General features: G+C 41.2%; 6 protein-coding genes across 8 annotated transcripts; 2 read left to right on the forward strand and 4 right to left on the reverse strand.

Moving 5' to 3' along the window:
* Window positions 1-2,311: 2,311 nt before the first annotated feature.
* Window positions 2,312-14,930, reverse strand: arhgap31 (Rho GTPase activating protein 31). Its single transcript, XM_062406348.1, has 12 exons — window positions 14,277-14,930; window positions 11,188-11,290; window positions 10,605-10,749; window positions 8,840-8,922; window positions 8,624-8,731; window positions 8,361-8,503; window positions 8,036-8,243; window positions 7,827-7,948; window positions 7,501-7,557; window positions 6,740-7,369; window positions 6,484-6,632; window positions 2,312-6,095 (listed from the first exon to the last, which is right to left on the reverse strand). Exons 1-12 carry the CDS (start codon window positions 14,374-14,376, stop codon window positions 4,068-4,070), a joined length of 3,876 nt encoding a protein of 1,291 aa, XP_062262332.1. The 5' UTR covers window positions 14,377-14,930; the 3' UTR covers window positions 2,312-4,067.
* Window positions 14,931-17,736: 2,806 nt separating this feature from the next.
* b4galt4 (UDP-Gal:betaGlcNAc beta 1,4- galactosyltransferase, polypeptide 4) lies at window positions 17,737-24,730 on the reverse strand. The gene is made up of 7 exons (XM_062406653.1): window positions 24,396-24,730; window positions 22,968-23,498; window positions 22,144-22,376; window positions 21,304-21,491; window positions 21,036-21,158; window positions 20,825-20,929; window positions 17,737-20,278 (listed from the first exon to the last, which is right to left on the reverse strand). The coding sequence occupies exons 2-7, from the start codon at window positions 23,227-23,229 to the stop codon at window positions 20,149-20,151; spliced, it is 1,041 nt and encodes a 346-aa protein (XP_062262637.1). The 5' UTR covers window positions 23,230-23,498; window positions 24,396-24,730; the 3' UTR covers window positions 17,737-20,148.
* An 886-nt stretch (window positions 24,731-25,616) lies between these two features.
* On the forward strand, window positions 25,617-38,195 carry zgc:175280 (cationic amino acid transporter 2 family protein). The gene is given in 14 exon segments (XM_062406554.1): window positions 25,617-25,660; window positions 25,662-25,704; window positions 25,840-25,848; window positions 33,936-34,305; window positions 34,472-34,627; window positions 34,822-34,978; window positions 35,168-35,301; window positions 35,579-35,801; window positions 36,000-36,136; window positions 36,800-36,902; window positions 37,095-37,228; window positions 37,327-37,493; window positions 37,840-37,948; window positions 38,059-38,195. Coding segments are annotated over 14 exon segments (1,923 nt in total).
* Window positions 26,969-32,600, reverse strand: casr (calcium-sensing receptor). 2 transcript variants are annotated; one of them, XM_062406729.1, is made up of 7 exons: window positions 32,517-32,600; window positions 31,166-31,485; window positions 30,770-31,076; window positions 29,454-30,287; window positions 29,130-29,360; window positions 28,439-28,562; window positions 26,969-28,332 (listed from the first exon to the last, which is right to left on the reverse strand). In XM_062406729.1, exons 2-7 carry the CDS (start codon window positions 31,348-31,350, stop codon window positions 27,209-27,211), a joined length of 2,805 nt encoding a protein of 934 aa, XP_062262713.1. In that variant the 5' UTR covers window positions 31,351-31,485; window positions 32,517-32,600; the 3' UTR covers window positions 26,969-27,208. The 2 variants fall into 2 exon arrangements, with proteins under 2 accessions (XP_062262713.1, XP_062262715.1); XM_062406731.1 differs by lacking the exon at window positions 32,517-32,600 and having other exon boundaries at window positions 27,123-28,332; window positions 28,439-28,591; window positions 29,132-29,360; window positions 31,166-31,287.
* Window positions 38,196-38,825: 630 nt separating the features above from the next.
* kif20a (kinesin family member 20A) lies at window positions 38,826-47,774 on the forward strand. Of its 2 annotated transcripts, XR_009924257.1 has the most exons (20): window positions 38,826-38,984; window positions 40,161-40,334; window positions 40,592-40,717; window positions 40,853-40,972; window positions 41,262-41,400; window positions 41,499-41,674; window positions 41,979-42,078; window positions 42,789-43,001; window positions 43,259-43,370; window positions 43,454-43,528; window positions 43,987-44,130; window positions 44,209-44,377; window positions 44,484-44,636; window positions 44,883-45,022; window positions 45,169-45,271; window positions 45,432-45,621; window positions 45,712-45,803; window positions 45,898-46,035; window positions 46,309-46,366; window positions 46,732-46,873. XR_009924257.1 is itself a non-coding variant. In XM_062406696.1 (19 exons), the coding sequence occupies exons 2-19, from the start codon at window positions 40,167-40,169 to the stop codon at window positions 47,107-47,109; spliced, it is 2,736 nt and encodes a 911-aa protein (XP_062262680.1). In that variant the 5' UTR covers window positions 38,826-38,984; window positions 40,161-40,166; the 3' UTR covers window positions 47,110-47,774. The 2 variants fall into 2 exon arrangements, 1 of the variants encoding a protein (XP_062262680.1); XM_062406696.1 differs by lacking the exon at window positions 46,309-46,366 and having other exon boundaries at window positions 46,732-47,774.
* Window positions 47,775-47,853: 79 nt separating this feature from the next.
* Window positions 47,854-52,651, reverse strand: cdc23 (CDC23 (cell division cycle 23, yeast, homolog)). The gene is made up of 16 exons (XM_062406697.1): window positions 52,534-52,651; window positions 52,107-52,179; window positions 51,511-51,648; window positions 51,334-51,376; window positions 51,132-51,237; window positions 50,902-51,034; window positions 50,486-50,663; window positions 50,290-50,387; window positions 49,944-50,025; window positions 49,489-49,642; window positions 49,268-49,387; window positions 49,073-49,148; window positions 48,901-48,962; window positions 48,638-48,716; window positions 48,259-48,378; window positions 47,854-48,156 (listed from the first exon to the last, which is right to left on the reverse strand). Exons 1-16 carry the CDS (start codon window positions 52,644-52,646, stop codon window positions 48,004-48,006), a joined length of 1,728 nt encoding a protein of 575 aa, XP_062262681.1. The 5' UTR covers window positions 52,647-52,651; the 3' UTR covers window positions 47,854-48,003.
* Between the last annotated feature and the right edge of the window lie 17,324 nt (window positions 52,652-69,975).

A 69,975-nucleotide genomic window follows, 5' to 3' on the forward strand; every position in this document is an offset into this window, starting at 1 on the left:
AGGACAAGTCCCAGCTGCTCCACGCCTCCAGCCTCGCCTGTACACACAGAGAGCTGGGTTATGGTTGAAAAGAAAGGACTTTTTTTAATAAGGATGTTTTTCAAACAAGGATTTCATAGTTTCATGCACTTTTAACTTTACATTATGTGACTTTATGATGTGTTGTGCCATTTTCAATTTTATGTACAGCTGTTTTTTAATTGAGGAACATTCTTTTTTTTATATATTCTGTATATGCAGAAACAAATATAGAAATCTGAGCAGGTTTTTGTGATAAAAAATATGATTACGTTTTAATTGTGCTTCAACATCGAGAAGGTGAGTGAGTATATGGATTAATTTGTTTATCAGGTGTTTTCTTCTGTATTTTGGCACAACTTTATCTTTACATACTGATGGAGTGGAAACAGTTTGAGTCGCTCTCTGTGTTTGTTTTCATGGCTGTGTGGAAAGTGGGTAGAATGGAACAGCAACATGTATCATTACGGACCTGTTAGCGCAGACAAAGTGTGTTTAGCCTGCTCGAGTGCCAGCGAAGAAGACCTCTCGTCAGCGCCTTGAACTGCGCCCGTTTTCTCCGGCTGCAACATTTGGACCCATTCAGCTGCACATAATCTGTTTAACAGCTAATCAGTAATGTAAGATGAAGCACTGGCACGCAGCTCCACTTATTTTGCCCCAGTCCCCCTCCTCTAATTGAATATTCAACGCGCGCACCGTGCCTTGCTTGCCTTTTTCAGTGCGCTATAGAGAATACGCCTTTTTAATTCTGGCCCATACACAAGCAGTGTCAAAGGTCGGGAAATAATGAACTGCACAGACATGGAAGTGACCTCTGGAAGCGCCACGGCTGCTCCACAGTGAATGACTCTGAATGGGATTCCGGTCCAAAATAGTACATTTGACATTTGGATGAAACTACAGTGGATCTGTGACGACTGACGACTGGCACCTGCGCTGAGTCCACATGTGGACAACTCATCTGAGACTGGAAAAACTTTGGACAAGAGACGTACCTGGTGAATGGGATTAACGGATGTATCTAGGTTAAAAAACTCTAGTTTGATTTAAAAATAAAGATATGTAATAAAAAATGAAGTAGCATATAGGTTGTTATATGTATATAACATATGTAAATTTGTTGTACCATGTACTGTACTGTGTTTATGGATTATTTGTAACCATCACTTGTTGTACATCATGTCTTGTATGTGCAACCAAGCTGTGCACGCCGTGCGTCCCTCTGCATCATAGGAAACAGCAGAGGTTTGATAATACAGCAAAGTTTCTCTGCACAGACTTAATTCTGTTTTTCCCATTTGGAAACAAGGAGTTCATAGTAAACTGAGTAAGAGGCATGTGCAAGTTCTCTTGGATGGGGGGGGGGGGGGGGGTGTTACACGGACGCCCTTCGCGTGCACAACCCACGCGTACCCCCGTAACCCCCCACCCCCACCCCCCTCACCAACACAAAGACGCAGCACATGCTGGAGCATGACGTACAGAGCGCTGGTGTTTTCATCCTCACATAAACAGGTGACACAGTGATTTGGCCACAGTCTGTGTGTAGAGTAGTTGCAGTATTCTCCATGCACACTTACCTGAAGCCCGCACACTGTTTCCAGCTTCTCTCTCTCTGTGTATCCTGCACTTTGGAGGCTTGTCCAGGTCCCGCAGTGTGGAGCAGGAGCGTCATCTGGTGGTAAAGACCATACTCAGTCAAGCAACATGCACCTGCACAACTAGGCTTTGGTGGGTTCTCAATAAGAAAAACAAAAGAATAAGATAACGTGTTGATACTGAAGCCGAAAACCGGATTTTTGTACAGTAACATACTCAAAGCAGGAGCAAAAAAAGCAGGCAAAGCTGCTGTAGGTCCATAATACAACACATCTGATCTCCAAAGGGCCCCATCCCTCTTAGGGGCCCCTTGAATGCTCCTCATTCACACAGCAGCAGCACAGCGTCCTTTATCTCAGCCTCTCTCGCTGAACTGCTCCCTGAAGGTTTGTATGAAGGTTTGGAATTTCCCTTAACTCTGAACTGAGGAAAAATAGTCCAAAGTACTTGAATCAACATTTGGACTATAACCAACACATACAAATATACAGCTGACTGCACAAGTGAGTAGTTTTACAACTACCTGTATTGCCTATTCTGTGGTATGAAGCCTTTTTTGAAAAATTACTGAAACGGGACTTTGTTATAAGAAAAAGGGCAATCAATTAAAACAATAATGCAATAAAGAAGTTCATATTTGATGGGACAGTAGTCAAAGACGTAACAGTAAAAAAAACGACAGTACATCTGATTATCAAAGGAAAAAGCTTTAAGAAGCATCTAACAACCAACGGGTGGCATTTTACCATTTAGTCACAAAATAAGTACTTCACATTGGATGTGTCAGTGAAAGTAACATGTTACCCGAACCAATAACTTTTAGACATTTTTATTCTCATAACTTTTGCTGTAACAAAATCCACGTGTCTTATGTACATTTCTTATTGGAACCTGTGTTTTTCCTGGGATCTGTTCCATCAGCTTCACTATCGGTCACAGACAAGTATAAAATAACCAACATTAGCGTCCAAACGTTTTTTGATTAACAGTGTGATCATTCACTCAACTTCAACAACATCCAAATCTTTTTTTTTTTTTAAACTGTAACTTTCCCTAACATAAAAACTATCTTACATGTACGAATTACATCAGTTACAAAGGAAATGCTTCAAACCTGGAGATCCTGTCTGACTCAAAGCACCATCAAGGTCCCGACACATCGAATACAGTCAGTGTGCACAACGTCAGCCTCCAGTTCACTGTCACAGCAGCTCCTGGACTTAACCTTCCTCTTTAACTATAATACTGGTTTATCACTGTTGTCAAAAATCAAGCAGCGCTTAAAAAAACTGCAATAAAACAAAGTAAGTACAGAAAATAAAGATACATGTTAAAATCCTCCTGTGGGTAAATACTGTTAATTAAACATCTGATATATTTAAAATCAACAACAATCCTTTTAAATATTATTTTAAGAAATTCAGTGACACCAGCTCAACACAGAAGCAGAACATTACATCATCAGTATCAAGTTTACCGTAGTTACTGGGTTGTGATACATAAAACTGTTTTAAAAGTGAAAGTGTCAGTTTATTACAAAATTAAGAAAAAGGTTTATGTTCGAACAAAAGAAAAACTTTAAACTTAGGTTTTAGTGTAAAGCTGAACAAAATAAAGGTTTACATTTCTGTCAGGGGGCAGCTGTGGCTCAGGAGGTAGAGAGGGCCGTCGGTTCGATCCCCGGCGCCTTCAGTCTGTGTTCAAGTGTCCTCGGACAAATAACCGAACACCATAGTGCCTCAGATGGCTGTGCCACTTTCTGTAGATATGTATTTTCAAAATGCTGTATTGGTATTTTTACTTAAAATGTGCACAGTTCTTCCACCACTGATTGAAACCCCAGGAAGAAAAACTAGTAAGATTGTTGACATTAAGATTTTTACCTCCTCCAATGGGGAGGTGACGATTTCACCACTGTCAGTGATTCTGTTGATTTCCAGTATCTCAGATATACAGTAACTTTAAAAGAGCAAAGCGAAGTGTCACTTTTAAAAACATGTTCATTCATGCATGTCAGTAGTGCTGAAAACATTAGTCGAATCAAAGAATATTCAATTGACAGCTATTCTTCTTCGATAATAAACTGGAATGTTGGCACACAAGTTGCATCAATATGGCCCTCTGGGAAACTGGGATTAGAATCGTCTTTTTCTCCTTTCTTCTGATATTTTGTAGAGCAAACAATTAATCAATTAACTGAGAAAACACTCAGTAGATTAACAGAAATTTGTTGATTAAAAATCATGGCCTCCTCAAGGTTTTCTGTAATACTTCATGATTTTTTGGTTAATGACTCCACAATAACTTGGTCTCCCATATCAAACAAATCCCTTTGATTTACAACAATATCACCTTCCTGTCAGTTTAGACATTAGGTCTATATATATAATTATATACTGTATCTATTTACAGACACCCAGTCTCATTATCGCTGACTGCACCTCCAGTCACTCAATCTGCCTGTGGCTCCTGCTGTCAAATATCATGGAGCGTCTCTGCGGCTGGTAGAAGCAGCTGGTGGACGTTTCCAGTCTCTGCCCGCTCTTTGGAATAGTCATTTTGTTTTGAAGCGAGATCCCCTCCGCCGTCCTGAAGTTCTCCGCCATCTCTGAAGTGTCGTTCAGGCTCCTGAGGGACGAGAGGAGCTTGCTGTCGTCCCCTGACGGTGGGTAGTCCATGATGGGAAACGGAGGACTGAGCAGGATGAGACTCTGAGGTCTCTGTCGGTTCCTGAAGGACGGCCTCTGTAAAACGTTCCCTCTGTTGGGTCTGGGACAATCTACAAACACTTCCAGACTGGGAGCGTGTCTCCGTGTTATGACCGGCAGTTCTGGAGTGGTGCTGGTATTCACGGCGTCAGCGGATTTCTCAACATTGGGGTGTTTTTGGTGTTCGGGAGCAGGTTCTTTATTCTCCAGCTCCTCCTTTAGATCTGACATCACCTGAGGAGGTGCAGCATTGATTTTCTCTGCGCTCATTTTGGGATATTCCTTTTCCTGCTCCTTCAATGCATCAAAATCCTTCTCTTGTCTGGAGTGAGGTATCTGACTGAACTGGACCTTCGGGGGGATGACAGGCACGGCCTTGGCCTGGCTCGTTTTTATCATGAACGCTGTTCGCACTGATGACACGCTGACCGGCGCTGAGTTTCGGCGTAGAGGCGCCTGCCGATCGTTCAGAAACAACTCCAGCTCTGAGGGCAGCCCGTTGTTCACAGTCCCACACGAGCTTAGGAATCCTCGCTGACCAGATGAGAACTCTGACGAGTTACGGTTCTGCCGATTAGAAATGTCTCGGATGCATCTGTACCCCAGGTCTAGGTTGAGCGAACACGGCCGGTTTTTAGCAAAGCTGTTCTCCTCTCTTCTCTCTGGAGCGGCTGCCTCGTACGACATCTGCCTGTAGAACCTATGAGATGAGACTGTGTTCTTCTGTTTTGCTATGCTAGATTTCCCCGCGTGTGTCTGTGATGCGTTGATGCTGTTCACATTGACCCGAGCAGGTACAGACGGAAAATACATCCATTTGCTTTCAGGCTTGCAGCTGGATGTCTGCAGGACGGCTCCTGGGGGGCGTTCGTTGCTCCTACTGGCAGATTGTTTGCTATTATCGACCGAAGAAGGAGGCGAAATCTTTCCCTCCTCAGAGCGCAGCGTTTCTCTACAAGGGTAGAAGGGAGACAGCTGGTTGAACAGCTCCTCCACGTCAGGTGAGTGCAGAGGACTGGTCACCCATTGCTTGTTGGAGCTGAAGTCCTCCCAGGGCTCCACTGAGTCCAGATCTTCCAGGACTCCTGTGCACAGATCGTCATCGTCAAGGTGCAGCAGCTCCAGGGCTCTACGTCTCTGCTCCAAACACACGGAGAGCCTCTGGATCGCCTCCGCCTCCGTCATCGCACTCCGCTTTGCTCCATCACAGGGGGCGTTTATGTTTTCACTAGGAATTTCCAGTTTCTGTGAATTGTCTGTATCGCCTGCTTCTGAAACGCTTCCATTAGTTGGAGCATCCTTTGCTGCCGGAGGAGCCACAGCTTTATCCAAACGTGTTTCTGATAGAGCAACTTGGCTCCTCTTGGTGTGCGCTGGTTTATCTTTGTCCCAGTGTGAGGCTCCTCCATGCCGCTTCATCTCTTTCTCTCCCCCCAGGTCAGCAGGGCAGACGTTTCCTGTGCTTCCACCGACAAACACGTCAACGTTTTTGTGAAGAGAAAACAAAATGTCTGACTCTGACGGTTGTCTCTTTGCAGAATCTGATCCAGTGGTACTTGAAGGCTGCTCCCTGCACAGCAAAGACAGAGACGGAGAGCTGCGGCTCCGCTTCGACTTCACGTCCATCGTCAACTTCGGGCCCTCACAAGGCCTGGAGCTGAAAACAGGTTTGAAAGTCTCATCCAGGAGGTCGATTTCAGGTTCGGTTATCTTCAGCTCCTGGTGGAGGTCAGACCACAGCTCGGCTCCAGTAGAACATCCTTTGTCCTGAGAAGGAATACAAAAGAAACTAATTACTAATCAAATAATAATAAAAAACATGATCATCTCTCTATACTGGTTTGAGACATGTAGTACTTGGCTAAAATATATGAATAGTAATGGATTTGAGAAATTTGTGACTTACAGTTAAAAAACTTTTTTTATCCTACTTTAGGTTTGGAATTGTACTATTTGTACCTATGGATCCCAGTACTTTCATTTGACTTGGTAACACCTGAGAATAGGACGGATCAGTGGTAATTGTGACTGATGCTTTATGGTCTTTGCTTTGCTTTTTTGAACAATATGTCTTTTTCTATAAATTTTTTCTGTCTAACTTCATTCTCTTGCAGTGGCAGAACTGCAAACTACACATTCACTACAAATGATTTACCAGTCGTAAAGCTGCAGGTTGCTTGTGCAGTTCCTTCCCAGGAGATGGCGCCACATCTTCGCTTTCTCTTGCTTTTGCAGGGGACAGCGGTTTCAGCTCAGAAGTGTTCATCCCTCCTGCTCCTTCTGGCGTCACTTCTTTGCTTGTATCTGAGGGAAAAGCAGGTATTTAAGTGGTTTTCTTTGCATCATTACTTCTTACACATGGTCGACCTGAACGAGCCATTTTAAAATGTGATAAAGGAAGATGTAGTCACCCTCTGGTCGAGCTCCAGAGGTCAGCTCCTCTGTACTTTTCTTCTCCATTCCTTCCTGCCTCTTTGGTTCCAGTTGGGGGAAGGTGTTGCTCTTTCCACTGTTGCTGCTCTGCTCTGAACTTTCTTTGCAGGATTTCAAAGTGGCTGCTTTGTCCTTGGCGTGGCCCCTGCATGGCGTGCTGTTTGAGCTGATAACGGCCGACACGCGCAGGGGAACGGACACAGCGAAAGGCTCAGATATGTTGACGGCTCGCCTCTGATGGCGCGGCGAGGACTCCAGCGGGAAGAAGCTTCCTGGGAAGGAAGGCCGAGATGAGCTGCTGTGGGAAGAGCCTGAGTACAACATCCTCCTGTTTTTCGGAGACGTGGGTTTGTACCCGCTGAGGTCCTCGCCTTTGAACACCTTCAGTTGCTCTGGCAGTGTCTTTTGAGAGGAGGCCCCTGGTGACCCCTTTTGGTTTGTGCCGGAGCTCCAGCCACCCGTCGCTCCGGCAACTTTCTTCCCTTTTAAATCCCAGCTTTGGTCGTGCTCACTCAGGTCGTAGTCTGAACCCAGTGTTCTGGATTTCACATCTGGAAGAAACATGCTGCCCGGTCCTCCAGCTGGACTGTTTCCTGTTCTGTCATCATCTGCACAGTGAAAATAACACAGGGGGAGTAATATGTAACAGATCAAACAACATATTTCATATCAAGGCATAGACAAAAATGTACAATGCACAGGACATTTTCAGGAGAGTATATGTAGTCTTCAGCCCCACCTGTTGGTAGAGAACACAAGGACTCCATGCTCCTGGACGGACGTAGAGCTGCCTTTTCTGTGGGGAACAAATCCAATAATATTTAAGTCACATTTTCTATTTCATGAACAGATCATCACATCATGGTGGAGCTTTAAAGTCAAAAAACATTTAAACTTTGAAATGTACTATACTATTGTGCTATTCAAATAAAATTCTTACTTTACATTCAAAGATATAACTTAGGCAACTCCATCACAAGAGTCCTCCTAACCCCTTATATTACAGTGGAATAAATTACTTAGTGACCTTTCCCTTATATGGGTACGGCTGATCATTAACCTTACCTGTGTTCCCCTGTGCTCTAATGAACACGCTGCCGTTCCGGCTCAGTTTTCCCTTTGAGTCCACAGACCTTCCCAGGTTGAAGATGGACTTCCACTTTCTCGATTTCCCTGAAAACTTTCGTCTTCCAGACAAAGAGGGATCATTAGACCCGACGCCGATCGTCACCTTGTCCTGACAGAAATAAATACAGTCGACAATCTTGTCATACTTGCTGTCTGATATGTCGATGACGGTGTGGTAGAGCGTGGCAGTGCTGGTGTCAGGAAGACTGTTCTCTCGCTGACGCTCTCTGTGCACAGGATGGTTTGGACTTAGGGAGCGGGCCTGAGCTTCTTCCAGGCTCATCAGTTTCATCGGCCCACACTGGCCACTGATCGGGATGGTGGCGTACTTCTCCCCACACATCAAACTTGGTCCTAGAGAGGTGGAATAAGACCAGGTTTCAACCCCTTGGTTAAAGTAATGATAAGAATCCAGGGGTGGACCATTTGGTCACTTAGGCCTCCAAATCTCTAACAAATGAATGTTCCTACCTTCTTTGGGTTTGATTTGCACCGAACCACCGCTGAAGATCTGATTCGTGTTGTTTAGAATAAACTCGACCACTGACTGTTGTATTCGCACCTCCTGGAACGCCATGTCTCCGTTGGCAGATGACGTCTCTATGTTTTTGGATCTACAACAAATAAGAGATGAGGAAAAAAGCTATTGAGACTCATCAGAGCTTCGAGAAATAATATGTCAACGATGAATGACCGAAAAAGAAAGTTATCTGTGTAAAGGAAACAAAACTCACCTTAACAGATTTGGAGCCCACACCAGGGCCAGGTTACGTGTGTGCATGTTTGTCTCAGTGCTGAACGTGGCGAGGTGGGTCAAGTGTTTAGTCAGGTACTCCAGAGTCCTGAGGACAGTTAACAAACACATATTTATTACAACATTATTATAAGAACAAGAAAACAGGACACATCAAAATGCTGAGAGTGAAACCGGCTTTGGTAGAGAAGTGTACCTGAAGTGAGGGGTCGGCAGCTCTTTGATGATCTTCTGAATGTATAAAAGTCTCTCATGATCGCCCTGGACAGAGACCACGTCCTGCATGTGAAACAGACAGATGTGCATGTCAAAGGAATTCACATCCAGGGTTGGTAAAAAAAATAATAGAAGGATTTGGAGGACCGATGCCTGTAACTAGCCAGCAACGTGTTTATTATCTCTTTCCAGGTCGTGATTATGGTTTACTCTGGATTGCGAAGTGGAGGGTTCGGGTTAGGTTAACCCCTAAATATGAGCGTGTGGTCTCCGCCGCTCTCTTGAAATTCTTGCTGATAATGATCTTTAATTTGTCTGCGAAACCAGCACACATACCCTTACAATAACATAACATATAACAGCTGGTTTTACCAGTTCGCACAATCAACGCATTGACCGAGGCTCGCTGCTCCGCTCTCTGGCTCAACAAATGTAAACAGACATGCTGGAGTGCGTGCATTCCCACTAATGTGCTTGAGGCCTGAGTAGCAGCATTTACTGGTCATGTGTGAGGTCATCAACCTGTGCTGTTGTGCAGTCTTGTGTTGTTCTGTCAAATGGCCCAAGCACAACAAATCTATTAGTATTTTTTTATATATAACTTATAAGTGTCAGACGGAATCAATGTGGAACTGATGTCATCGCACAGCGGCTCCTCTCAGAACACTGGGTTCAGTCTTTCCAAAACAAGAAAGCTCCACAATCGGGCAACAGTGTCCCAGTATTATGTTCGTCTCCATGTTGCACCATGTGAGGAACGGATTTTTCCCCAAACACTTGACTACTGGAGTTTTCAGGCAGCAGCAGCACGAGGTGTATGAATGCCAAGGCATGCACATAGTCCAACAAGATACAAAGAAAGCTTCACACAGAGCATGAACCAGGTTTCACACTCTATTCCTGCTCCTCTCCCTTATGCCTGCGACGAAAAATCACCCCCCACACAAACCTACGAGATGTGAAATCCCGAATTTGCAGAGATTTAACTTTTTGTGATACTTTGAACACATTTCGGGCGTTCTTACAAATCTTAAAATCCCTTGTGAACCAGAAGGACCACAAACCAAATGTTTGTATCTTTAAAATCAGACAACTTGATGAAAAGAAACACATCAGAACAGACCCTAGCAACAGAGTTCTCCACAAAACACCCATAAAAGATGAATAACATATTAAACCCGTCTCTAACAATCATATCATCGGAAGGAAGTTTTCTTTGTATGTGTTGCCTCTCAAAGTTCAGTTGACATCTTGTCATTGAGCTGTTTTCTCCAGGGAGGAGATGAAAACAGAGATCAACGTTGAGCCAGAGAGCTGAGGTCACACTCATGAAAGCTGATCGTAAATAAGATGCTGACACGGATATACTATATCATGAGGAATAGATACTGCTCAGTCACTTCTAATGCTGGGGCTGCCTTGCTGTGTGTAACTCATTATGTTTTCACCCCTGTTTTTCCACTTTAACATCGCGAGGGCGTCTGACATTTTTTTGGATTTCTAAAGAAACAACAAAGAGATTGGAATGAAAGGACATATTAAGAGGAATGATGTCTTTGAGTGTGCGTAAGGTGCGGCTGGATTGAATGTATCGGGACTCTCTGGGATTGACGGAGGTATGTGTTGTGCTGTGCATTTCTAGTTTGAGTTTGTAAAACATAAGTTTAGATTAAATCCCCTGTGAAGCCGCAGGGTTTTTCAACATTTGTCAAAACTGTGGGGGAGATTCGAACGTAGATACTCACCGTGAATTTGCTGTACAGCTCATAAGTGAGCAGGGGATTGGGTAGCTCCCTGAAGTACAGCTTACATAAGGAACCCACACAGTGGATGTCCTGGAGGTACACTTCCTTTGTAAGGTCAGGGCACGCCTCAGAGCAGAATTCCTGCCTGCATGCGCACACACACGCACACCCACACACACACACACACACACTTGGCTGAATACTTTGATTGTTTAACACCCCTGCTAACGGCTGTTGCAGTGTGTGGATTGTTATAATGAACCTGATCCGGTTCACTGACATTGTTGTGGAAAGAAAGAAAAAAAAAGATGGGAAAGAAAAAAGAAACTCAATACTAACCTGAGAAAACAATAACATACAAATTGAATATACCCTTTAGTATTTATTTGGTGTAAATAGATTAAAAAAACTGATTGACTGAACTTATGTTTTGGACATAATTTGAGGTAAAACATCTGATCAAAATATCGCTAAGTAATAAGCATTGATATCAGAAGTTTCACATTTTCTACGACATGGCACAGCATCATCAGATGGAGTTTCTACTATTGTTTGTTGTGCAGCAAACCTGTTGCGTGAGTACCTGAGACGCTGGATGTTTGAGGTGACCCCCGACAGCCTGTAGATCCCGTCCACAATCCCATGCTTCTCAATAAACTCTGAACACTCCTTCAGAACCTGCGGAACTGGAGTTAAAATATTGTCATTGTCAGTTTGAGAATAATTTTTTCACAATGCACATATCTTTAAGTCTTAAAAGCAGGAGAAGGAAACAGTTTATAAAGTGGAGTTTCAGTGGTAACAATGCACATAATGGATGGCTTCATGGGTTTGTTCCACCATGGCTGCCTTATATTCCTTAGGGTGGCTGATTGTAGGTGGACTTTGGCAGGAAGTTAAAAATGGTTTGTTTGTTTCAAAGGAAGGTTGACACACCCAGTCCTTGTAGCTGGTATTACTTACGACATTTCCTCTAATAGAAAACAGCTTTTGAAACGTTACCACCGACCCACACGGCTTTCAGAGCCACAGCACATCACCTCCTGCACACAACTGGAGTTTGGCCACACTCTCTTTAGAAATCTCCGCAGATTTAACTGTGGCTTATTCCAGAGCCTGTTGAATCACATGCTCGTATTCAGTTGGAGCACAACTTCCCTTTCGGCTAATACCGAAAATATATATATTTTTACTTGTGGGGAGGAGCTGATTCCTTTGAGTTAGGTTCTGTGTGTTTTTTTTATGCATGCACGCCTGGATACAGAAACTGTCCTTTATGAGAAGGGGGAGGGGGGGGGGGAGACAATGACTTTGATGTATTTGTGAGTTGTTCTTTCAAAAGCACAAGATCAGCACACATTTTCAAAAGTTTTGCCTGGTACAACCTTGATTAAATGTGGTTCTCTTCAAATATAAACAACAACATGAAATTCCTTTAAATTGCTCCTCTCATTTTCAGTCTCCCACAAACCATTAGTTTGACTCCAAACATTGGAGTAATTACATGTGCGCCATTAAATTAATAGTCCCCATTGTAAATATAATACTCTTTCACAGATAAAAAATAATACATAGGCTGAGACTAATGCATTTCAATATGGTCGTTTCTGTGTAAGGCTTAAAAATGCCACCATGCTTCCAACAGAAGTACAGCTCAACAAAATGAACCTGTGAATATTTTAGGCAGTGGTCAATCACTGCAGACCAAGAATCTCCCATTTACACACTGATGTCTTTGACATAATTGGACTTTAAATGACATGCCTGTGGTCAACTGCTGGACGAAGAACAACTCTGTAGCCTTGACTTAATGTCTCTCAGTCTCAGCGTTGAGGGGAAGTTTCTGCTTCCTGTAGCAGCAACAAAATACAGTTTGGCTCTTATATGAATTTTACAGATATGATGACGTTAGACAGTAATTAAATAAATCAACGAGTGATGCAAGACGAGGAGGATTTAAAGTTGATTCTCGACACAGACTCAATGTAGGCAACAGATTATTACATCTGCCAAGGAAGTTATGTTGTTGATCTAAAAAATGTTTGTAATAATTCATGGATCGTAATGAAAACCAGGCGCATTGGTGGAACTAATATCTATGAGTGCTTGAAATTGTCTACGTGGAAGTAAGCCTTCTACTTAGTGTCATTCTAGTTTGTTTCTGCAGTTATTTGTAATGTACCACTAAATGCTGAAAGTGCAGATACTGCTCAATGGTTCACTTTACAAAACCCAAAACCTACAGTTTCCTTTTTTTGAATAGCTTTTAAGGGTTACTTTATTTCCATATGCGGACTGAAAACATCTAAAGATTCAGGGCCAGATATAACACCATTGTTGTTCCACAGTTTCCTTCACCCTGAGGGAATAATGTTGGTAAATGCTGGTTTTAAGAGTCGCTTTATTCAAAATTACTGTAGTTTTAAAACAATGACACCACACACGTTATTCATAGAATTACATAATCCTGATCTTCCCGGTCAGTGTGAGACAGGAAGTCTGTGTTTCATGTCTTATTTTTAGGCCCATGAGAGATTTGGACCTTGACACTGTCTTTTGGTTCATCACTTTTAAATGCTTAGATATGTATTTCACTAAATTTTCACGAAAGGTAAATAAACTCAATATTTTTGCTCAGTATAGTAACATTGTGTTGGATTTTCAGTGTTGTTCTGATGCTACATGGGGACGTTATCTTATTCTTCTGATCAGTTTTTTTAAGCCTCTTTTATTTCAGTGAAGGAAATTGAATGGCCGCTGTGGGAGATAATGGGCTCCGAATGAAAAGGTTCCGATGTATACACACTGAACATCTAGGTTTTCCTCTGGGGAGAATGAGTCAGTCCACAATATGTCTCCTGGACATCCACGACGAAGGGCTATGACACACACCTCCTCCTCACTTCCTGCACTGAAACGCCCCGCCTCACACTGCGTCCACTGCAACAGGTCTTCCTTTAAGCAGCTATTCATGAGCCTCCGCACGTGGAACACTTGTGTTCACCGTCTTTTTTTCCCCTTACAGATCACAGTTACGGTTCTCCCCCCCAAAAAAGTCACAGATGATGGTTGTGAGAACAAGAACAAAGAACTCGACCACAGGAAACAAACAGGAATTAAAGGATCAAAAAATAGAAACCTTGCAAAAAAAACAAACCCACATATTTGGACTTTTTATGATAGGTTTGGTTTGTTTCTGCTTGTTTTCTTCTCTCTCTCTCCTCATCATCATTCTCATCACTAAGCAACAGCGCCGCCCAGTCTTTTGTCAGACACAAAAGTGGTGAAAGTAACTATAGTCGCTGTGGGAAATTGACACATGAAAATGTAAGAGCCACACCCAAAGTCACAAATGACCATTTAATACAGCCAATGGGTGAATGAATGGTCTTCCCATATATAGAAAAATGTATGCTTCAAATATAACAAACCCTGCATTGGTTACATGAAGGCAATTTTCTGTGTTGATTTCACCACAAATATGCATCAGAAGGTTTTAACATCTATGATAATCTATGACATTATCAACTAAGGTGTATTTTTACTATCAGTGTTATCCTCTCTTTCTATATGTAAGAGTCAAATCTGATGAAAGAAATCATGAATAGTATGACGATCGCTGCTTCTAACAAGTGTTCGATCTTTAGAAAAGGCTCAACAAAAAAGTTTTACCATCTTGTCCTGAGTTCTGGAGGTGTTCTGTCAAGTCACAGCCGAACGCATTCTCACTTCCTTTCTTTTTCAACTTCTGCTTTGTCCCTTTATTCTTCATGTGGCTCCAGTTAGTCAGTCCAGATGATTACAATGAAAAGCTCCTTGAAGGCACAGCGATCGATCCATATGACCCCGGTAAAAAAAAGCTTGAGCCTGTGGGTCAAAAAAGCAGCGACATAAGAGATCCCAGCATTCAGCTCCCAAGACTCCTGCATCCGCTCACATTCTGACTGACCACCCTGTCGGAGGCTGAGAGCAGAAGTGACGTCACGTTTGAAACTTTTAGCTCTTTCAGATCGCCGTGATTTCAAGTGATGATCAGAGAAAAAGACACAACGTGACTGCAGCTCGGCCGGGACGTGGCAGTCCACTGCGTTATCTCAAGGAGATTTGCAGAAACAGCATTAGAATCGGTCGGTTTCCTGTTGTTCTTTCACCCCCAGCCAGTCTCTCTCTCCCTCTCTGCTCCTTTTTTTATCTCCTCCTCTTTTCCTTCATTCCACACAGTCTCCCCTTTTCACTGGTTTCTCTGTGGCTGAGGAGGCATCAAGAGAGGCAACCCCCCCACGCCCAGGCACATTAGTTTGTATTTTCATTCCGAATTCCCCTTTTTTCAAATATTCTATGTTTAGAGGTGGATTCGTGGCAGTGGTGTGGCAGGGATTTTTGAAATGTTGAGACTGTGTGAAGGGGAGGGAAGTGAAGTGAGGGGAGGAGAACAGCTGACTTCTGTTTCTCTCCTAGTTTAGGAATTACTGACCTCTTTTATCCCATTTTTTTTTCGTGTGCCCAAACTCTGAGCTAACGGGAAAGCTGCTCTCTGCCTTCCTGAATGCTCCCTATGTATACAATTTCCTGTGCAAAGAGCCCAGGATCGAAAACAAAAACAGACGAGTTCTGAAGGAAGAGGGAAGTGGGAGGCGACTGAAGTGAGGGCCTGAAGGGCACAGATGGGAAATGGGGGGAAATCGGGGGGGGGGAGGAGACGGACGACACATGGTTCTTGTTACTAACAGCTATGCATGTCATCTTTTTCTTTTGAAAAAAAGGGATTATAACTGTACAGCAAACGCATACTTATTGAGGACAATAAATAGATATATGGCTTTAATGTTAATCTTATTAAATAAATAACACTTTCATTCAGTTCTTCAAGTATTTATGTCACTTCCTGTGTGAGTAAATGTAATCCAATTACAATGGAAGGCAGTACATGAGAAGAATCACATAAAAGTCACAGTGTATTGGAGCTTTATCCTCAAACTGACCCTAAAACCAAATTATATAAAATTTGACTTGCCATTTTAAAGCTGTAAAAAAACACTGAACTTTCCCTGAGATGATATTTTAAGACCTAATCCCTAATATTAACATGTCTGCCCCTGCTGTTTAAACCATACTGATAGCAGTAAACTGTTTGGTTTTAAAACATGAATAGTCTGATGTCAATCTGGTTTAGGTTTAGAGTAAATGGAAACCTCAACACAACAGGCTCTGGTTTACAATGTAACACAATTATACACAAAGTTAAATTATAAGTGAGCTGTATAGTTTAAAATCACGTACAGGCTTCATAACAACAAGAAGCAGGTTACTCCTCAAGAGGTGAAAGCAGCTGCTTGATGCTTCAGCTTAATGCCTAATTAAAAATGTCTAAATTACAGATTCAAGTGATGCTTCCGACTTATATAAATACCTTAAATAATGGATCTTCAGGGTAGTGGAATCCAGCTGTAAACCCTATAGTATCATCACCTTTTAAGTTGAAGTGGTGGATTTGCCAGCAGAAGCTTGTTTAACCATCAAGCAGTTACGTAGCAAAATCATTAATTTGGAATCGCGTTTGTTTCCACCTGCTTAATAAAGTCTGTTTTATCTCTGTTTTGGTCTCCGCCAATGGCTTGTTGTGGTAAAAACAGCTGTGAGAGCCAATTGAGTGAACTAAGAGAGTCATATCGGGACAACCGGAAAATCAGGACAATGAGCTGAGAAGATACTGAAGCTATCATTTAAGAGCTGAGAAATAACTCCAGAGCTGAAGGATTCTTCACTACAAGTGACCCAGTTCAGATGTAAGTCATCATATGATTTTGGAAATCATTTAGCAGCTCGAAGTGTGTTCTAGTTTCTTGTTTTCTCAAAGATATGTATTTGGAGGTAAGACAGCATCCATCCATTTTCTTTATCTTCAAATTCCTATTCAAGATAATGGGGGTCATTGGAGGGGAGGGGGTTTAAAGACAAGCAGTGGCTGAAAGGCAAAGTAACAAACACACAAAAATGTTCCTATGTGCTGGCTCTGTTGAGTTTCCAGTTCACCTGACCAGTTGGAGCCTTCTTGCTGTACAGTAGAACCACCGAGCTGCCGGGCCGTTATGAAATACTGCAATGAAAAAATTTAACATTGTCAAGCATGGTTGCGGAATCAGTTTTTAGAAAAGCTCAGTTTCCATCCAACAGTTCAATCTTTAATAAACGCGTGAATATTGAATTCACGCGTTTCACATCTTTGGCCTCTGAGCTCCTCGCTGTTGTAAATAATATGAACATGGCGCTTGTGAATTATTTGCTCCATTTACAAGCGGGAACAACACAGTACATATTGAGAAGACAACTGACATTCTAGTATTCTCGTGTTCTTGTTGATATTTTTGTGCTAAAAGTATTTGGTGCTTGTCATATGTGAGCTCCACAACCAGGCGCGGCCTCGACAAGACAAAGCCTTCTTTCTGCACCATAGGAAGAGGAGATGACATCATTCTGTCCATCCCGCTCTTTCTTTGCATACTGGTTTAAAAAAAGCTTTGGAGCTGAGAAGACATGTCATTGTATCAGGGCAACAAGGGGTTGCTCTTTGTCCTTACTTTGAGTACATGTTCTCAGGGTGATGCAATGTCTTCTAGAGCTGTGGCATAATTCCTCTTCTGCTAATGTGAGAGAATGGAAATAAAGAGAAACAGACTCAATACTTTTGTTGAATGAGATATTGTTGATTGGAAGGTGAACATAATACATTTTAAGGAAGGTTTTACTCACCGAGTTCGAGGAGAACTGTCAAACCAGGCTTTGTGAATAAGAACCATGCAGACTTGCAATGTGCCAGCACATCAGTCAGTAAGTTACATTCAAGTGAGATTTTCCCTTTCAGAACTTCCCGAAGTCCTTTTAGCTCGACTGCAGTTTCATAAGAAATGTGGTATCAAATTTGATATGATACAAACACCTAATACAATAGCACAATAATAAACAATTATATAATTTGACTGATTATAATAACTAATATGCTGTGTTTAGAACTTAGAGATCTACTGATTGCAACAAGCTTGATTCCCTCAAAAACCTTCAGGTTTGTTTTCCATTAGTGGTTTGTTAAGTGGAAACCTCTGCCATGAAACACATGAAACCACGAGACGATTGGTAAGAAAAAATACTAGACCATTTATTAAATCTGTGCTAAAGAGAAAATAATCCTATTGGGAGTGTAATGCATAATCTCCACCTGTCTTGATCAATGTTCTCACTTCAACACAAACAGAACATGTCACATCATCCAAAGATCCACATACATTCAAATGTCCAAAATCAATCAAATGAAATTCTCAAACAGTTAATATGGCATCCCTTTGAATTTCATACAATTATTCATATAAATTATAAAAAAAAATTGAAATGTCAGTGGAATGCTAGATGCTACATCAATACCACGAACTTGCTTAGTTTTGATCATTTTACAAAGGAAGTTGTAGTTTTAACTTGTGCACTTGAGAATATTTTCACTTACAAAAATGTTGTGAACAAGTAGAAAAGAAAGCTTTGTTAGCTGTGAAATGAAAAGACCATCAGGCTTCTTTCCAATACTTGAAATGTACAACGACGCCAACACCACACTGCAGATTTATGAGTAGTTCAATTCATAGAAACATGAATACTCACACAAACAGAACATGTCTCTGTGTGTAATTTTAAAATAGAGCAGCTGTAGTTGCTATGAAGCTCTAGTTGAAAAGGAAGGAATATGAAATTGAACAGTAGGCTCATAGTAAACTGTAACCAGGTCATTAATATTGCTCAGTCGCCGATGAATAAAATAAAAACATAATGTAATTGTTACATACCAGTAGCTACACTAGGTCAAAAATACATATTAGTGATTGACAGATTTGATATGCGTGTATCAGACACACAACATGCAGTGATCAAAGCATGAGTGTGCAGATTATTCTTCACCGAAATGTCTTCACATGTGATGATGGTAAAAATACATCGATGGTCTCAAAAGTAAACAATTATCATTAAAAACAACAGCATTTGAACAAATAAATTGAAAATCCCCCACCCATTAATATCTGCTTGAAATTCAAGCATGTAAGGCCTTGTACCAAATAAGACATGCAGTATAATAAACCATCTCATCATAATGGCCCTAACATGGATCAAAACATGCAAAGATGGCCGTTCTGTTAGTGGGTGATGCTCAGAAAAATATGATGATTGAGGTTTATTTTTTAGAGCAGGCAGGCGGAGTAGAATTACTTTTGTCTCTGACAGACCTTTATCACTGCAGGCGATAAATAACAGTAGAGAGGCTGGAAGTGAGCAGGATTCAGGTTGGTGTTCTGTGTGGTTCCTGTACAAATGTCCGCTGTGAATATAACGTACCTTGTGATGCCGATAACTTTTTTCAATATATTCAACTGAATATCGCTGGATATGTTCACCTTATATTATTATTGCTTTTGCGGCTTGAGTTTCTGTTCTCAAAGATAAGCTGCACAATTCAATTGGCCCTGTATAATATATTATTTCTGCCGAGTTTTAGATGAGGACTCTGAATATTTTGCATTATTAATATTTCTTGAAATTCAGTTCGTCCACTAGGACTAAACTCACGGAATCTTAAAATACAGATGGCAATTAAGATTAGTTCATGTATTTTTTTAATCTGGAAAGTTTAAAACATGTTTATTTATGTTCATTTATCTAAAGCAAAAGCCGGATCACATTTATATGCTTCAACCCTGCAAAACATATAAAGTTGAAAGTGCATGTTTACTAGATTAGAGTATTGCTAATGTTGCTGTTAGTTGGTCTTTCTGCCATCTTGTGGCCAAAACTCAAATTGTGTAGCTTTAATGCACGTGATCCTAATCAATTGATCCAGTGAAAACCTTTACCTCAGATTACACTGTTTCTACAGTTAGTCGTGAACATGTCAATTTGAAATAAATCATCTCTGCTGAGCTACGAATCAAATTTAGACATCAACATTCTTACAGGCTCTGCAAACCAACACTGGAGTTCGGTTATCTGGCTCAGGCGAAATTGGTGACGCCACCTTTGACTGTCGGGACTTCGAGAGTTCAATGTATCCAGAGAATAAAGTGCACGAAATACACACAGCGTCGCAGGACTTCAGACACAACATATCAGCATGTTTCACGCTGTGATATATATCAGGAAGGCAAATAATAAGGCAAATGGATGAATTAATCAAAGTTTGCTACAGCAATATATAAATACCAGGAATATCTAGATATCAATATATGTATTCAATGTTTGCAGGATGCTCTGACTCATAACGAAGAAAGTCCGGTTATAATATGAAAGAATGGAAGCAGCATGATATGCAACATTATTGTGAAAAGATGAACCAACTAATCTTGTTATCACTGTTTAATATGTGAACTGAAACTGTGTGCATTTTGTGTGTTGGTTGTGTTTTAAAACTGCATCAGATGTTCTGCACTCAGAGGCCTGGTGGAGTGTATAAAATATATCATAAAAATATTATTTTTGGTCACAGTAGGGCTTCCAGTTGGAAATCTTAACTCTATGGCTTACCAATGTCCACAGTGACATTCACATAAAGAGGCAGCCTCTCCACTGACAAAGTCTTATATGAGCAGCTGTTGAGTCCGTCCTTTCTCCAAACCTGCCGTGTTCGTCCTAACAGCCTCATCCTGAGAGGAAAGAAGAAAAAAGTTTGTGGAAGAGATGACATTTACCTTTTTTACAAGGAACGATTCAGGTTAGTTCTTTTGTCTAGCTCAGAAAAAACTGAGATTTGGAGAATTAATCGAAAATATAATTCTCAAATCATTTTACAAGAAAAAAAAGTTCTAATAATACGAGAATAAATAGCATTTTCAAAGTCTTGATACTTGTAATAAAGTGATGCTGATGAGCAAAAGGATTAAGTATTTTGTTATTTGGGAAACTTAATCTTAAGTATAACTACATGATCCACATTCTTCAATTTAACTTCCTTAAAGTGGCCTTTGTTACACCATCATAATATTTATAAATGCTTATATACACATCTTCTTTAAAAATCCTTGAAAACAGGCAAAACAAATATGTATCACTTTTGTCTGTTTTCAAGAGAAAAATATAAAAAATTATCTTGGCAACAAAATCGAACACACCATTCAGGGCTGCTGCAAGGCACATATTTTATTTGCCCTCTAATGCTGCAACAAGCAGAACACATTCTCCCAGTTACTGACCTGTCCTTGTTTATTTCATTGCCACTGTCCCGTTTGTGGAACACCATGGTATAACGACCTACATCAGTGGGCGGCCTCACTATCGTCATTTTCTGCAGCTCCACCCTACGCGAGACGGCAGATACATACATCAGTGAATGAATGAAGGAATATGCACCGTCACCAATCTGCTGCACACTGAATGATCCAAGGCTTTCCACTTCTGTCTCACCTTATGCGAAGATCGTCGTCCTCCCCCCCCCAACCCCAGTAAGTGTTTGAGAATCCGTTCACTTTTAGAAACTGTTCTTTGGTCATGGCTGTGACTCCTCCGAAGTAGCCTTTGTATCGTAACCTGAGAGTTAAAGATTATGAAGAAGAATTACAGTTGTTAATCGATGAGACCTTTCAAGGTAATATCATCCCAGAGGAGGCCGACATCGGTTAATGCCGCGTCGTTTATTCACAAAGATAAGATAAGGTTTAAGTCATATACTCACTTATATCCTGTGGCATTCCGACCAACCACCAAGTGTTTGGGCTGCTTGTCACAGACATATAGATTGTGATCATTTTCAGGAACGAGGTCCACATCATGGAAGATAAAACAATCCCAGTTGTAGTCCTTCAGTGCCTCCAAATACCCAGCATTTAATAACTTGGCCCGGTTAAAGGTTTTATCACCAGCCTTAAAAAAAAGGAAATTAATAACATTAGTCTTTTATGGGCCGATATGAAAAATATGCAGTTAACTTCAGAGTAGATGTTCATGTTCTTCTCCTATATGTGATGTGTCATCACGTTATATCCATTGAAAAAGACTATTGCTTTTGGTTTGTGAACATGTTGGCCTTCATTTGGTTTGTTTACGTCTTCACTAAAAGTACACTGATAGGAAAAACGGTGCCCGACAGATTTTTATTGAAGAGAAACAAAAGGTCTAACCAATCATTGTCTGTTTTTACTTGCAAGTTAAATGTTTTTTTCGCCTGATATTTTGTTTTTTGAAGTATAAAAACTGTTATTTTAAAGTATCACTAACCATTTTATGATAATAATTATTCACTCAGAGTTTTTCCCATAGAAGTTTGCCCAGTAGGTCAATTTTCATTGACAGGAAATAATCTGACAGTCATAGTTTCGAACAGAATGAGCTGATACACCATGATGATCATTTTAACTTTTCCTTTTTAAGTTAAAGAGAAACTTTAGCAAATAATTTAATGGTGGGAAAAAAAGAAGTAGTAATAACCATTAGGAGCTTTACTACGCCTAATATATAAAATAATACATAAGACCATACATTTGATTATGTATAAAGATGAATCGTGGAACAATACCTGCTGGATTATATAAATGGCGTAATGTAGTTGCTGCCTCTGCAGGAAGGGGTGCAGATGGTGCAAGAGGTAGAGGAGGTGTCTCTCACGATTGCGATGAGGGATAAGGATCGCTACGCTCTGCCTCGCCACGCAACCCAGAGGCTCGTACTCTCCCTCGGCCACTGCATCGTTCTCACTCTCCACGTCCTTCAGTTTGAGAGAGGACTCAAACGACAGCTTCACAGACCCCTCTGCAGAAACAAGAGTCATCACATTTAAACAGAAATACGAGACTCAGGGGAGGGATCCTCCTCTGTGAGCACAGTGAGCAGATTCATTCACATTTGAATGATTATGTGCTGAATAGAGTAAAACTTTTTCCATCTTTGTCAATTCAAGCTATTTCTTCTATTTCTTTATTTCTTTCTTCTAGGTAGAACATATCCAGGACAGACGTGACACACCCACAACTCTGCAGAACATGTTCTTACAAATAAATATCCTTAGTTCAAAAAACTGCAAGAGTAACTGAAAAGCTTTTATTTAACAACCCTAATCACGTTGCTTCCAACTTTTTTCAAACAGGAATGAAACAATCTACCAGTAGCTATGAGAAACTGCTGTAAACGAAGTTCAAAGGGATTTCACGGATTAATGATTCACATAAACCTTTGTCTGCTTAATTACATAACAGCTAACTTATCATATATATATTAAGGGGTAAAAAAAAAAATTGTCACATGAGCATCATAAACAAACAGATTTGATTGACCTTAATTAACTCAAGCTAAAGGAAACACTAATGCACAATAATTGTGTCACCTCTTACATTATATACTTACGTAGCAAAGGTGACTCCTTGAGGCATTTGCCTTTTGGTGTTGGAGTATTTGCGCGATCAGGTATTGTTGTCCAGGAGTTGAGTTTATCCCTCAGGCGGTCTCCTTTGTCAAGAGTTTCTGTAGTGGCCGAGGTCTCCTGAGGGGATTTCACCGTTTCCCCAGAAAAGGTTGCAATCCATGCCAGCACTGACAGCGAGAGAAAGAGCAACACAAAATACTTTGCCCTGCGCAAAATCTTGCACACAGGCGAACAGAAGCCCATAGCTGTTTGACTTTGCTGATGTTAGACACTGAAAGTGGCCAGCGTGGAGGCTGTTAACTGGAGTTTAGGATATTTGATCCTCGTAGGACATTTCAGCAAAAATACTGATGGCCTCAGACTTTATATACAGTCATCCCATGGTGATGGAACGTGCCGCCATTCTGGTGATGTTCACAGTGAAGAAAGAAAAACTTATCGAGGAAAATCCATCGCTGGACCCTTGAATTCCAGTTTGAAGAGATAAGGTCAAAGGTGTAGTTCTCCGAGATCTGCAAATTGATTTAGAGAGAAAACAAATGAGAATCGATGTTTTTAATACTGCCACGCCTTCTTGTGCAACACAACACCATGACACATGACAGGTGAACATTTTAAAAAGTGACATTCAACACCATTATTTTTCACAAAATGACAAAACACAGGATACAATATTATCCTCCAAAACAAAGATACAAGATGAGCGTAAGATACGTTTCTTAAAGTCATACCATCTGCTGAAAAGGCTTCCTGGAAGGTAATGATCCACTCAGTAAATGTATAAGTTATTATCCCATTGTCCACAGTGTAACTGAGCTCTTGAGGTGTGACAACTGCTTTCTCACAAGGGAAGTACCCAGCTTATTAAACAGGGAGGAAATGATCCTTTATTTTAACTACAAATTCAATTCTCCTGATTAATCATCATCATCCCTGTAAAGCACCTGAAAACAGGAACAACAGAAAACTAAGAGTCTATAACTCCCTCCTATAGGAAACAGTGATCATGATAGTGGTTGGCCATTGAGTATCGATGGCTGGTTAGCAGTGTACCGGTTAGTTACTCAGCCGGGTGGTTGATCAGGTTAAACGCCAAACTCAGCTGTGACCACAACGACAACAAAACGCTTATTTACTAAACACTGTTAGCAGTGTGACATCAGCTGGATGTGCCTGAGCCACCAACAAGCAAACAAAGAGTAAACACGTATCCAGTAATGATCACTGCCGTGTCTCGGCTGCCATATTAATACAGGAACCCCATTAACACCGTGACATGTTCACAGCTCTTCGTCCTGATGTTCTTCAGGGGACAGATACATGCTAACGCTGGCTAGCTCTGTCCGGCTAGCATCCCTGTGTTGTTTTAAAGCAGTGTTCTTAAAACACTCCACGAAGCATGACATTACCTTCGCACATCGCTGACAGCTGCTGCTTCTTCTCCTGCTCGCCGTCGCACACCTCCGAGGCTATACGGTCGCTGGCTGACGAATGCGGATGTCGTTAAAGTTGTAACGTTAAACCGCTGCACAAGTTAAACATTAGCTTTAGCCTGTAGCACCGTGTTGAAGAGGCACAGTAGACACCGCGGGAGTTTACTCCGGTGACACGCAGGAGAGAGCAGTTCCTCCCTGGCAGCGGCGAGGTTCACACACCTTATCTCCAAATCGTGTTGTTGTTATCACACGTTGTTATCATCGCGGGCACAGAACAACACACGGTCAAGCTAGACACACGCACTCCTTCAGCGGGGTATTCAAATTTGAAGCTTCCGCACTGCACAGCGGGAGTAAAGCGAGCACAATGTTTGTTCCGATCAACCAATATGTTTATAAAACACCCGTTTAAAGTAAATCCATCATTCAAACTGTATTCACAGAGCACCTGTCAAACAAATCACCTTCATTTGAACGTTATTTTAAAAGGGTGAATGAAAAATGAATTGGAAATTACTTCGATGTCTGAGAGCAACTCACAGCAAGATATATTCTATGTATTATGTATATCATGTAATACCCTAACACAATCACACACATACATATAGAAAGGTATACCAAAAAAATCAGTCAGTGAATATCAATTTCATGACATTTATAATATCGATTACTGAATTAATAACACTGAATAAAAAGCCAGTCTAAAAACATTGGTCAGGCGTGTTGTTTATTTGGACAACACCATATAAGATGACATGGCATGAATTACTCTTTATGTGTTTTTTTAATCGTCATCATTAAACAAGAACATATGTATTTTTTTCCCGTCAGCTTTACAAAAGTCAAAATGTGGTGCCTGTTTTACATATACTTCCGGGTGGGTGGTTTTCAAAATAATAGTCATGGAACTTCAATTCACTGTATCCATTGAGAGGCCAAACATCATCAACAAACAAATAGTATCAGTAAATTGGCAAAAAAGTTTTACAATAGGCAACACTGGCCTCATGCCTTAAATTAAAGTCGTTGACTAAACAAAGCAATGAAAATACTGCACAGCGATGGGCATGAGGGATTTATCAGCTATTATATGTTTGACCCAAAGAACTGAGACAAACATTCCCATCATCCGATGCTTCCTGGTTATTTGGTCCTAACTCTTGTCTCACAGCTCCTCCAAGTGAGACATACATCATGCTGGTCTCCCTGCAGAGGTCCACTGAGTCTGAGGGTAAAGGTCATGCTCCTGCCAACAGAGGAAGTGGTTGTCCAGCTGCTTCAGGTCGGCCACGATCCTGAACTCCTCAGCGTGTCGTCGTGTTTTTAAACAAAGTGGTGGTGCTGCAGTCCTCAAATGCCTTTTTACCTACTTTTGTTTTAATTCTTTTAACATCCACCGTGATTCTAGATCTTGAAGAAGATCCGTGTGATGGAATATGCTACAGAGGTTTGTTGAGTAACACTTATTTTGGGTGCAAACAGGATGTTGTTGCAGAGCATTAAGTGTCTTTTCAGAGTATGGTCAAACAATACTATTCACTTATCCATCAGTAAAGAAGAATTATAAATAAAAAGCAAAATATCTATATTCAAAATGTGAATGTAATTTCTGTACATTTTCTGGTCATGAGTATTATTCAGCAAAATGTACTAATACTAATTTAAAATGGTCCCTTTCATATATTGAATTGTACAAATATATTGTTATTACTTCATAGAACAAGTCTTTTGGAGGAAAGGGTCACAGCCTCACAGTTGACTATCAGACACAGCGATGTCAATACCTTTGCCAGCTTCTCCTCTGCCCCTCTATAGCTCCTCTATAATGTCAGGACATGATGTCGGCGGTGTAGGTCTATAGTGAGAATGGCGTTGGCATGTGAGAGAGCCCTGCACTATTTGCAGTTGTTGTGGACTTGAGAAAAGCAAGCAGAGATAGTTCTCTGAAAGATCGAAACCAAAATACCACGTAGACCTCCATCAGCGTCTTCATTTTTTTTTTCTCTCTCTTTCACTCAGATTTTTATTTTGGGAAGAATTTTTAGATTATTTGTAGTGACTGCAAGCTCCACAGTTTAGCTTTCTATAATTATACAGACAGTCACCTGTGCTGTATACAGAATATCCCCCCCAAAACTGTATTACTCTATTACTTTTCTTGATCATGACACTAGAATAGTCTTTTCCTATGGCATGGATTTCACAATATTATGTCGCAGGACTACGCAATACTTATTTATTTTACTCATAATACTGTCCGTGTTAAAGGGCCTATGTTGTCCACTGGTTAGATGTTGCTCCATGTTAAGTGCTGGGTCTTTGTGTTAAACATGGTGTGTTACCTCCACAGTTAGTTTGTCAGGGAATGTGAGCTTTGATTTCAATTTAGATCTTCCTCAACAAGTTTTTTCCAAATCATTTGTATCTAAGAAAATAAAAGATGTGTTGTGTTACAATAATTTTGTGTAAATGTGTCTTGTGGTTCATGTTTTGCATTTCTCTAGATGGAGTTCATTGATCTAAATAATTAAGAAAAAGAATAAACATGAGGGTCATATAAAGTTTTTTAATTGTACAAAACGTTTTGTGAATATTACTAGCAGGTTTACTACACATTAACAAGACACAGGATTAAGGTACAGTATATTAGTTGGAGTGATGATCATATTTCGGACAAAATGTTAGGAAAAAGAAAAGATGTAAAGGTTTACGTGTAAAAAACAAAACAAAACACCCTACTAATGGAACAGATGAAGCTAAAACTTGACAGCGCCACACATATTCTATCACATCAGAGAACTCCTCCTCGACTCCTCGAAGCTCAAGGACAAAGTAACTGTTCCACTGCCAAAGCTCACCCTCGGCTTTCCTGAAGTCGGGTCGTTGCCATTGGTCTTCAGGCTGATGGACGATGACGGCGTGGAGGCAGAAGATCCACCAGTGCTGCCCGACCTTCTTCGTGAAGCCGTGCTATGCTTTAGAGTAGCCTTTGCCGCCACTTTGAACGCGTGGGCTGAGGTGCTGCACCGGACCTCCTCGATGGTGTTCCGGGACGGTTTGAAAAGGATGATGTAGACCTTGTTGAAGAAGATGCAGGCCAGCATCCCAAAGCTGGATGCCAGTATGGCAATGACCTCCACCGCTGAAACAAACTTGCCGTAAGTACTGAAGTAGGCAGGGATGAAAGAGATCCAAACAATAAAGAATATGAGCATACTGAAAGTGATGAACTTAGCCTCGGTGAAGTTTTCTGGAAGTTTCCGTGATTTGAATGCAAAGAAGAAACATATAGCGGCAAGCAGGCATGTATAGCCAATAAGAAACCCAAGAGCCATTACAGAGCCTTCGTTACATGTGATAAAAATCATCTCATCTATGTCATAATTCCTGTAACTTGAAGGAGGGGCGTTGTACAGCCAGACCACACATATCATGACTTGGACAAATGTGCACAGAAACACCAGCAGGAACTGTAGGTTTAACCCCCACCATTTACGATGGAGACTTGTCGGGATCTTGGCTTCAAACACCAGGAGGACTCTGTTTGTTTTCACAAGGATGCACGAGATACAGAGAACAAAACTGATCCCAAAGGCAGGTTGGCGTAAGCGGCACATCCAATCCTGCGGCTCTCCTATGAAGATGAGGGAGCTGGAGAAGCAACAGATGAGCGAGAACAGGAGGACGTAGGACAGTTCTCGGTTCGTGGCCTTCACTATTGGGGTGTTGCGGAATCTGACAAAGACGGCCATCACGAAGCTTGTCAGGGCAACACCCAGCGCTGCACATATGGTCAACGCTATCCCGAAAGGTTCCGTCCAGGAGAGAAACTCAATTTCCTTCAGGAAGCAGAACGTGTGGTTCCCATTGGACCAGGAGTTATTTGGACACTTGGTGCAAACACTGGCATCTGTATAAATAAATAAAACGTTATTGGTGTTTGTACATTTTAAACTAACAACAGAAGCTATAAGGTGTAACTTTTGTGTGTATATGAATGTTTGAACTCTTTATACCTTTGTGAGTACTGTACTCTCCATCGGAGCACTCAGTGCATTCAAAGCAGCATGTGGGCATACTATCTATGATGCCCTTTCTTGTGCCAGGATCACAGTCCTCACTGCAGTTCGAGAATGGCACCTGGAGGATGTTAAATGGAAAGAAAGGTTACACACAAGTATGTCGTTTAGAGGATGTCACACCTGGCAAAGATTGTTGAGCCGTATGTGGACATTTTTTATTCATGAATATGGGTTACACAAAACAAAAATTAATTTGATTGATTAATTGCCAATATTTCTCTCAGGAGATAGTGGAGAACAAAATATTGCAAATATGTCAGTTAATATTGGACTTTCATTCCTGATGTGGACATTGACATGACTCTTAGAGGTTGCTGATGTCTATCAGCGTTTATAAAGAAGCAATTGATATATTTCTCTATGTTTGCACCTTGTTTTATTGTCCCCAACCTGCTGTGTGTTGAAATATGTTGCATTTCAACTCGAAGCCCCAGATGACCTCAGGTCTTTTTACTGAGATCATTTAAGTGTAAGTTGCTTTCCAGTGAAAATGGAAGCCTTAAAAAGTTGTGATAATGTATGTTTGTAACAATCTTCTTCTTTATCTGAAGGTTACAATGACAGGAAACACAGGAAACACAGGAATGCACTGATAAGAACATCGACCAAAAATAGCTTGACTGACCTCTGAACCGTATCCATTCCACAGAATCTTTGTCCTGTCGATGAGCAGTTTGGCCCCTCTCTTCGCGTGCATGTGGTAGTATCCAACCTCCTCGAACACCACAGAGCCGTCTTCAGTGGACCTGTGCCAGTTTATAATCATGTAGTTTGCAGCCAGGTTGTCATTCTCATCAAAGTGGATCTTTTCCCCCATACTGTTGGTGTAGTTTAAATGTCTCAGCTGCTTCAGGACCTGAGGGGCAGAAACACACATTTTGATGATTCACATATGGAAAGAAATTAGGTATTTAACAGCTGCGTCTGAGGGGGACCTGAGGAATTTTACCTGCCAGGCTTCCATTTTCTTTATATCTGCACAGGAATTGTTTGCAAAAAGTCCATGTCCGGGTGTGCAGGTAAGAATGTCCTGCAGGGCCTGTGCAATGGAATACACTGCAACATATACATTATAGGAGATGCGAAGGTGTGTGTAGTCCAGGTACGGGGTCTCAACGCTTGTGATGTCTTCCTCACCTGTGCACAAAGGCCTGAAACTAGTGCTGCCACATTCTTGCAGCCTTGGACTGTCCTCCAGATAACAGTTGAAGGTTTCTTCCCAAAACTCCCTGACAAATTCATTATGACTGTCTTTCTTTGGTTGGACATGTTGTAAGAACTCCCTAAAGCCTGGTATACCCCCCGCCTTCAGAGCAAAGCCAATAGTTCCTGCCACGACGTCAAGATACTCGGGTTTGGCAATAAGGGAGGAGCTGGCCCACGCTTCGCTGGCTAGCCAAATGCGATCTGTGATGTTTCTCCTGACCATCTCCTTGATTAGAGGCTCGATATCCGGGCCGCTGGCGAACACAACAATTACTTTAGCAGTGGAATTCTCGATCCTGTCAGCCAGCGCTTGGATTTCATGATCCTCAGAGTACTGAGAAATAAGTTCATTCAGGTGAATGCAGATGTCTCGCTCCTCCATTTCCTTCTCGAACTTTTCAATCCCTGGTCGTCCGTAGTCGTCATCGGAGGCCACAGCAATGACCCAGTTCCACTCGAAGTACACGATGATGTCTGCCATGGCTGTGGCCTGGTACTCGTCTGTGGGAATGGTTCTCATGAAGGATTTGTACTGATTCTTGTTGCTCAGTAAGCGACTTGAGGAGGCGTAGCTGATCTGAGAGGAGAGATTTCAGTTTATCAACCGGATTTTTGTTGTGTCGTGCTCATTAATGTTCTTTGATCAACTTGAAGGTTTTGTCATTTTGTGATAAAACACATGGTCGAGACCTCTCACACAATTAATGGAATACGTGAACGCAAGATCCACAACACAACTGCAAAAGTCACAAAAGTGAGCAACAATGGATCTTAACAATCACATGAGCTAGTTACTGCTACCATCATTTTTGAAAAACCAGGCCAAGCTAACCATCACTTAAAATGTTATACTTTTTAATTTAAAGTGTTACAGTGCAGGCTCTTGTAGCGTTTTTCTGTTGTTGCTCTTTTATAGTTGCGTGGTCACTTTCTATATTCATGTTGAGGCTTTGGCATTTGTGTTTTCCTTTTCCACGTGTATGAGACGTCTTTGCCACCGTACATTTGCTCCTACTTAAGTTCATGACTCAGCCAGAGTATTAATGGTCTGTGACTCACCTGAGGAATATAAAATAGGCCGAGTAAGTTTGCAACTGCTGTGGAAACGGCAGACCCAGCTGCTCCCACCACTGCAATGGTTGATGGGATGTGATCAGTGCAGTTACAGAATTCATCTAAATTCAGTGAGTCAATCTTATTTTGTGCCACAAAGCTGAGGGTAGCTTCCAGGGCTTTTGACACCGTGTTGCATGTGTCAAATATCCTGTAGCCCAGACTGATGTTGGGCAGGAGAGTGCTGCTGTTGTTAATCTCATCAATTGCAAAGATCATGGCCTGGAGCCAACGGAAACCACGGAAATTGAACCTGCAAAAAACATCAGAGGGTGGATTCAGAAAAGTTGAAACGAATAACAAATTGTAAAAAAATACTCTGTCAACAGTCGTGTTTTTTACCTGACACACTGTGTGGATTCCGGCCGCGCTGCAAGGTCTTGGTCTTTGGATGAAACACCAAAGTGTATCGGGAAAAGACCACCGAGTAAAATATCTCCGGTCATCTGTGCTCTTTGATGGGGCCCGTAAGTGGAAATCACATAACTGGACCCCAAGAGTATCAGATAATGCAGAACCAGTTTCATCTTTACTTTTCTCCTCTAATGGATAATAGATTGGTGTCTAAAACGAAGAGTGAAGCTCTTCTCAGCATAATCTTCTCCCACAAATTGGCCTGCCTCGCTGTTTTGTGTTATTCATGATTGTACAGAAGAAAATGCCTGCCAGTGGGAAAAAGGGGGAATAGGCCACAATCACATTAGATATCCAAATTTTCCATGTACAAAAAGAAAATTTTCACCACGAAATAAACATTATTCTTATTCTGTGGCAGTTTGCAAAAGCATCTTATACCCTACTACTTCAATACTCTCCCAAATAACACAATGACACAATGGTGAAAAAATGGTGTTAGAAGCCAACACAACTAAAGGCTGTTACTAGAATACCCAATTACTGTATATAAGTCTGTTGAGAGTTGACTTCCCCTGTAATGTCTCTAAAAAAGAGATGAATCTGAATGTTTAACACCTCAGCCACAGCGTGGTCGTGTAGCTGGAAATATCCACCTGAAACCAAAATAGACGCAGGATTTACATCAGCCGAGAATGAAGTCACACACTAATGACTCTCCTTCCTGCAAAGGCTCGGTCTCACGCTGTGGCCAGTGAACCCAGTCACCATGGAGAAGAGCCATCGCAGCCTCACTGCATCTGGCTAATACTGCTGGAAAAATGCTGCGGCAGAGCTGCGATAATGAAGTAACTACCAGCCTTTAAGAGCCACTCTTTGCCCCCATTAACAATTATTAAGAGAATGTTCTATGCCGAGTCATATAAAATCTATTTTAAATTATAACGGACATTATTTTTAGACAGAAAGCTCATTGTGCTTTTAGGAAAATCCCCTAATGTCCAATAAAAGTAAAGTAGAATATTATTATGCATCCAATGTTCTATAGAAACCAATGTCCCCTTTCACGTTTTTGTAAATAACCAAAAAAAAATTAATAAAATATATATATAATCTCCACTTGTTCCAAATAAACAAAATCAATAAGACCTGATTTCTAGCAAAGTGCAATCGGCAAAGAAATTGACTGTTATATCATGTAATGTTTTAAATGACTGCAATAGCTAAATAATTTAGAGAGTTTTTTTAACTCTCTAAAACTATTCTTCTTTGATTTTTAACTCCCAAAGTTAAACTATTAAAACAACAAACATGGACTACAACACAGAATCAGACTTACCTGGTACCCGGCCGTGTGTTAATCAATAAGATACACTCCAAGACATCAATCTGCAGCTTTGCACTGATTTTAAAGCCTTTCCCCGAATTTTCCAGGGTGATGAATGAATTTACTGGAGAATGGTTTTAGCTTTCCCCTTTCTGCAGATGAATCATTAACCGAGAGGGGTAGTCCATTTCCTTCGGTAATGAAGTCTACTCACAGTTCGCTCCCAAACCAAAGTCATCTCAATGAGTCGAAAACTGACTAAACTTTAATCTTATCACATTTTAAATCTTAAACAAGGTTCACATTTTGAAGTGGCATCACGCGACTTTCATTTCACCGATGGAAAAAGTTTTTCCAAGTAAGGAGAACACTTAATACAACACAAATTCAAATACATGTTTTTTGAATATCCAATCATCGCTGCAGTGTTTATATGGGATTCAAGATTCAAGAGGCCCAATAACAACATATGGGGAAGTTAAAACTTTACATTGACTTGTGTATTTAAGTGTCTTTTAATAGATGAGCCAGAACTCACACCGCACCTCCTCCTCAGAGTACAATGATTCGAGTAAGTACGTGAAATAATTTCATGTACAAAGTAATTGTTTTCGTTCACTTATATTGTTTAATAGTTTGTGAAGCACAAACTACTGCATCCATGTTGAACACAGGGCTTCTACATAACTCGATGTTTGAGTGACTGCAGGACTATTCATGAAGTCAGGTGATCCTGTGCTCATTTAAAAGTAACCATGTATATGAGGACAAACATTTTGATGCTGAATGGAGGCAAAATAATGCTACCATCATTTATCATTTGCTTAAAGAAATGAATGACATATTTTGACAGTCTTTGTACAGTCCTCAAACATTTTTTCTGATCCGGGCATTTTCAGAAATGGCACGTACGTCTGAAATGTAACAAGACGTGTCAAAAATGTTTAGTTCACGGCGAATGGGTTTTTCCTCACATTTAGCGTTCTCTCTCGGCCAGATCGGAACACAGTCTCGTACACGGCTGCATTCAACTGAAAAGGTAAGAAGCATGACTTTCTTAAATCTAATGAATATTCTACTGGTTTTGGTCAGAGTCAGTAGGAGTAGGTCAGTTTGTCTTAAAGTGTGATGTGTTCTAGTTCAGAATGAAAAGCTATAAATGTACTATGATGAAGCTACAACTTCTTTTCACATGCCTTTACAGCAAATCGCTCACAGGGGACATGAAATGCACAACTGGATTATGTTTAACTTTTATATGAGAACGGCAGCATTTGATGTCTAAATTGCCACTGTGCTTAGATTTTCTAAACAGAGATTTATCTCTTTTAACCAGAAAATGTTATTGAGATGGATACTTTCTAATTTGTCTTTTGACTTGTGTCTCAGCTGTATCCAATTTTTTGATGTTTTGTCTGGAGGTTTTACAAGATGCCTGGAGCACAGATTCTACCGTTCCTGCAGAGTCTGACGCGTAGGAAACCTCTGGAGCCCGAGGGCGAGGAATCCAACTTTCGCCGGAGCCTGACCACCCTTGACCTGGTGGCTCTGGGGGTCGGCAGCACACTTGGGGCCGGGGTGTATGTGCTGTCGGGAGAAGTTGCCAGAGCCGTGGCCGGGCCGAGTATCATTATCTCTTTCCTGATAGCGGCAGTGGCCTCAATATTTGCTGGACTGTGTTATGCTGAATTTGGAGCTCGCGTTCCCAAGACTGGCTCTGCCTATCTCTATAGCTATGTGACTGTGGGAGAGATTTGGGCTTTTATCACCGGCTGGAACCTGCTGCTGTCATATGTCATCGGTAAAGACTGTTTGTTTTTCAATTTTCATGTGCAATAATGCCGCAGCCTCTCTTTTCCCATAAACCACCTGGTGACAAGTCTCAAGTTTGAAATAAAGAGAATAATTTATGAACATCTATGCGAATTAACCCATTTGGTGTCTCCTCCTCGTTCACTGTTTATTAGGGACATCGAGTGTGGCCAGGGCATGGAGTGGGACCTTCGATGACCTCATTGGAAATGTCATCGCCAACTCTCTGGGGAAACAGACTGCTATGGGTTTACCTGGATTAGCTCCTTACCCAGACTTCTTTGCAGCTGCTCTCATAATGCTCCTGGCAGGCGAGTTTCATGATCAGATTTTTTGTTGCAATTTTTCTGATCTTTTTTATTTCAATGTCTAAAATAAAGTGGGAGAAACTATTGTTAATGCATTTTTGCATTTTTGCATTAATATTTTATTGTATTTTTGATGAGTGAAATTTCATGCTGTTCAAACACACGTCTGACTTTATATTTGTGTGTTTTGTTTATAGGGATTCTTGCATTTGGTGCAAAGGAGTCGGCAACAGTGAATAAGGTTTTCACTGCGGTTAACGTCCTGGTGTTGCTATTTGTAATCATCTCTGGTTTCATTAAGGGTGACATCAACAACTGGTACACCACCGAAGACACTATCATAAATGCATATGAGTAAGTATCATTAATACATGCTTCACCTGCAGACCACAGAAACAAATTAATTAAATTCCTACCTCTTACTTTGCCGTGTTCGGTAAAACATAGTTTACAGGCTGTTAGTGTTAAAAAGAAATATTAAACTGACTTTAAAATATTGAAATACCAATTAGTTTGTAAATTATTGTTATTTGTTCTCTGCAGAAACCAAACGTCACTGAATGATACCTCCACATATGGCAGTGGGGGATTTTTCCCTTTCGGCTTTGAGGGTACATTAGCGGGTGCGGCCACCTGCTTTTATGCATTCGTTGGATTTGATTGTATTGCCACAACAAGTAAGTTAAAAGAGGTTTCGCTATTACACAATCAGAATGCATTTCAGGCGTATGCTCACCTGGTACATAATTGAGACAGAAACATGTTAATATAATCCTGTTGTTGTGGTGCACGTACCAAAAAGGCTGAAAATGAAATGTAGTATAGATAAAGCACCTTTTACACATGAGCAGTATTTACTTTGTTGGACCACACTTACACACAAACTGTACATCCAAGTGCAAGCAAAAAATGTGTATAACTTCAATATGTATAACTAAATGTGTTTTTCTATAGGTGAGGAGGTTAAAAACCCACAGAAGTCGATCCCACTTGGTATCGTGGCATCTCTCCTCATCTGCTTCTTGGCCTATTTTGGAGTGTCTGCTGCCCTGACTCTCATGATGCCCTACTATTTGCTCAGTGTTCACAGCCCACTGCCTGCAGCCTTTACATACATCGGTTGGGGGCCTGCGAAGTACGCAGTGGCTGTGGGATCCCTCTGTGCACTGTCAACCAGGTATGAAGCACACTGGGTCTTTCAAAAACCAGATACTGTTCCACTGATCAATTTGATACGCTGTCCAGTTAGTGAATTGGTATTTTACATGAATAGAAATACATAATCGTTGGCTGACATGTAGAGCACTCACAGTAAAGGAGGAGCACAGCAAACCCAGTTGTCGTTTATGGAGCTATCTGAGTTTTTTCCTCACAGCCTTCTCGGATCAATGTTCCCGATGCCTCGCGTTATCTTTGCCATGGCCAGGGACGGACTTCTCTTCACTCCGCTCAGCAAGCTCAGTGACAGACAAAGTCCTGTCATAGCAACCCTGGTGTCAGGGGTTGCAGCAGGTAAACTTCACACAATAAACATCTCAGCCATGAACTGTCTTCTCTCTGTGTTTCTTTTAACAAATCCCTTCCTGTTTTGAACCTAATTGTTCATCCTCAAGCTCATTGCTCAACACACACACTACACGGATTCTAAACAGCTAAATGTATTTATTTAGAGGAGGGACAATATTTGGCAAAATGTTAATGTTTTCCTTTTCTAGCTGTATAGTGCAGAGCAGAGTTAGTCTGCACAAACTGTTCCGCAACTGACGAGTTCAAGCGCACAGTGTGTGTCTTTGACTGTAAATACACCAGTGACAGGTCAGCCGTGTCCAAATCAACAGTAGAATCACAAATGATCTACAAATATTACTGATTAGAAAAATGAAGAATTGATGACCTAAAAAAAAAGGAAAAATCTCTAACGTATTAATTATGTGTATTTTATTTGCTTCATCGGTTTCTTTGCCTTGTTAAATGTTATTTGAGCACTGTTAAAAGCACAGTTGATACAATTAATCATTATTATTAATATAGTCTCTCTGAGTCTTACATGAATTATAAGACCAACACTCTGGACTAAGCTATTGTGGAAATACAGGTTATTGATATGAGTGTCAGATGGTAATTTGTTAAAGCCTCTTCTTCTTCTTCTTTTTGTTATTATTCCTGTTCTTTTAGCTATCATGGCGTTGGTGTTTGACCTGAAGTCCCTGGTTGACATGATGTCGATTGGAACCCTCTTCGCCTACACACTTGTTGCCATATGTATCCTCATATTAAGGTATGAGTCATCATAATCAAACATGTAGGATATTATTACTGTAAACTGGTCATTGGCCTGGTGTGTTAGAAACGTTAATATTACGCTTGGTTTACAAAAACTTTTGTTCACAAAACAATAAACTCCCTGTTTAAATACTGCTATATCAACCATTTGCCTGGGTACATTCATTGACATTTCCTCACTTTGCAGATACCAAGCAGACGTCAGTGAAAACTCCGGACACAGCGAACCAGATCCTTTTACCATCCATGAAGTTTTCAGTCCTCCCTCACAACCAACTTTACGGACGTCAAAAAATGTCTCTGTTCTAGCTGTTTTTACTGGTAAGTGATTCTTCTTCCTGTCATCCTTGAGTAACTTTGTTTACATATATATGATTTCCCTCGGAAATAGTCATTGGAACTTACATTGATCTCTTCAGTCTTTTTAGCTATCGTCCTGAGCCTCCTCATATCTCAAGCTGTAGACTCCCTGCAGGCCCTGGAGTGGTGGAGTCTACTCTGCGTGTCTGTGATCGTACTGATTCTGCTACTCATTATCTTGATCATCTGGAGACAACCACAAAGTTCAACAAAAGCTGCTTTCATGGTACATCTCATCTATCTTAAAGTAGCAATCTCAAAGATTTTTTTATAAACAAATGTTTGTTAAGTCACTGTCTATCGCTGAACTAAGCAACACAAATCTGATTGAGCCTATGGCCCATGGTCCTACATGCCAACAACAGACACAGGCTTTGCATTGTCTTTGCCATTGAGCTTAGAGCTACAGATAGTAACCATTCAAAATGCATCGAGGAAACAGTGATTTTCTGCTAATCAGTTTGAAATATTGGTGGGACGTCAATGTGTTTCTTGCTACATTAAAGCTTAAACAGGGAATTTGAGTATATATTTTATTTTATTATTTTAATTTTCCTTCTTCTTATGTACAGGTTCCATTTGTGCCATTGCTTCCTATAGTCAGCACCATTGCCAATGTCTACCTTATGGCTCAGCTTGGATCAGACACATGGATCCGCTATGCAGTGTGGATGGCAATAGGTGTGTGAACAATAGCTCTACAAAACGCACGTTTCATTGTAACAAAATGTGTAACAACATCAAATAACCTTGGCCAAATGACATGTGTGGTGTGTCTTTTCTATCAACAGGTTTAATCATCTACTTTTGTTATGGGGTTCGGCACAGTGTGCAGAAAGAAAGGCTCCAACATTCCCCCAACCAAGTCCAATTTCACAGCATCACCACTAATGCACGGCCAAACGGTGGAGAAGATTACAACGGCTAAACCGTGGTTGATAGACTGATGAGAATATTCACTGGGCACAATGAAGCATTTCAGTCATGACCTCTGACCTCTATGTTGTTTTTGTTACCTGTGATTTTAAATATATAGAAAACATATTCAAGTATTTTATAATAAATAAACAAATTAAGACATTGTATAAGTTCCGAATGGAAAACATTTTGCAGGTTTGATATAAAATGCTGTAAATAAAAATTATTTTATTATGGCACCTGCATTCCCTTTATACATGGTACTCACAGTATAGGTTTCATATATGTATGCCAGTTAATAGTCAACTAATATTGTATTTGTATTATTCTTTTAACAATATGTATGTTGAATAAACATGACAAGAGAGTCTCATCTGCTCCTACTTCCATCTTTCTTTCTTTCCCCTTGTGAGAACCTCGTTAACACACTTTTACTTCCACACTAGGTAACACGTTCTGATCAAATGTCAGATTCATTTCAAACACGTGATAGGAACTCATGCAAGGCGTCTTGGTTTGAGGAGGGCGCAGTTTGAATAGCGCACCGTGTGAACCCGGGTTAGCCAATCAGGAAGGCAGAGAGCGCGGAGCTCTAGCCAATCGACGAGTTGCCCTGCAGGGGAAGCGCATTGTTCAAAAACCAAACCCAGTCGGGTGAAGCTCAGCTGAGACTCAATCTCACACTCAGGATCTGATTCACAAGGACGGATTCAGTTCAACACTGTGTCTTCTCTTTCACTAACTTAGGAATATTTAGGAACAGGAAACCAGGCGCTCCTCGCACTTTGAAGGCTTCGAGGTAAGTGGAATCCACCTTCGCTACAGGCTAAACAACAAAACAGCTGTAAGCTACCATAAAGCTGTAATCGCTGTATAATAAAAACATATCGTGCTTTTATTATATCAGTGTTTGTTTGGTTCGGCTAAAGCTTCTCGTGTTCGTTCATTTACACCCTTTGTTTTACGTGTTCACGCTCTTAGTCCAGCGTTGAAACGTGTGACTCCTCTTTTCGTCATGTTTCCAGTAGCTGAGAGGAAGTTAGCCTGCACGCTTAAACGCGGTTGCATCTAAAGTGAAGTCTTTGCTTCAGCGTCATCGATGTTTCTGTTCATTTCAATTCTGAGAGACAAATGCAGCAAAGCTAAAAAACCTGTCACGACAAGCTAGAGCCCCGCGGAACTATATACCTGAAGAACTGCTCGAGCAGGTACTGATTGACTGGGAAGGAAAACAAGGGCTTCTGTGTGATCTCTCAGCTTGTGTCATGGCACACCCTTGATTTGGACTTATCCTCCCGTCCAGCGAGGTGCTGCCTGAAGACTGTTGGAGTTAAACACTTCAAACACATATCATTCTGAGTTTTTTTGTTTTTTTTTAGATGACACGTGTTTTTCCTTCTCTCCTGTGAAACCACAGTTTCGATTGAGCTCTCCATAAAGAAAAGAACAAAAACCTTTAACCTTCATGTTCTTCAAGCGGTTTCTACTATCCCCAATCACTTAACATTGAATTTTTTTCTATTTAATGAATTGACAACACTTTTTACAATTCTGATTCCACTTACTCTAATTTTATTGAGTTGTAATTGATAGGGAAAAGGTTCTTTTGATTTCAGCAGAAGGCTGCAGCATAATAACAATGTGAAATACAGTGGTACTGTGTGGAGTAAACGCCTCCACCAAGGTCACCTTGTATTCAAAAAGCTGTACCAACTTTCACACACTCTTAGATACCACTTCCCAGAATATGGATTCTCGCAATGTCAATGTTAACTTAGTGGAAAAAACTAAGTTTCATGAAACTCCATCCATTTGCTTCTGTGTAATCTTGCTTACAACGAACAAAAACACAAACAGACAGGGGTGAAAACATAACCTCCTTGGCACATGTAAAAATGTGAAGGTGGTCTCAAAACTTCCCAAATGCACTGTGTGTTGTGATTACTGTCTTACCAATGTTGTTTTCTTGCATCAGGTAAGCATGGCACTGTCTTTGTCCTCCCCGTGCGTGTGCCCCTTTGATGAGGAGGAGGAAATTGCCGTGTTTGAGTCGACTGCAGCAGAGTTCGGGGGCCTGGCACGACCACTCCACCCTGAGCTCTCTGTGATTTCCCCTGGCCTCGATCGCCGGCCGTCCATTTTAGAGCCGGTGAGTGTGGACTCTGTCTCTGCAATAGTCCCAGTAATGTTTTCATTTAAAAAAAAATAAATATTGAGCATTATTTACATATCACGTTTGTAAAACCTTCTTATTTAATGTTTTGAAATCTCTATTTTTTTTTTTACTTTTACTCCCTGCCATTGTCAAGCCATTCACAGGCTCAATGAATGAGCACATCAAAACAATACTCTATTTTCCTCTGTGTTAGAAAACTGCCATTTGATGTCTTAAACCTGTGTATCTAGAAACTCCCAGTGAAATCCGGATTGGTGAGACAAGGTAGTGGTGGTGAAGGAAATGCAGACAGGGTGAAGGTGTATCTGCGCATTCGACCTCTTACTGAGACGGAGAGAGAGAGGGGAGAAGAACAGGTGAGGTTTTTCTACACAATAACTGCAGTTATACTGCATGTGGAATAAATGATATACTTGTATCTTTTTGTAAATAAAATACATCCATTGGTTACAGTATGGTTCACTGTGCTAAATGTTCACTCTTCATCTCAGGGTTGTGTGGCTGTCCAGGATGAAGAGACTCTGCTGCTCAAAGCTCCAAAGGAGTCTCAGAACATGAGGACTGCAGAGAGGGGCATCACCCAGAGCATGCACAAGTTCAGTTTCTCCAAGGTACACCTGTGCTCTGTGTTTATACAATGCACATAACACCTGCTGTCAAAATTATACAGATTTTTTTTTTTAAAAGGAGAGAAATAGTGGTGCTGGGAGGATTACCTATGGAAGTGAACACTAATCTAAACAGGTTTTTCATTCATGGCACTGAAAGCATTGATCGATCAATTTGGGCTTATGAGTTTGAATAGCAGCCAATGTCTTTAATTGTGTAGGAGAACACCTGTGTAATGTCCATGTCCAAGTTAATAGACCACATTTTTTTAATACTATCCCTCTTTCATAGATCTCTGGAGCAGAGACCACACAGCAGCAGTTCTATGAGAGCACGATGAAGAAGATGGTGAAAGACGTGCTTCAGGGAGAAAACAGACTCCTCTACACTTATGGTGTCACCAATTCTGGAAAGACGTACACCATTCAGGGTAAGATTTGATTGTTTAACTAATAAAGCCCAGGGTTGGTAACAGTGTTAGTGTTTTCAGCTCTATAAAAAAATGTTTGTTTGTTCTTTGACTTACAGGCAGTGGTCGAGAGTCAGGCCTCCTGCCCCGAGCTTTAGCGTCTCTCTTCAGGAAACTGCAGGGTCGCCTCTACGGTGCCATGGACCTGAAGCCTGTCATGTATCAGGATGTGAAACAGCTGGAACCCAGTGAGGTCAGGGTGGAGGAAATCCGCAGAAACTCTCTGCTCAAAGAGGTAAACTGAAGAAAAGTTTAATGGTTCTTATGATATGAAACGAAACATGCAACTTCCTTGTTGTTACAATGTGTCAGAGATGGTGTCTGTAGCTCTAGAACAGATAATAATAATAATTTCTTTCAATTCATTGTCAGCTACATTCATGCAGTGGGCTCAGTCTTGATTGGTTTAAGCCTTAAAACAACAAAAACAGGGTGACAAATGAGAACTTTCTGTCAGAGTGAGATCTAATGTGTCACCATAGCAGTTTGATATCATTCAGGAGATCAGGAGCTGATGTTCTCCCCTTGTGTGTTTTCAGGATGAGAGTTTGATTTCTCGTCGAGGTGGTACCACGACAAACGGGGACAGCGGTCTCGGAGGCCTCTCCTCTACTAGTCACATGGCCAGCTTGCTAGACGGTGAGTAGGGAGTGTGGAATATCATGTTGAACAAACCTCAAATTCACATCTAAGTCAAATTTAGAATGAATTTAAATTCACATTATAAACCAGCAACTGAACCTGATGAATAGGGGTGGGCATTAAAACCAGGTCTTAAATGGTATAGATACACTCTAATGTTATGGATTTGCCAAATTACCTTTTTATCATTGTTTGAGAGATTTAAAGGAAGAAATATAGTTTTTCCGAGCCTGTGCTAAGGGTGAGGGCAGCTTTCACACGCTGCAGCACCATACACAGGCTCAGTGATACTGGCAGGGAGAACTAAATGTTTAAAGGGTGGTTAAAGAATCGATGTTGACAATAGACTCACACAAGTGCAACACATCTTCTGCATGGAAGGACGGGACCACAAGCCATCCGTGGAAACAGGCAGTGAAAGTCCAACACATTCAGATAGAGGAAGCAGATTTCCACCACCAAGTTTATAGTTTTTATGTCGTTTCTGCAATATGTTGTGTATCTGAGCAGCCTGGGTCAACTAGATTAAACAAACATTAGATAATAATTAATAAAAAACATTTACCCAGCAGGTTATGTGTGCATTCATATACGGATATTGTGGGGTCAGATCCTGAATGCATTTATGTTTTTGAAATTGTGGTCCGCTCATTATTTGTATTATGTTTTTGCTGTGTCTGTAAAAACGGATCTTTGACTCTCTGCAGACACAGACAGTGTGTGTCTGGAGCCCGACAGCCTTTCACACACTGGAGGGGACGACCTGGAGGAAGGCATGCAGTTCTCTATTTGGGTTTCCTTCTATGAGATCTACAATGAGTTCCTCTACGATCTGCTGGATGTGTCGCCCTCCATGCATCCCAGGAAGAGAGCCACACTGCGGCTCAGCGACGACAAGCAGGGCAACCCTTACGTGAAAGGTAACGCTGATTCATACACCTGAGCGATAGGTACTTTAAATTGAATTATATATCAGATTAAACCTGGTGAAGCTCAACCCCATTATACAACTTATTTCATCTGATATATGTTACACAAGCAAGAAATGTTAAACAAAAACATGGAATACATAAAAAAAAAATCATTATTTTGTATGATGTTAGTTTGTTTGCTTTGTTGTAACTTTGACTTTTCATCTGGCAAAATTTAAAGTTGTTTTCCCTTCTCGTTACGTCAGATCTCTCCTGGATCCAGGTCCGCAGTGCCGAGGAAGCCTGGAGGATTCTGAGGGCCGGGCGTCGCAACCAGAGCTTCGCCAGCACTCACCTAAACCACAACTCCAGCCGCAGGTACATTGTGTTAACAGTTGGCCCAAAAAACATTATTTTGATTTATTTGTCAGACTTTAATCCTAAATGTATCCCCTTCACAGCCACAGCATCTTCTCCATCCGTGTCCTGCACATCCGCCCAGAGACCATTTCAGGCCAGACCATGCACATCAGCGAGTATGTCGCCCCATTTTTACTTATTCAAATATACCTTCATTTTATGAGGTCTTTGAAGATATTAGAAATAATAGATTTTTAGCCTCCTACAGAAATAGACTCAATTAAATAAATAAAAATCCAAGTCAAAACACTTTAAGTCTTCTAGCCTGCCACAGGGGCTATCATTAGTTATAGAAATGTATTTATGTCCCTAGCGTCCAAAAAAATCTAGCACTCTTACTAATGTTTGTACTTATGGGTCAAATTTACCTTTAATTAATATTGCAGCACTGACAAAAACCGACATTATTAGACTTGTGTAATAAATAATTACAGGTCTTATCACTATTTTTATTAAAAAGCTTTCTTTGTGGTATTACAGTGTCTACAAGTATTGAATTTGTGAACCCCGTAGAAATCCTGATTTCACTTTTGGTCTATAAAGATGATGAAGCAGTACTCTGTTTCCTCTTTAGACTGACCGTGTGCGATCTGGCTGGGTCTGAACGCTGTAAAGAGCAGCGCAACGGAGAGAGGATGAAGGAGGCCAACAACATCAACACCTCCCTTTTAACACTGGGACGCTGTATTGCTGCCCTGAGGAACAACCAGAACAACAAGTACGTGCTTGACCTTGACTTAGAAACGTTCTGTGGTGTTGACGTGGTACAGATGGATCATGCTTTCTGCCTACACAGATCCCGGCCTCCTCAAGTGGTGCCCTTCAGGGACAGTAAACTGACTCGGGTGCTGCAGGGTTTCTTCTGTGGCCGAGGAAGCTCCAGCATGGTGGTCAACATCAACCCGTGTGCCTCCATCTACGACGAGACCCTCCAGGCCCTCAAATTCTCTGCCATCGCTACCCAAGTAGGAAACACTCTTGTTTATCTAACTTCTGTGACTTTTATCTTTAACGACAGAGTAAATAATAAGACCAAAGACAAATGAAAATATGCATTATATATAATTTCAGCTGGTTCACGGCCCATCCACAAAGACCAGGGTGGCCTACATCCTGTCTCTGCTGCGCGAGCCGACAGGACATGGCAATGACAGCACGGTGCTGGAAACGGATGAGGATGAGAGTGATGCTGAAGATGGAGATATCACCATGTTAAATACTGAGGTAACATCCTCTGTCTTTGTACAAGTGATTTATATATGTATTATCCCCACAAGTGCTTTATAAAACCGATTGTCTTTACAATACTTAATTTCATTTAATAAATTAACAAAATAATCAAGACATTACAATATTATTACAACATGATGCCTTTGATATCAACTAAAATGAGAAATTATGCAGTGAGTGTGTAGAAGGCACGTTTTTAGGACGTGCACACTGTTTCTAAAAGCTGACTATCTTTTTTAGGCTTTACTTCAGGCCATTGATGTTCTGAAGAGAGAGGTGCAGCGCCAGCGGGAGGAGAAAGAGGCTCTTGAAGCGAATGTGAGAGAGCAGGTGGTCTCCGAGATGATGGAGGTCATCACTGGGATGCAGGATGGCTTCAGGTGAGTGAGCATGTTGCGGTACAACCCCCCTCACGTTCTGTTCCTGTCAAAATGCCAGTTTAAGTTTTCAGGGAGCATTTTTAACAACTATTTCTAACAATGTTTTAAATATAGATATTAAGTTTTGATGTCTTTTTATCTCATAGTGAGACCATGGAGGCAGAAACGGCTCTGATTGAAGAGCGGTACGAGGACAAGATCACTAACCTGCAGAAGCATTTGAAGAAATTCTACAGTGAGGAGCTGCAGGTGAGAGACTTCGTGATGAGCTCATTTCAGTTTTCGTCAGAGTTTTCGATTCACACAATTACCTTTTACTGAAATATTTCCTGAATGCATTGTTTCTAATATCGTATCAGTGCAGTAAGATGTATGTGCTATAAGTTTTCCTTTGAATCGGTTCTCTCAGGAGCGTGACCAGGCCATTGAAGCTTTGACCGAGGCCCTTGAAAAATACAGGGAAAGTGGATCAGTGTCCATGCTGGTGCCAGAGGAAGAGGGGCCTCGGCGTTCTCGGCGCCTCACCACCCAGAAAGAACCCGGCAAGCTGCAGGCCGACTTCGACCAGTGCCGCGCTGAGCTGTTCACGAAGACACAAGGTAGATTCTGACTGGAAGCCTGCTCGGACTATGTGTTGGGGTTAGAAGTGGTGATGGTAATTCACTGTCTTGTTCTGTTTGCTGATGCAGAGTTGACAAAGCTTAAGATGCAGCTGGAAGTGCCGGGCGCATCAGGGACCCTCACCAGTGCCGCTGATCGCAAGCTCGAGGAGGGTCAGCGGGTCAGTCACCAACACGGATGAAGTTTTTTTTGTGCTCCATTGGAGTCAAAACCTTTTTATATAGAGTATGAAAATGTGGACTCTTTCCCAACAGAACCTGCGTCAGCTGCGCCTGGATTTGCAGAGGCTGGGGGTGGACCTCCAGTCTGCTGAACGAGCCTGCTGTCGCAACACAGGCGGGGAGCGACTGCGTCAGATGTTAAATGCTACAGAGGAGACCCTCGCCAAACAGGTAAAACCACACATGCATGGTAGAATACTGTATATTGTTATTTCTGCTATAATATAAGCAAATTGTATAGGGTGTTCTGTTGGAGGAAAAAAATCATTAACTTAAACGATGAAGCTCTTAAACTGAGATTCATTATTTTGTCGGTGATACTTTTAATTACACCAGGCTTAAACTGAATAATCCAATCAAATGTTTCACTTTTCATTTTAGTGTAATAAGATCAGTCTCATATTGTCATTATTAAAAATCTTTCTTTTTACCTCAAACATAAAGTAAAAGTAGGTGAAGCTGAGCTGAGCCCAACATACTGTTGTCCCTGTAACGACAGCATGTAAGTTTCCCTTAGCGCAGTTTGGACAATAATCACATTTCTCCTTCCGTTGATTCTGATCATGGATGCTCTCTTAAGATAACCTGTAATTCAAAGTGATATTGAAGCGGCCTCTTCTTGAAGTGCAACTCTCAATTTGAAATAATTTGTTTTTCTCTCCCTCTCCTCTCTTCATTAACAATCGTGATGCATAGCCAGCTTTTAAACTAAATTAGGATTTATAACATCTGCACCAGGTGAAAACTGCAAAAGCATGTTCAAGAGCTGCGTTATGCCTCACCCTCTGTCACCTCACCTCCACACCTACCCTTCACCTTCACCTCCTCTGTGGCCTCGTCTAACCCTTTTCACTGACTCCTTCTTAGGACCAGATCATGGCGGAGCTGCAGAACAGCCTGACACTGGTCAAAGCCGACTTGAGGCGGAAGGCGGACACCCTGGCCCAGATTCACACAATCCAGCCCCAGCTGCCCCCGTGTGGCTTTTCTCCCTCCCCTGCACCAGGATCCTGTAAGAGGAAGGGCTGCGGGGCCACTGTAGCATCTAATGCTGAGAACCGGCCTCCACAGAAACGACCATTTTTCCAGACCCTGTTCCCGACACGCACCCCAACACGTAAATACAACACTCGTGCTGGTGAGGAGGGAAACGTCACCCCCTACTCGCGGATCTTGCGGTCTCGTCAGCAATCGCCACCACCCAGCCCGGCCCCCACCCCTCGTAGTCTCAGGGGGAAGTACTGAGCTCACTGAAGGCTCAGGAAATCATATTTTTTTATATTATGCAAGTCATACCTGCTTGTAACTTTATAGTAGTTTTATATTGTTTTTATATACTCGCTTTGCAGTGCAGTTAACTCACTGTTATGCCAAATACAGTTATAATGTTCATGCCAGTGCTTTAAATAAGGTTTCAGTTGAGTCCCTAGGCAATGGAGGTTTCATGAGCAGCGTGACAGTTGTGGACTGGGTGGTGATAGAACATTGGTGGAATTTGTCTTCTCTGCCCATGAAATTCCTCCACATGCCTTTACTATGAGTATCTTTCATTTTTCACATTAAAATGATTTAATTTATTAGTCTGGGAAAAAAATATTTGGCCAAGAATTTGTTCCCTGACAGTTTTAATTTGAAATTTTCACTGTATTCAAATCTACTGTTAACTCACTGCAGTGGTTGTCTACAAAAAAAAACAAGTCTTTGCATAGCTGAGATTTATTTACACTATATACATATATACAGTGTTGAGGCGTTGACATGTGACTCAAAGCATGAAGCGTTTGTGTGTGTTCTTGTTCTACATGTTTATGTAAATATTTCCAAGTGTCTCTTTTCCCTCCGTGTCTGTGATGGACCTTGTTTTTTTTTTTTCTCCATCATTACCAAGGCAATAAATGTTACTAAAATTGCCTGTGTCTTTTAAAATCTGTTCAAAAAGTCCACAGTCTGTCACCTGCATTGATTTACAGAAGTGATCAGGATTGCAAATTGTACAAACAAAAGCATTTTTAATGCCATAAACAATTTTGTATACAAACACAGGAAAATCCTCGCAACAGTCCATCAACCCTGTCAAAGTTTCATGTCACAGGTTACACAAATTGTCTGTTTCAAGGTCAGTGAAGAGCAGGGTGGGGGTCAAGGTGTGAAGGAGATGAGGTTCAGTGGAGACACCCTCCTGACTGGAGTGTTGTTGTTCGAGAGCGGTGCAAACAGATCCGCTGAGGGCGTCTCGATCTGATCTCGGACCTGTGAGATCTGCCTCAACAAAGCTTTTCCCTCCTCGCGTGCCTACAGACAAGAGTGACCATCAACACCAGTTAGTGTGTTACTGCTATTTACTACAACTACAGTTAGGATAGGGATCAGCTCAGATTATACAGGTACACTTACATCATTGTAGTCACAGCAGCGCTGAGCACAGAGAGAAGCTTCATCGTAGAGCTTGTTCTTGAAATAGTATTGACCCAGGTACCGTAGGGCTGTGCTCACCTCGAGGTGCTCCAGTTGTTCCTGTCGTGACAAGATTTTATTAGAATTAGATTGCATCCAAACAAATACAGTACATGGCATAAAGTATGTGGACATGTGGATATTACATTTGTAATATTACTGTTACAATTTATTACTGCTAATACAGGTTTTAATCAGCTGCTATGACAAGCACAACTTTTATTGGAAAACGTTATTATCTCTGTATGCTTATGTATAAATATTTTCTTTACTCCAACTGTGTAAGTACATATGTATTCAGAGACTTTCAAATGCTTACCCCACAGTAGAAAATATCTTGGATGTAAAGCATGTAACACTGGGCAGCATCATCAGACTCATTCAGCTGCTCATGGAGCCTAATAAAGGAATAAGACATAGATTTAGCACCTGATGACATGAAAACAGGGAAAATGCTACAGATTGGATATTCAATTTGTGCTCAAACAAAGAAAATGTGATGTCAGCTCCTTTTTGTTTAAACCACAATCTGTTTCACAGATGTGTCTTTAATCGTTAGACTCAGGATATGGTTGCACTTACTTTGCTAATTTGAGGAGAGCCATTTTCTCTACATCTCCAACAGAGTACGCCCTCCAGTAACACTAAACAAATACATGTAATAAAATATGTCATGTCATAAATCAAGCAAGTCAAAAACATTAGTGAATTTATCACATAAACCAGGGTGCATTCAAAGTTGCAACATACAAACCTTCTTGCCTTCCACTTGCTGTGACAGTTTTTCGTAGCTTTCACCCAGAGCAACTAACATGCGGGAGTCATTAGGCCTAAAACAGAGCATCATGGTATGTCAAAGCAAATAACATATTTATAAATGATCCACATTGTTACAATGTTCAATTTACTGAAACATCATTATCTCAATCCTCTTAGAAAAAATCCATACCTGAGCTGGTGAGCCTTTCGATAATAGTACAAACAGTAAAAGGGCATCTTAAGGATCTCATACGTCTGACCCAAGCCATACCAGGCACGGTAGTCACGCTTGTTCACTTCAATAGCATGCCTGTGAAATGTAAAAAAATATAAAACATGAAACGTCGCCAATTCAGATGATCTGAAACCAACTGCATAATTAGAAGCTCTAAAAATAAGTAAAACTCTGACCTGTAGGCCTGAATGGCGGCTGAAGTGTTCTTCATTTCCATGTATTCATGGCCCATGAGAGTCCAGGCCCCGAGGCAGCGAGGGTTCAGTTTAAGAGCCCGCTGGAAGTACAGGGCTGCTTTCTCATGCTGAGAGCGTAAGCTGTAATAGTTACCTGTGGAGGAGACATGTGATTTGTGTGGTTGATATTCCTGAAGAATAATACAAACTTGAACTGTTTTTGATTAGTGAAAACCTTTGGCTGTCTACTTTAGTTATAATAATTTATAAGTAGATATACATTTCTTAAACATAGAACACAAAACTGTATCATCAATTGTCTAACTCTACATGTTTAATATTTTAAAGATAAATAAAAAACATTTAAATTATAATACTGTTTTCAGATGGATTCAACAAATCATCCCTTCACTTTAGTGAACAGAGGTTTTTGATCTGATTGACTCGATGCTTACCGATGACACAGCACGTCTCCACTCTGTACTTGTCGATCTCCACCAGGTTGTGGGCCAGGTAGCTCAACTCTGGCTTCATGCTCTGTGGAAAAGATCATTATCATCAGGAAAATAAGAAAAGTTTCTTTCAATAGGGCATCTTTCTCTCAGATCATCTACGAACTCCTGATGTAACTTAAAGGTCAAACAAAAACATGAAAATGTTATAGTGAACCGTTCTGTCAGGAAGCATCCGTCCTACTCAAGGGGGATATTATCTGGACTGTAACCACCGCGTCAAACAGGAGAGGGAAAACATCAAAACACACTTCTTCACAGGGTATCACATTACAAGAAGTGAACTCACCTTAACATAGAGCAGGTTGGAGAATGTGTCCATGTTGTCAATGCGATATGGATCCTGGTCCCGCAACTCGTTGAACAGAGCCAAAGCTTGGTCAATATCTGGAATGAAAGATGGCAGAGTGCTGTAAGACTTAAACTTGCTCCAATAACATTGTTCTGACGACCTTGAGTCCTATTAGACAGGTGGAAAGTTGAACCTCTGATGTTGTGGTAGGCCACAGCGATCTGGGAGATGATGTAGGTGCTCTTAGAAAATCCAGCCTCAATGAGGTTTTGGTATTTCTGCAACGCTTCTTTGATCATCTGCAGCTCTGTGTACATGTGGGCCATGAAGAAGTCTTTGGTCCAACAATCCGGCAGAGACAGTGACTTCAGCTTTGGAGAAAATCAAAGGACAGAGCAAGTTGGTGGGCATCATTTCACTCCCTTTATATTACCTGACACTGTTCACGCTCTCGGTTTGGATATGTAAAGTTTAGCTTAAACGCAATGAGGCCTTATTTTGAGGACTCATTTGGGGGTGTCAATGATTACTAATGGACTGTGCATATGAAATCAATGACAAAATGATATGTTCATTGTCTACAATTGTGTAAAAACAAGCTGTAGTTACCATTTCAATATTGGTGACAAGGTTACTGAGCTCCAGCCAGGCTCCCCAGTGAAGAGGAAGTGCATGAATTGCCTCAACAAACACTTCGACTGCCTCCTTTAGCAGATCCAGCTTTCGTAGCACCACCCCATACCTGCCATACATTCACATATTAATGCACACATAACAGAGCTAATCAGAAGTATACAATTTGGGGGAAATTGTGCAGAGTTTGCTGGAAATGTTCTTACAAGTACAAGGTGAAGCCGTCCAGCTCTCCAGCATTGTGCTTCTTGCTGAGCTCGACTCTCAGCTCTCGCAGGGCTTCATTGCGAACCTGACCCTTCTCCAGGGGGCCTGGAAACACGTACAAAACACACAAACATTAGGGGTAGGAGGGAAACAAAAGTACCATCAATTATCTTATGAAACCAAACGGAAAAAAGTCCTCACCCAGGCTATCCACCGTCTCATCGTCTTTCTTTTTTTCACCTGACTGAAGACAAAGGATACTTTTCAAAATGGTTCACATTTACTATAACAAAACTGAAGGCAGTCCTGTGATGAAATGAAACAAAAGATCTAAAATATATCGATATGTTTGCATACCAGATATGTATAGATACTTACCAGATAGCGAGAATACATATAAAGGAAATAGGCCTTCTGACTACAGCAGCCTTTTAGGAAGTAAGCAGAACGGTCATACTCTTTCAGGTCAAAGTAGGATTTAGCCAATGTAAGTGCATCCAGGTCTTGAGCATCATCCTGTATTTTGGATAATAAATGAACAAGAAAAATCATCTTAATCATTTTAAAGAGTCAGACCTGGTATTAACATCCATCCTGAGTGATCTGATGACAAGTAGTCAGTTCAGCTCTGAATGCACCCATACGTGTCCAGTGAGTTATGACATTCAATCAGCACATGTGAAGGACCACCTACCCAGCTGATCACCCCCCTCAGCTTCACATTGACCAGAACATATTTCCACACCTGTCAGCCTTCATACATACACATGATCTTTCTTCACAGCACTTTGAACGCTATTACTTAACTACAGCCACACCAATGAACAACTGGTTGTGGCTGATTAATTTATGTGAATCCACACATGTACACGCACCGATATGATTTCCAACTGTAAATCTACTTATTGGGTTTAATTAATAATGGTAATAAATAAAAGGCAGAAAAGCCTTGGCCCCTGACAATGTGTACACACCTCAGTGAAGGGAGCGGCTGGGGGTAACTCATCTTTAGGGAGAGGGTCCAGAGCAAAGGCCAACTCAGAAGCCCTGAAATGTAAACATGGGTTCAGCATTAGACACAACTCTTATGCAGATGTAAAACACCATCACTATGCATGTATATGAATACAGTTAGCAGCTGGGTTAAGCACTATTTTTCAACTGATGCCGCTTTGGCTCTGTGAACACAACACTTAGTCATTAAACGTCTCTTCTTAGCTGAAATATAACGATAACAAGCCGTGTAGGATGTTTTATGGAAACAGCATTAGCTACATTGATAAAAACGACACTTGTCAACAGCACGGCTAACCTAGCTAACAGGCAGCTAACAGTCCCTTATGGAGATAAAAGAGCAGAGATAAAGAAAGAGAGGGACACGTCGGTCTCAGTCGGTCTCACCACTTGCCGCTGTGCAGAAGTCCTCGTTCTTTACAAAGCGATATAACTGTTATTAGCTGTTTCTTGATTTGCACCAGGTCCCCAAACTCACAGCAGAGAGCCGCCATTTTCATATTTCAGCAAGCCAGCGTCTTATTGGATGGTTGGAAGTTACAAAGAGGTAGACCCGCCCACCGGGAGTGACATCACTTCCTTCCTCGCACTGACAGAATGAGCCATAGATCGTTCATTAAAAAGAGAATGAAAAACCAGACAATTTACTGTTTAAAAAGAGAATTAAATAAAAAATCTTAAATTTGTATATATGATATATATTATGAATAGATGAGAGATTTTTATGATTGTTATAAATTGGTGATGGAAATTAATTAAATGTGATGAGAGGTTGAAAACAAATGGCAAATGTAAAAATATCAGTTGTTGTTATATTGTTGGTTTTTACAATGACTGTAAAAAGTTTCAAAGAATATTTTTAATTTGATAAAACCCTTAGAGACTACTCTAAAGTAATAATAAGTTTAGTGATACATTTTTGTTTCCACATCTTTTTACTTTCTCTCAAAAAATACCATTTTAAAGGATGATTCTGCAGATTTTATATGCTTTGATTAATATCAACAGATTCCACGAAAAGACCAAAAAACGGGTATTTGGTAAATTAATCAAGACAACGCTATTGTCACAATATTGTTGTGTCCAACAGGGCCGAAAACGTTCCCCTCCAAAATATAGATAATTTCTGATGGTATCGATCATACCACCAGATCCAATGACATTTTGAAACTGTGAGAGGTTCCTGATATATTTGCTTCATCTTATTAACTGATGACAACTTTAAGCACATTGTCAGAAACATCCACCAATATTAGTTTGTTTACATCCCAAGTTAACAACAGGAACATTCAGTATATCTGAATGGAATATTTGGGCTAGGGAGCGTTCAGCCAACCTGAAGCATTTTACTTTTGTTGGAGACACAGAGTGAGTTCACCAGACCAGAGAAAACAGTGGATGATTTGAGCAGCTCACTAATCGTACCCGCTGGGAAAGTCTCCACTTAATTCCATCCATCTTGAATAGTCATCTAAACACTCTGAGCAAAAACAACAAAACATTCAGCAATTAATTTAACAAATAATCTTTCAGTCTCTTTGCTGCAGGGAAACTTAATGAGCCCTACAATTTTATATAACTACATTCTTTGTAAACACGAACCAAAAAACAAACAAAAAGTGATGGAACAAAACATTTATTTCTTCCAAACATTTTTGTGGGTAGACTCATTTCAGCCACAAGAGGTCAGAAGTGCACAAGTCACAGTCATTAATGCCATCATTTGTTCAAAAACTGTGAACAATATGTGAGTGCTACTCTAAGGTTATCCCTGAATTTGTTCTGGTTATAACTAAAAGTACAGGGTCACAATGATGTTACCAGAAGTTAGAGCAATGATAACATATGTTCATTGTCCAATCAAATGAGGGTGATGGGGCTAAGGTGCAATTAGATCAGTGACGCTGAAGATGTTTGTGTGAATAGCCTTTGTTTGAATGTATTTTTGCATCCACTACTAAAAATCCACAGTACCATTTTCCCTTTCCTGATTTGAATAGTTCATTTCAGCTTATCCATTATATAGTAATGCAGATATGCAGCATCTGCATGGACAGGATTTCAAATCAAAGTCAATGCTTTTATTTGCAATCTTTTCTCAGACTACACTTTGATGCTCCTCAAACCTGATCTAATTAATCTGGTTTGATCTAATTTGATATACAAGTGTATATGACATACAGACACTGTCACTGGTTCATGTGACCATAAACTTAGATTTGATTTGATTTGTACCTTGTTACAAAGAACAAATTTAAAGATAGAGACTTATATTGGATATGAAAGAATACCCCATGGTGCTTCAAGGTTCCCACAATCATTCAACCCTCCTACAAATATTAATGACCAAAGCCTTGCTGATGATGTAAGTTTTTGTATTAGCACAGACAGCCTGTGTTAATGCCTCAGAAAATGCTCTTTTATGCTCTGCTAAACCCGGCCTGAGCATGTTCTTTTATTATCATCTGCATGAGCTTGCACCGAAACAGCACTAACTTATTTCATCAATATCCAACTCAGTAGTGAGCTGTGAAGGAGCAGGAACATTATGACTCTTTCTTGTACCATAATGTTTCTTATTTGATTGCCTGCCCAGCTCCTGCCACTGGCCGTGGCGCTTGGCCCCGCTTCACTGGTGCAGAGCTGACACGGCTCATCATGTTCCTGTCTGTCAATATCAGCAGCATCACTGCTGTTGGGACACCCACCACACTGCACTGAAGTACAAGCACAGCTTCTTTATGTTTGATATTCAAATTCTCTCCAGATCACAGACCTCATTATAGATGAGGTCTGTTGTTGCATAATTCCTCAATAAAGCAACAAAACAAAAGGAAAGCAAGTGGAGAATGGAGGATCAATAGAGTCTCCATGAGCTTGGTTCATATTTTCACAAAATTTGAGTGTGATTCAGGGAAGCTGAGGTGCCTATTATTGCCCCGGGTGCTCTCAAATATTTCATGAAAACCTTGGATGTGGCTCCAAAGCCTCTCAAGATGTGTCCCTGAATCCAGTTCCATTAACCATCTGTAGAAACAAGGAGCACTGGTAGCCTTACATTCCCTGAGTGTTATTGTCTTGGCAACTAACAAACCAAACACAAGGGATCTGCTCTACAGTAGAGGAACTACGCTGCAGCATCAGGTTCAGTCATCATGAAGTCACATTTCTTGATCGAATGGGCATTACAAGTCTTTGGAAGAAGAAGAATTGGAGTTCACCAAAGGTGTGAATGTGAAAGTAAATGTCTGTGATGGGATGGTGACCTGTCCGAGGTGTAGCCCCCCTCTCACCCAATGTAAATGTTAAATGTAGAGCATGGCCTCACACTCTAATGCCAGGATTATTCTGGGTATCACTGTTTGGTTCTTTTTTAGTTTTTTGGGTTTTACGTAAAATTTTATCATGCAGGCCCGTTAACCTCTTTGTTGGCCAAATAGGCGTCAATTCAACATCTTAGTGAGCAGAAAGCACATGCAGTCAACTCAGTAGAAGCAAGAAACAACCAGTCCAGTGTATCTGTATACCGAGTAACAACTATTATTACAAAAATGTGACATATATTGTACATCATATCATTAGATCAGAACAAGAAAAAGTTTGACGTGTTTCCCTTTAATCGTGCTGAACTACAATGCTTTGCCAGTAGCATCACATGTCCTCTGCAAATCTGAAAGTGAAGTTGACCATCCGCATCTTTCTCTCCCTGTATTTGAAAGGCGCCTCAGGACATGTGTGTTCAAAATGTCTCTATTAATCGCTTGAAATTCATTCAAAGAACTGAACTGGGAAGTTGGTAGGAGAAATTAATCTCTGCCTCTGATTTCCCTATAGGCTCTTCTTGTAGTGATGATAGAGGAGATCTCACTAAGGCTCACAGCAGGGAGGGAACGAGTCCTCTTCAGCAGAGCTGCACGATGCTGAGATTCTCACGCCAAAAAAGAACAAACATCAGATGGCCAATGATACCTTCATTTCTCACACAGCAGCACGATATAATTCCCCTTCATTTGGATGCAGCGTCCCCACTCACCTCCCTGCACTCCCCCCCCAGTTGGACATCCTCCGTTGGACATGTCTCCCGATTTTCTCCACGGAGCAAAAGCCACTTAAGAAGACTGACAAAGTAATCAAGTAGCACTGCAGTTTACAAGGCCCAGCACATGGCTCAATGAGCAGGTTGAAAGAGGTGCAGAGACGAGCCCTATAGTCCGTCCCTTTCACTCAGCCCTTCCTCTCTTACACATAGAGTCACGCACACACTCGTGCCTGATGTCTCTCTTTCTTCTTGCCTGTATTGCACTTCACACACACGCACACTCTCACACACACACACACACACACATGCACAACCACACAGACACACACACACACACACACTCACACACACACACACACACACACACACGGAGACAACCTGCAGATGTGGGGCAGTGAGGTGCATGATGAACCAGCTGAGACCGAATTTTGGGACAGCTGTGTAATTGAAAGGGAAAATATGCCAAACAATGTGCTTGAGTGTTTCTCGTGCAACGTGTGAGAGATAGAGAACGGCCCAGCCCCCTCTCACGCAGGCTCCAACAGAGATCTCTCCTCCCTTCAGAAATGCTGTGGGCAGGATAAAAAGTGCAGAGCAACTTTTATGTAGCAATAACAAACAGAAATCCCTTCTTCTTTCTTTTTCAGAATTGATGGTGTCAGAACTTATCAATACTTTGGTCTTTAATAATTTATTTCTGGGGCCGCTTACTATACCTTTTTGGATTGGCCTCAAAAACTTCTGAAGGCCTTTAAATGTATGTAATAATATATATATAATATGATAATATATATACTGACATACTAAATAGTACATGACATCAACATGATATAGCTCCAGCTGCTAACACAGATGCTTTTTAATCACACTCATTGTGCAGTGAAACAGGGAAGCGGCCACAGAAGAGGCCAAAGAGGTCAGTGGTGAGCGCAGAGAGATTGACCGCAGCCGTGCTGGTCATCGCCACAAGGACGGGCCATGGACCATAAACGGCACGGCTGCAGAACACAGTAGATGGACTTCAGTTAGAGAGGAGCCGGACTAAAGCAGCACAATGACTCTGTGTTTCTGTTCCACTACGGCCATTGTAAACCATCAGAAAATCCAACTTCAACTACTAGAATGTTAACTTGCCACTCACTCTGCAATGTCAAACAACATGAAGTTATGTTGCAGAGGAAAAGATTTAAGTTAAACGACAAAAACACCCTTATCTAATGTAAAACTAATGTATCTATTTATCTATATATTTTAAACAGCCCCAGAAAAGAGCGGCTCCAGGAATCAGTAAGGGCTGAGAGCTGCAGAGAGCCTGTGGGCTTCAGTCAGCCCATAGCTCCTAAACTGGGGCTCTCCTTTCAGCAGAGCACCCCCGCCTCATGCCAGCCCCCAGCTTCTCGTCAATGGAGAGTCAGAGTTCTGAATCCTCTCTGAGAGGGAGTAGGAGGATGTCTCAGGTGCATCTTGTGTAAATGTGGAGGAGAGGATCTGCAGTCAGTTCTACTCTGTCATGCACAGGAAGCACCCCTTCTACCAGGAGAGAATCTCATATCCCAGTAGAACGTAGAACAGCTAAGTTCATAACAATGTTGAGTGATGACTTCCTTTACTGGGATTTCCTTTACCAGTCGAGTTTCAACAGATAAGGAGACATCCGATGGATACTTACTCCAGTCCTGTTAAATTGAGGAGTTTGTGGAAAAGCTGAATTAACTCGTCCACCTTCCATCATCCCAACCTCTGGCAGCTCCCAAAAGAACCACTACTGTTAAAACACCTGCAGCAGCAGAGGACCTAGGTGTGAGGCAAACCTCCGCCCTCTGAAGGCCGACAGAGGAGCCGTTAAAAGTATATTCCATCTTTTGGTCATCGCTTCAGAGAGCCAGTCGCTCCGCTTCAGGTGACTTGACTCAGAAAACTGCAATCAACAAGTAGAGGCAATACAACAACACAGCCAGCAGGGAATCAGCTTTGTGTTGTTCCTGGAACATCGATTGAAACAGTTGAATGAATGAGTAACAGATTATCTGACGTCATAGGTGAGTGCAAATGGGATAGCTCCCATTAATGATCCCTGCATTACAGTCTGATGAGTCACTCTCGGGTCTCTGGTGTCGTGCTGACTTACCGAAATGGCTAATGGCGACACTTTATTGGAAGGGGGCCATACCTGTGGTTTCCTTACACTGACAAGTCTAATTACCTCCGTTAAGTCGGTTATATCTACATCCCTAACAGTTTTTTTTTGTTGTTTTATTTTACCACTTTCTTTCACATTGTGAGATTCTTCGACATTTTTACTAATTTCCGGAGAGTAATTCTTGAAAATTTTAAATTTTAAGCAGCTTGATTGAATTCGATCGGACTGTTGGGACTTGTCGGAGGTGTGTTCTCTACTTAGTGCCGTTCTAGTTGTCTGCTGTGAAAGGGGTAATGGATGAAAACAGGTTTGTCAAATATCCACAGGTTTTATTTAACAGTGAAACCAGGAGTGGCATAGTTCCTGCCAAGGCAAAATTAAGTTGTAAGCATCTTCAGTACATGGCAGACATATGCTGCCTCAGACTCAGTTTTACTCAGTGACCACGGGTGAAAATTGTGTGTAGTGGAGAGGAAAATACTACTGGGGGGTGAAGGATAAAATCACCTCTGGCTGAGTAGAAAAACTCTAAAATGAAGCCATCTTCTTGAGATTGAAAAAGCTGGACACAGCTGATGTCCTCTGACAAAAATAGATGTTATGCATTTAAATATAAAGAACGTAAAGTGCAGAAGTATTTGGGAAATATTCCAGAAACAACAGGGATCATGACATGTGGTGTAGAGGGGGTATGGGAGGACCTTGGGTGAAGAGGATTTTGTCCAAACAGGAATGTCAATTATTGCTCTGCCTGAGATGAAGTAACAGCCTAATATTTATGTTTAATGTTTCCAGTACATGTGCAGTAACAGATGAAATTTGATCTCCAAAAATGAGGCTAAGGATTCAATTTATTTTAGATTAACATCGTTCTCAGCCACAAATACAACAATGCCACATAACTGCATTTTCCTTGATGATAACACTGAGCACCAAACCCAAGTGAAGATTCAGGTCAAATTGCCTTCTGTATTTTTGCCAAGCTGTGTAATTGAGCAAAGAATACAGTTTAAATGGATAAAACCTTGTAAATCGAAGCAGCAAGTCAATGGTGGGGGAGAACCACTGGCATGACATGAGTTTAAATGACTAAAACAGATAGGAAACGTGTATTTGAACCACTGAAGGTGATTTAGTTTTCTTCTCAGCGCAAAAACATTTCCGTACATCTGTTATTTGTGTAAGTAAGCGTAAAAAAGTGGCTGCAGGGGAAAACCTGGTCCCTGCGGTTTTAATCAGGGCCAGGCGCAGGACCCTGTGATGGGCTGTTGATGAAGTTGTTTACTCGGCCTGAGAACAACCATGTCTCATCAGGTCAGCCACCACCTGAGCACTGGACACTGCAGCACTCGACCGAATTGGGATGGTCATGCACTAGTCTGCGTGTACTGGGATTTTATTTTTCCGTACAGTCGCCCGTGGCAGTAAAGGAAAAAAATGCTGTGCAGGTCACGATACCGAATCAATTTCTCGTCCTATTCCACCTCAGTGTGTACACAGAGGTTGTCTCCTGCTGAGTAAACTGAGTGGCATTTCCCCTCTCAACTGTCTATTCCATGCCATGAAGAAAGTGTTTTGATTGAGGTTACATAAGGAGAGTGGAGAGAAAGAGTAGGAAGTGGATTCTGCAAAAAACAAAAAGAAGAAGAAGAAAAAGGGGGCAAAGGCTCCACATTGAAGTTATTCCCATTGAGGCAGAGCTGTAACCACATCCTCCATGTCAGGGTGGCATGTGATGTGTCCCAGAAACATTTCAGGCCGTGGATAATAGCGGCAACAGATGTGTCATGTCTGTGCACAGCGGGGGGGGAATGGGGGATATGTCTTGGCTGTGGGATTAATTTGCCTTTTGGGACAGGTGCCGAAAGGAGCCTGAGAAGACACAATAAATATAATGTTACATGCAACCCCCACTATCCAACTCCACGGGACACTGGGAACACGCAACTGACTAATTCGTATGGAAAATCTCTGTCAGCAATACGCTTTTACACCTCGGAAATGTGATACCCTTCTCACCCTGGGTCTTCTGCGAGCACTCTGCACTTTGCTGGTGGCAATCATGTGGCCTGAGGGTCTTAACAAATGAAAATAAGTCAGACAGAGTCACCCTTGATTTAAACCAGACCCTGCGTCATATTTAAACGGAAAAAGCCAAACTTCTTCTGTGTTTCACTCTGTGCAGGTTTTTAGATAATTGCAAATCCTGGTGTGTCCGGTCAGCTGAAGGAGTTATGGCACTTGGACGAATTCAGATATGTAGTACTCCAGTCAAACATAATTATCGACAGACGTAACTCAGGTCAGAAATGGCAGCGCAGAGTGTGGATGGGGATGATGGGTGGCTGCACCCCCGGGCAATGTAAATACATTATTTAATGTTTAATGATTCGTGATATTACTCATGAATTCTGATATCAATTATTTTTCCTGCATCTCCTGAGAGACTTTACGAATTTACAACAGGACGACATGTTCTCTGTTCACAGTGCTCTCAGGTAAAATGGATAACAGTGTTTCTCCAATTATAATTTTTTTTTTGTCATCTCACCCAGTATCATAACTTCAATCTTTGGAAATGGAAATGGAATTGGAATCGTGAGAAATAGTTGTATAAGTATTAAGGGTTCTGTGTCTAAGATTTAGGTGAAAGGGATCTATCGGCAGAAATTGAATATAAAATAATCCTAGTGATGTTCAGCTGCCACATGACACTCCACCACTAGATGTCACTAGTATCTACACACTGAACCTTAAGTAAATACATTATTGACTGAAGAGACAGATAATGACGGTATCCACGAGCAAGACTAAACCACCTTATCAAATAGACTGTATAAGATAAACGTAAAAAAAGGAAAAGGACCTTGATTTCCACCTGGTGGCTGGCTGCACTGTGTAGGTCATAAAGCCCACCTTCTCCATGTTAGCGGATGGGACATGGGCCAAACTCCTATACACCTGCGTGTACCCCAGATGTTAAAAACTGTGAGCCAAACATTTTTCAAACTCACAAATCTTCTAACCTAAATTCCGGTGTTGGTCCCGAATATTCAAAAGAAATTTACCAAATTTATAAGATAAAATCATGATAAAAAGTTTTTCGCCTGTAAAGCTGTGAACACATCATCTCCCTGTAATCTGATATGAGAAAACTGTTTGAAAACAGTCACACACAGAGGTTATACAGCAGCACACATCATATTTCTGGTCATATAGAGCCCAAAAGTCCAGTTTTCAACTGCAGTAAGTTTTCACTCTCTCCAATCTCTGTTTTTGTTCTCCAGCTCCTGAGGGAAATATCTGAATCTTTAGCTGCTAACTGTCCACTAACATCACCAGCTAGTTCCTAACTGTGTCTGCCAGCTGCTTGGTAGGTTTGAGTGCAGTGGGATTTGAGAGCTTTCTTGCAAACAAGAAGGATGTGGCTGGAAAAAAACCCAATGAGGGCCCTGAGAGTGAACCAGGACGATGAGTTGCAGATCAGAAATCTGAACCATTAGCTGAGACTCGCTGTTTCTGAATAATGAACAAACTTTGTCATATGGTCACATTTTCTTCATATTTTAATTTCATATTTTGGTATTATAGAATTGATACAGCAATTAGGACTTGAAAATATAACCAGGTATAAAATTAAACTTTGTAACTTATTCAGACATAACCGTTTCTTTATAGTCAAGGTTGAAATGGCCCCTAAAGACCAGTCTATTTTTCATGCTGACAGGGTATATCAAATACCCTTTAAATGTAAAGGTGAAGTTATTTGCTTCACGGTTATGTACTGCTGGTGCCACACCTCCACCTTCTGTTAACAGTTAACAGTTTTGTTCACTTCAGTGGACTCACACAGTCCACTCTACTTCTGTGGGGAGTTCATTTCCATTGTTTCTACCAATATTGACATCCTGCTAGAAGCAGACTGCCCTCTTTTGTGCACACGGATCACCTCGTCTCTTCAATGGAAGGTTCCCACGCTTTGCACTGTTTGGTAACATTAACCGCACCAAGCTGCCTTTGAGCTCCCGAACGACAAGCGACAAATGACATGCCCCTGTGGACAAAACACTCCAGCAGAGTTTCATGTCAGATGCTGACACTTGCCGCCTGCTCCTACAGGCTCAGTTTGACCGCGCCACACTGCTTCTCCCAGGGAGCGTTTCAAGTGTACAAACTGGGTAATATTCGCATCAGACGCTTTTTGATGAACCCGCTGACATGAGGACATCACAGAGTGCATCGTTGTGTGTGAAGATATGTGAACCATCTCGGCCGCTGACAGAGAGCTGCTCTTTTTTTGAGATCAAGGCCCAGAAGACGGGGCATGTTGGAGACCTCTTCGAGCCTTGAAGTGAGCCGAAAACATCAGAGTCCCCATTATGCCGCTATTTCATCCCCCCGATTCGGACTGCTTTTGGCATTTTTCATGCTCGCACATGGCAAAACTTTCTGAACTTTTCAACGATGTTTTCAAAAATGTATATTCATTTGACAACAAAGAAAACATCCTTTCCTCCACTTCTCCACTTCTCCCTCTGTCTTGGTTTCAAGCTTTTGAATAGACACGTGGCCTCGAGACAAAATTAATTAACCACTAAGCACAATAATTAAAAAGTGATGTTAAACAAGGACAAAAGAATCATTAAGATGGTTAGACAGACAATTCAATAAAAGGACCCATTATGTTGTGCAATCTGTGATTGCATTTATGACGGATACATTTTTATAATTTTAAGTGACGTTTGTCTAAGAATGAAAGTCTTTCATATTTAAAGGTTATAAACGGAGTTACATGTGTTTTACCTTCAGCGATGTCTCTGTTTTTCTGTGGTTATGATGTTTAAGTGTCACTGAAACATCAACTGGATGTGACAGAGCTTCAATTTTGAATTGAATTATTTTACATGCGTGACTTAAAGGATCTGGTTGGCGTGCTGAGAGAGAGGTGTTGAATTTAATTAATGAGAATATTAATAAACAATCTTTCAAATGAGGGACAAAATAGCCTACAATATTAAAGAATTTTACAAGTTTTAAGCTTACATCACGATGCAGAGAGATTAACAATTGATTCTCGACTGGAAAAAAGTACTTTTTCTGGACATCTGATAGAAGCCAAACAGCAAATAGGTGTAAAGAAAAAAACCAAATCCATGAATCAGTCTTTCAGCCAAGATGTAATGCATTATTTAAGTTGAAGAGCATTTTGTTTCCTGACTCTTATAACAGAACATCACATGCCGTTACACTTGAGTTAACACTCAAAGAGAGACAGAGTGAGGGGAAGGACAAGAAAATAATTTTTCATTTGAAACACTGGGCATTGTGAGAATGATGTTTTGGTTTTCAAATCCGTGCAGCGTAAAGAAAGCAAAGTTGAATATATAGAACAAACATTTCAGTGCATTGCAAGTCTACACACACACACAGACACACACTCACACCACAACATGGTCCTGATACAGTGCTGTGTATCATGGCGTTTTCTGATGCAACTGTGATATACAACCCCCAGCAATAAATACATTAATATTCTTGAAAGCTTTGAACCGTACTCAGCTTAATAAAGCTTTTCTCCCGTGTTGTAATTAGGATTTAAATAAAATATTTTTTTAAGATTGCCGTTGTTTTCAAGATTGAGGCTTCAAGTTGCTTTAACATAATTCAGCTGATTCTTATTCTAATTTCTGAGGAATAAAAAGGGCAGAAGAAGAGAAACAAGAGGAGATACTCTGCTTTGTGTCCGGTGGCTTTCGGTAGATGTGTTTGGTCTATTCGCGTCACAGTGAGGCCGAAACCTGCTGAGAGAGGCCTCTGATATGGTCAATTAATGGGGAACTACTCTGAATGTCAGAAAGGTAAAATCTTAAATGCAGCGTCCAATCTTTTATTTCAGTCTTGTCTGCTGCCAGAGGTACTCTAAAGGACAACTCTGAGTCAGCTCTTGATTAAATAGATCTATGGATCAATTTTTCATCCTCAAAACCCTTTTTTAAATAACTCGAGGCAATTACTGCGGAGTTTGCCAAAGGTCCCCCATGTCTTCCATCTGTCTGTCTCACCCTTCTTTTCTTTCCCTTTTTCTTGCATCACTCACATCTGCCTTTGTAGAGTGAATTAGGAGAAAGAGTACGCTAATAAAAGAGCAGCCAGCTGGAGCTGACTGATTGAATTAATAAGCAACACAATCATAGCTGATCTGTAAAGTTATCTACAATCCAAAGTACTATCAGCATTGGGCGTAGCCCACTGGAGAGTGTCTGGCTGCCTGTCACATTTTGCATCAGCTCTCTGCCGCTGTCAATCCCATCTTCACCTAATTGCTCGAGATAGAGTGTTTCAAATTGTCTTAAAGAGCTCCCCATCTATTTAATTTGGATCAAATAAAAACTTAGAGATGCTTGGTTTGTTTGTGGCTGCCGCTTCTGGAGGTTTACCACAGTGTGACACCAAAATAAACGGAGAGACTTGAAGTGCTTTAGACTTCTACACCCAAGAAAACCTTACAGTTGCAGTTTTGCTTTAGAAAGACTTGATTTCACATCATAACGTTACAGAACGGAACATTTCAAGACTTGAAGATGTTTCTTAAACACTTCCTGAATCAAGATAAGGATTATTTAGAATTCATAAATGTCCCCTGGAGATAGTTCTCGGCTTTATACAAGTCCACACACTGTTCTTGTGTTTGTACTGTGGCGTCTAAAGTATTCCAGCCAAAATAATGGTATGTTTCATCAGTGATTTCGATTAATATTCATGGCTTCAAGGCTTTGGGTTGAAAGTGCCTTAAAGGACAGAGCGGCAACCAGCATCGTAATGTCATTGGAATGCATCACGCTAAATCACTGTCATTGTGTACAGTCCAGCAATGAATCATGGGAGATTTGTGGGAAAGTGTAACTCAGCCTTGAAAAAGAAAAATGACTTTTTACTACACACTTTCCTCAGTGGGGCAACCATCACCTCAAACACTGGGATTCAGAAAACACAGAAAGACCTTATTCATAGTTCCCATGGGATGTATCCTCAGGATGTTTGTGGTTTTGAGTGGAATATCTTGAAAATGATTTAATAAATCAACTTGAAGTTTGAAACATATATCATTTTAATAGCTGATCTCTCTCCATATAGAGCCAATATCATGTCAAAATGTAGCGCTGACAAATACAAAATAAATAAACCTCATCATGTTGGCATTTTCAATGTTATAAAAGTTCCCATATAGATATTTAACTAAACGATTAATAAATGAATTAACATTGCAACTTAGCATGGCCATGGTGAACAAGTTAGCCGTTTCACTATGCAATGTAAAAACTAACTCATAGACTACATATGAGGATGGATGACATGACTGCTCATCCAAAGGGAAGCCTAATCATCTTGATCATCCCCTGGTGGCTGGCTCTAGAATTGTTCATAATCCTTGCTTCCTCCATGTTATCATCAATTATCATTTGGTCACTCCTCCATGTTATCATATGTGACATGGACCAATCAGAGACTAGTTAAGATCTTGTTTTCCAAAAATTTTGTTTCTGTCACTTTATGCAGAAGCAAGTTTTGTCTTAATTACTTATTTGATGCTATAAAAACATCATGACAGTTGCGACTAAATTGCTTTGACAGCGTGGATCCGTGGTAGCTAAATACTGCAGCTCCACACCATGATTGTTGATATGCAGAATCTCGCATGATCTGCAGCCACCTTTTCTTTTCTTTTTTCGTCAAAATAGTTTTCAATTCGAACAGGTTTTCAGATCGAAGCTCAGGCTGCACCACTAGTCATAAAATAAAACAGATTTTTTGACAGTTTCAGTGCTTCACACTCTCCCATCAAATTTAATGACTTTTCTCTCTATTCCTTCTCACGACATGACACCCAACTGATTTCCATTTCAGAATAATCACTCTCTAGCATATCCCCCTAGCGCAACAGCAAAAAAATACGTGAGATTAAGATAAAAACATCTTTCATCATATTGTGCGTCTGTGACCTTTAAAAACGAATACGTTTTGTCCAATGATTCCAGGAGGCCTGGGACAAACATCACCTGGATCCGCAGCGAACATCATCTCCACCTTTGTCTTTCGCCCACACAAAACCATCAGTGCACAGTGACAGCATCACCACACCAGCGGCCACACGATCCACGCGGTAATAAACAATTCCACACGCTCAAACCCATGACTGCACCTCAGGCTGCGGCCGTGTTATTAATTTCCATGTAGAGGTATCTATGTTTATTTATCCGCAAAATCCCTGTAAATAATTGGTGTTTTGCTGTGGGGAGCAGCAGTGTGAAAGTGTCACCGATACCCAGTCTATTAACTTGTTGACACTTTGGGGTCGGGCCTGACTCCGGGCTAATGTGGAGTGTGACCGAGCAGAACCATCTTCATTATCGCAGCATAATGTTTCATCTCTTCGGGCCTGGGCACTGATGGCCAACCACCCACTCCTCGGCGTCTACCTCTCTTCTTCCTCTTCTGCTTGCTCCGTGTTTCTATCCCCTTAAAAGCTGGGTTACCAACGGCCTGGTCGCTTTCCTTCTAACATTTCTTTTTAGAAACATTATTTATTTCCACGTGATGTCTAGTTTATTTCACCCTCCGTCCATCCAGCTTCTCCTTTTGCTTCCATCTTTCTTTGTAGTGTCAGAGCTTTATTGCATCATCTCTCTTTCGTGGACTTGCACTCGTATTTCCTCCTCTCATTTTGCTTTGCTTTGAGTTGTTGCCATCTGTCTGCACTCGCCGGCCCGGCCGCTCTTGTATTATTTGTACATCTTCTTCGCAATTTTGTTGGGCTAAATCACAGCTGCTGTCCGTAATTTTCTCTGCAACCCGACACTCCCCCCGTCTCTCCATCATGTCGTGGTCTTTCAGCTGTTTTTTAGGTAGCAGACCAGGGGCTTGATTTCTGAAATAATTTCTGTTCGGCTGCTGCATGAACATTTTTGATAGTTTCCATGTCAAGAGAGTCAGTTGTTCATTACTGCTATGTGAGAAAAGCAGTGTTGGAAAATTCAGAACTGCATGCTATGCTTTTAGTTAGTAATGACATTTCAGCACTGGTAGCTGTGACGGGGAGTCAGGGGAGCGTAGTGGCTTTTGAAATGTGTCCCCGTTTGACTCTATTTGCATTCTTGATCCTTGTTGTAAATCATTGCACATCTACATGAGCTGTGCCAATTAAGGCTCAGGGAGTAAACAGTTTCGGAATCATTATGCATTAGGGGGGAAAACAAGTAATATGAAGCTGTCCCGAAGAATCTCTCACCAGCTTTTCCATTCCCTCCCCACACTGTCATCCTGTCACTTGCTCTGTCGGGAGCTCTTAAGTCACGCTGCACTGCATGCACGACAGAAAAAAAACACAAAAGCAAATTACCTTTTCTTTAGTAAGATTAATTGACACAGATGTGAGCAGGAGAAGGGGATGGGGGGGGGGGGGGGGGGGGGGGCTAGAAATCAACCAGGTGCAAACTATTGATTTAAATCCAAAACATGACCTTATAACACATTCTCCTCAGTTCTTCAACAAATTCCATCTCTCTCTCCTTCCACAACATGTCAAATAAAGCGCTGCAGAGAGGACGTTCTCATGTGGGCCGACCCAGACCTTAGCATCACCCTGGTTCCCTCAAGATAAAAAACTGGATTTTTAAATTGGAAGAATATGAGACTAGTAGATCTTTTTTTTTTTGCTCCGAAAGAAGTCTGTTAAGTATTTTTTCTGATATGAACTCCTGGAAATGTCCAGAAAAATTGGGTCTTTTGATTTTCACATATGGAGAACGCGGCAGGAGATTGTGCAGGCCAGGCGCTTTCAAAGCAAGAGGAAAATCTCTTGAACATTCACGTGATGAGCAGTGCCTCGGGGGGAAGGGGGGAGGGGGGGGGGTTGCACGTACAGGAGGCAGGACATAAGTTTGAATTCGTCTGGAAATCCCATGTTTATGTTTACAGCACATGAGGCTCTTGTATTTCATAGTCTTCAGGTTGACATCTCCGTGTGCGTCTTCTAAGTGAATAGCTGCAGTTGTGCATCTGTCACACGTAAGAACAATGCTGAATGTCATCACAGCGCATTATATCCAAACCAGTGTATTTGCATCAGCAATGGGGGTTTGATTGACAGTGGTAATGTAAGTACGTGGCATCCCCTTTTTCTACCTAAGATAATATAAGATGATTTGCTGTGTTACAGCAGCAACAGGATACTAAAACTCAAAGCAGTAAAAAGTAATAAATAAGATTTCAATATAAACAAAACAATGAACAGTAAACAGTGTTAACACGACTGCACACAGAAGATATTGAAATTCTATTGCAGAAACTGAATATTACACAGTTAAACCTGAGTGAGTTTGGAGTTCGGTCCCAGAATGAGAGCTTGTGCTCCACTGGGAGTGATGCAGGTTATACAATCTGACAGCAGCAGGAAGGAACGACCTGCCATACCTCTCCCTCAAACACTTCAGGTGACTGACTGAAGACGAAACAGAAGAAATCTCTGTGAAACAACCGCAACCTCTCAGAGAATGAGTTCAAGTAGGGCACCGTCACTCATGGTATGAAGCCGACTGAACAAATTTTGCTATCAGGGGTTTTCACAATCACTCAGGACTAAGGTATGCCGTCACCCCACAACCTTTTAGTATGAATCCACAAACAGCTGGAGCGTCTATGTCAACATATTCTCCTGCTGAGCTGCGCAGTCTGTGAGTCTGTGAGTGTGACACGATAAAGGCCAGTCTCCTGGCTGTTCTCCGCTGTGATTGGTGGAGGCTGCAGCCAAGTCTCCCCCGAGGTCACTCATGTTGAACCTGCGAATGAAGGGGTTCAGCTGGACGACAACAGGGGAGACAAGCGCTGAGTGACCTCAGTCTGTATTGTTTCTTTTACGCCGTACACATTTACTTGAACATGTAAGGTGCTCATGTTATGCTTTTCAGGGTTTTTCCATTTGCTGTAGTGAGTCATAAGCTGTTTTCAGATATGAAAGAAACATTTTCCAGGGTTTTCCTTTCACACATGAGGAACGCATTAGCAGATTGTCCGGGTAAGTCTCATTCACAACAACAGGAAAATGTCTGGAACATTCAGGAGAGGGGTGACGCCTGGTCAGAACATGCAGGAGGCAGGACGTGACATATATAAATTCAGCAGCAGAAAGCACACTGTCGACAGTCTCCCCAAAAGCTCTTGAATTTCTTTTTTTTGCTATTTTAAATCTTCCTCTTTCTACCCGTTTGGCAATTTTATTTCACCTTGGATGCACCCACTCGCTTGCTTGTGACTTTTCCGCACATTTCCCCCCTGTATTGTCATAAAAACTCACGTGGATATTTTCTGGATATTTAATAAGGGACTGGCAGGGCAGTTCCAGAAAATGTCTGGAGCAACCGACCCTGACAATAGCTTTCTCACAGACTGCCCCTACGGACAACATTTCGGGAAAATGTCCAGGCTTCAGTGCATCCCTGAAATATAACAATATGTAGACTGAACACTGTGAAACCGTTGACTTGGTTCCCAAAACAGTCACAGAATACATTTTTTGTAAAACTCAATCATCATGAATCACTGCATCATTTTGAGTTCCTCACAGTGTGAACAAAAACTGAGAACAGCACCCATC

This window comes from Platichthys flesus, chromosome 15 (genome assembly GCF_949316205.1).
Source record: "Platichthys flesus chromosome 15, fPlaFle2.1, whole genome shotgun sequence".
NCBI lineage: Eukaryota > Metazoa > Chordata > Actinopteri > Pleuronectiformes > Pleuronectidae > Platichthys > Platichthys flesus.

Coding starts and splice junctions, on each gene's coding strand:
- arhgap31 (XM_062406348.1), bottom strand. CDS start 14,376: ATGAAGAATAAAGGGACAAAGCAGAAGTTGAAAAAGAAAGGAAGTGAG. Junction 10,750..11,187: donor TCAAACATCCAGCGTCTCAG/GTACTCACGCAA, acceptor GTGCGCATGCAG/GCAGGAATTCTGCTCTGAGG. Junction 8,923..10,604: donor AGCTGTACAGCAAATTCACG/GTGAGTATCTAC, acceptor TTTCACATGCAG/GACGTGGTCTCTGTCCAGGG.
- b4galt4 (XM_062406653.1), bottom strand. CDS start 23,229: ATGGGCTTCTGTTCGCCTGTGTGCAAGATTTTGCGCAGGGCAAAGTAT. Junction 22,377..22,967: donor CAAGGAGTCACCTTTGCTAC/GTAAGTATATAA, acceptor TTGTTTCTGCAG/AGGGGTCTGTGAAGCTGTCG. Junction 21,159..21,303: donor CGGAATGCCACAGGATATAA/GTGAGTATATGA, acceptor TTTAACTCTCAG/GTTACGATACAAAGGCTACT.
- casr (XM_062406729.1), bottom strand. CDS start 31,350: ATGAAACTGGTTCTGCATTATCTGATACTCTTGGGGTCCAGTTATGTG. Junction 29,361..29,453: donor AGAAAATGGAAGCCTGGCAG/GTAAAATTCCTC, acceptor TCTGCCCCTCAG/GTCCTGAAGCAGCTGAGACA. Junction 28,563..29,129: donor GGAATGGATACGGTTCAGAG/GTCAGTCAAGCT, acceptor AACATCCTCCAG/GTGCCATTCTCGAACTGCAG.
- kif20a (XM_062406696.1), top strand. CDS start 40,167: ATGGCACTGTCTTTGTCCTCCCCGTGCGTGTGCCCCTTTGATGAGGAG. Junction 40,335..40,591: donor GGCCGTCCATTTTAGAGCCG/GTGAGTGTGGAC, acceptor CTGTGTATCTAG/AAACTCCCAGTGAAATCCGG. Junction 46,036..46,731: donor AGGAGACCCTCGCCAAACAG/GTAAAACCACAC, acceptor ACTCCTTCTTAG/GACCAGATCATGGCGGAGCT.
- cdc23 (XM_062406697.1), bottom strand. CDS start 52,646: ATGAAAATGGCGGCTCTCTGCTGTGAGTTTGGGGACCTGGTGCAAATC. Junction 51,649..52,106: donor CAGCCGCTCCCTTCACTGAG/GTGTGTACACAT, acceptor TCCAAAATACAG/GATGATGCTCAAGACCTGGA. Junction 51,035..51,131: donor GACGGCTTCACCTTGTACTT/GTAAGAACATTT, acceptor AATGTATGGCAG/GTATGGGGTGGTGCTACGAA.